Here is a 72089-nt window from a genome sequence, read left to right as displayed (position 1 = left end):
TTTTCTGTTCAGATAATAGAAAATGATCTAGTCAAATATTTTATATAATTTGTATATCAAAGCTTGCACAAAAAAATAATAATTTTCAGTAAGTAGCAGTGATGGGATGTACCAGGCCTTTGTGGCCTCCTCCTGTAAGCCCCACTTCCCTGCCATAGCCTGTCCCAGGAAAAGAGCATCGAAGGTGGGTCTCTCTGGGCCTGCCAAAAGAGGCAGCATAGTCAGCCAATCAGAGTCCAGCAGGTGCAGATAAAAGGAGTCTGAGCAGGTCAGTTCCTGGCTGGGACTAGAGGGGCAAGGAGGGATGCTCTGTCCAAAGGAGTGTGACAGGGTGCATTTACTGGACCTGGGAGAGGGAGGAGTTGAGAACTGTAACCCTGAGGAGGTTATGTGGGAAAAGACCCAGGGAATAGCAGCAGTGAATAGGATGTAATAGGTAATAATTGGAGATATACCAGTCTCCTAGAACTGGAAGGGACCTTGAAAGGTCATTGAGTCCAGCCCCCTGCCTTCACTAGCAGGACCAATTTTTGCCCCAGATGCCTAAGTGGCCCCCTCAAGGATTGAACTCACAACCCTGGATTTAGCAGGTCAATGCTCAAACCACTGAGCTATGCCTCCCCTCAGGATAGAGCAGCACGTGGCTGCTGTGTATAGGGTCCTTGGGTTGGGACCCAGAGTAGTGGGTGGGCTGGATCCCCACACTGGGAAAGTGGCCTAAGCCCCAAGAAGGGGGAAAGTCTCCTTTAAAAGCCCAGGTGGAGGGCTGGATTAAAAAGGGCCCAGAGCTGGGTCTGAAGACCGTAGTGACGGTTGACAGTGTGTTGAACTCTTTGCTACCCTGGAAGGGGTTCATCCATTTTAGATTGTCTGACTTGGTCAAAGGGCTGAGCTGCTGAAGCCAAGCAAGGTCAACAATGTACAGGGGGCAGCAGGGGAAGGAAAGGCCTGCAGTACCACACCCAGCTGCTAGGAGGCACACTGAAGGTGAGTGTCCCATCGCAGTAACAAAAATAAAAATATGACAAAGTCTGTGGAGAAATGAACATTTAAAACTAAAATATTTGAGTAGCACAAAGTACTAGGAGTAGAAAGAGGAGGGAAATCACAACATATTACCAGTAGGACAAAACATATATAATTCATGATGGCAGAATAGGTGCCAAATTCTGTAACCTGTGCAAGTTTCACATCACAGGAGGTTATTACCTAGTTAGTGCAATAAATGTGCATAGCACTTAATTGAAAGATGAGAGTCGGGTCGTAAGCTGTTCAGAACAGAGAACATAAGTCCCTGTTCCTGTAAACACGCATGTGTGTAACTTTGCTCCTATGAATACATGCAAGCAAAATTACATACCTGCAAAATTACTTGCAGGATTTATTAAGAGGCAACTTGGATGTGTGATTATTAAAAACACTTGATGAGGGGTTAAATGGGAAGAGAGGACAAGGATAACAGCAATAAGATAATGCAGTTACTTTGGTTGATAGTGCACATGCCATGGAGAGTCGGAAATACTTTATTTTAAGTGTGCTTGAGCTAATTATATGACAGTTAATGCTAGAGGCCCTGTACATGCCCACAATGAAAAGATGCTTCCCGGGTCCAAAGGAGCTTACGTGTGCGACACCATTTTTAGAAGGGAAGTCTGCTATATTCTACAGGTTTCATATGAGCAAATTTGAGGAACTTGAAGGACAGAAGGATGGAGGTGCGGCAGGATGGGCCTTAGCAGTATGCCAATCATGGGGATCTCATGGACAAGTAATGGTACATACTGGTGGCTTATTTTGTATTTACATTAGTAAATCTGTCATGCAAAGACAGGTTATTTAAAGTATGTATTATCCAATCTCTTGTGTATCTGAACCTAAACATATGATGGCTGCAATATATAAAACTATAGTTACCAAGTCAGGATCTGGAAGTCGACTGAGTGGCTGCCAATCTGCTAGACTACCATGGGACTGATCCATGTAAACTTTGAACAGTTACATAAACATTAGCTGACCTGAGATGCTCTGCAGAGCATCTCTTAGCAACAGACAGAGTCCTGGTGGAGGCCCAAGCTGGCCAGAAATTGTGCATTTTTGATGTTAACAGTTTTCTTTTTTATGACTAGTAAAAATGTTGGTTGCCCGTGATATAGTACACACTTACTAGTAGTCTTGTCTTGAAGATCTGTAGCTCTTTGAAAAGGTGTATGGGAATATTTATTTGAAATAGGTTCTTAGCATATGTGGCTTTGTCATGCCAATGAATAAGCCCAGATGGGCCATAATGGCTCTTCTTGAGCTCTGCTGTTAGAATTGTAGCATTATGAAAACAGGACTTGAAGAATAATAGAATCATAGAATATCAGGTTTGGAAGGGACCTCAGGAGGTCATCTAGTCCAACTCCCTGCTCAGAGCAGCACCAATTCCCAACTAAATCATACCAGCCAGGGCTTTGTCAAGCCTGACCTTAAAAACCTCCAAGGAAGGAGATTCTACCACCTCCCTAGGTAACCCATTCCAGTGCTTCACCAACCTCCTAGTGAAAAAGTTTTTCCTAATATCCAACCTAAACCTCCCCCACTTCAACTTGAGACCATTTCTCCTTGTTCTGTCATCTGGTACCACTGAGAAGAGTCTAGATCCATCCCCTTTGGAACCCCCTTTCAGGTAGTTGAAGGCTGCTATCAAATCCCACCTCACTCTTCTCATCTGCAGACTAAATAATCCCAGTTCCCTCAGCCTCTCCTCATAAGTCATGTACCACAGGCCCCTAATCAATTTTTTTGCCCTCTGCTGGACTCTTTCCAATTTTTCCACATCCTTCTTGTAGTATGGAGTTCAAAACTGGACACAATACTCCAGATGAGGCCTCACCAATGTCGAATAGAGGGGAATGATCACGTCCCTCGATCGGCTAGCAATGCCCCTACTTATACAGCCCAAAATGCTGTTAGCCTTCTTGGCAACAAGGGCACACTGTTGACTCATATCCAAATGCTTGATGTCAATTACATCATTAAATTGGAAACCCAGCTATGTCCTACAACGGGGGTGGGGAACCTACGGCCTTCAGGCCGGATCCAGCCCCTTGCTTAATTTCATCTGGCCTGCAGTGCCCCTGTGGGGCTTGCCCCGTCGCAGGGGGAAGTGCTGAGCTCTGAGCACAGGCATGGGAACTAGGCATGTGAGGAGGTGCTGCAGAACCCACAGGTTTTGCACGGGGTCCTGGCCGCTGGCCCTGAGCTCAGGTCCCAGCGTTGCCAGACCCCCCCATGGGGCTCTACCCTCAGCCCCACATGTGGGGTCCTGGCTGCTGGCCCTGCACTCGGGACTCTGCTCCTACCCACAGCTGTGGTCCAAGCCTCAGCCCCAGTACCCGTGTCCGTGTCCTGCCCCCACTCTTGGAACCACAGCCAAGTCTTGGCCCCAGCTCTGGGGAAAGGGGTCACAGATAGGGTACGGGGGTGGGGTGCCAGGTAGAAATTTTGGGGACCACTGGCTTTCAGCACCCCCACTGTAAAATTGTTCCAATGCCACTGCCTTCTGCCCCCCGCCAAGGAGCTGGAGGCACGAGTGCCGGCACCAGCTGCAGGGGGAAGCCCCAAGCCTCCGCATCCCGCCCGGCGGGTAAGTGGCCAGCAATTGATTTTTCTGTGGGTCGATGGCCCGTGATAGAAAAAAGGATCCTCACCCCTGTCCTAAAACTTCAGCGATGAGCCTAATAGTCTGCGTGACTGCTCTGTCTAGATGCTAAAAAAGCAACTTGCACATTAAGTGAGGAGACAGTGAAAGGAATATTTAAAGCACAAGCAGTATTTGTAACTCTTAAATGACATAAAATACAATAGAACAAAAGCAACAACCTGGGCCTAATCCTCATTTCAGTTTCACCAGCATAACTTCACTGAAGTTAATGGGGTTCCTCAGGCACAAATGACACTGGAATTCAGTATCATATGTTTAAACTAGCTGTTTGAGTTAAAGATTTTATCTAGCTCTCTAAGTCAAAATACATCTGGAAAATTTCTGCCTTCTGTCAGTAGGGTTCTGGGGATGATAATGAAGGCTTGATTTCATCCCTTATTTATATTTTCTCTATTATAATTTAAGGAGAAATGTCTAACATCAAACAGGATTTTCAGATTTCTAATCTAAAAATTGTTCTCTTATGTAAATTGCTTCCAACATATCTATCCAGCGTCATTGATGATCAGAGGCTCTACAAATGATCCTACACAAGAACAGGGCCGCCCAGAGGATTCAGGGGGCCTGGGGTCTGTGGCGGCAGGGGGCCCCTGCTGCCGAATTGCCACTGAAGACCTGGCACCTCAGCGGCAGGTCCTGGGGAGGAAGGACCCCCCGCCGCGGGTCTTCAGGGCACTTCGGCAGCAGGTTCCAGAGTGGAAGGACCCCCTGCTGCCAAAGACCCAGAGCGGAAGATGCTCTGGGGGCCTGGGCCCCGCGAGAGTTTTCCGGGGCCCCCGGAGCAAGTGAAGGACCCCGCTCCAGAGGCCCTGAAAAACTCTCATGGGGGCCCATTTAGGTGTTTAAATGGGAGCTCGGGTCTCTTGAGAATCGTGTCACTGACTTGGTGTCTATGTGGGAGGACGCTGTGTGCTCTTGAAAATCTGGCCCTAGAGCACTAAAATGTTCTCTTCTGCATGTGTCCAGGTGCATGGACATACTCTAATACAAACATTAGAATAGCAATAGACAATAGAAAGCAAGGCTCGGCCCATCCCTCAAATCAAACCCTCAGCCACCCACTTTAGCCACTTGGGCAAACACTGGAAAGAAGAGAGACCCTGAATTGTTTTCTGAATTTGGGTTCCTTTGGATGATCTGGGAGACAAAATTCCATGGTCCTGCTACCTGCCTCCTTGCATTTAAATCTAGGGACTCCTAATTTGTGCGGCTCAGTTACTGTGCCAGGTCTCAGGAAGAGAGGCAGTCTTGCAGATAGCCTGGGCCCATTCCACATAGTAGGGGCTGGATTCTTGGATCTGGCAAATCCACGTTGTGCTGTGTTAGCACTGTGGGGCAGTGTCAGAGACAGAGAGCAAGTCAGGGGAGGGGCTTGGTGGAAGCAGGCTTCACTACACTATTCCCTGTGCCTGTAACACCCCCTAGGGACATTAAAGTTCCAGGGGAAAGAGAACTTTAATTTGCAACTTCATCTCTCTCAGCTGTGGTGTGGGCTGTTGGGATCAGGGTACCACTTTTTCCAAATAAAGTTTTGAAGGGCGATTCTCCCCAGACACCTGTCAACTCTGTGTGAGAGGGGAAGAGCCAAACACATAAATGAAAGGTTGACATCAGCTACAACAGTTCTTAAATACACAGATAATGCCACAGAGATAACTACAGTCTTTGTCTCACTCACCGTTCTCCACTTCAGAACTGTCTTGAAATAACATTTCTGCTTTTGGCATTCAGAGAACCTGTATGGTTTGAAATTATATCTTTGATTGCCTTTCTGAATCCATCTCATTGGTCCACCATGTCTCATACTTTCAGCTATTTATAGCCCTCGCTCTGCAACTCATTCAATGTGGGTGGGCCCCTGCTTCTGTGCAGAGCCCCATAAATCAGTGGAACATCTTGTTGGATTGGGGTCTAAGTAATTAAGCTACTTAGCTGGCATTTTGTAACCTAGTTGCTGTCAACATCATAGTCTGATCTACTATCTACTTCTAAGATTACATCAGGGTGATATCTAAGAGCCAAATGTTAAAGTTAGCAAAGTAAAGCCAAAGAAGGGGCTCCACTTACTCTATACATTTGTGGTTTTGACCATTTTTAACGCTTCTTCTTCTCGCACAGATCTAGGATTAGAGATGCCAGATCATATTTAAAGACTGAAAGAAAAATGCAGATGAGAGAGAAATCACAAGTTACATTGGTTCTGGAGTCATGGGCGATTGGTCAGTAAGTTGGATGTTCAGAGACACTCCAGAGTCCAAGAGTAGGGTGAAAGCAGAGAGGGTTTTGGAAAAGAAGTTAATGGGGGTATAAACAGTCTCTGGATATTGTCAGTTTGCTTCCTGAAGAACTAAATGGTGCACTCTTACCTGTAATACTGCGTGCAGTGCTCGTCATCTAATCTCACAAGACCTAACATAAATAAAGGAGGTTCACAGTCGTGTGATGAGAATGATTAGAGGCCTGGAAAAATCTCCTATGAAGATATATTAAACATAATGACCATAAATGGAAGAATAATAGTGGGTTCCAAGGTAATGATAAAGGGACAGTAAAGTAATGAATGTGACAGAGAAGCTAGATCAGAAACACCCTCCATAATATAAGAACAAGGAGTCATACAATGAAATTGAAAGTTGGCAAATTTAAGAAACATTGCTTCACACAGTGCACAATTAGCCTGTGGAATTCAGTGTTGCAAGATATCATTAAGGACAAGAGATTAGCAGGGTCAGAAAAGGACTGGGCATATATACATTTAATAATTTTTTTATTAAAAATTGTTTTTGAAGGGATAAAAACTCTCATACTTCAGAGTACAAGCCATCCATAATTCCTACTGCAGAGGTTTTTGCACCTTCATCTGAAGGAGCAGGTACTGGTGCCTGTCAGGAACAGCATATTAGTCTACTTGGACCAGTGGTCTGATCCAATATGGCAAACCCTACGTAATAAATTAGTAAAATCTTGGGTAGAGACACAGGAGAAGAGAGAGAGAGGCAACTGTAAAGAATTACTGGAAGTTGTAGGTATTGGAGTCAGGTATCCTGGAAGCCTCTTGATCAACAGTTTTTCTCCAGATATGCTCAGCTATGCAGAAGGAGGAATCAAATGCTAATAATGGAGATTAGTGGGACATAGCTGTGGAACTAGGAGGCAAAAGAGGAAAGCATAGAAAGAAGGATAAGGTTGAATGTGGAGACCATGGAGTGAGAAATGTTACAGGGGATAAAATGGTCATCAGAGATTTGGAGATCTAGACATTAGAAATTGATCAGTCCTTGGTTTAGACCAGGTCAGGGACGTGATCAAGGTGAGGAAAAAGGAAGTTGGTCTAGAGGTTGTAGAAAAGGTTAGAGAAGTCAGATGGGTAATCATGAAAAATGAAGCCTTTCAGAATGAGGATAGGAGATCAGGACTAGAGGGAAATCAAGATAAAATTGGAGAAGAATGAAAAAAACTGTTCTCAAGCTCCATTTTTGTCTTTGTGGATGCCATGTACCTTTTAATAGGATGATATGGGGGAGTTTTGCCTGAGTAAGGCCAAGGACTGGCTGTTATAATTAATATTTTCTAACTATCTGCATTTCCCTTCTTCGGTATCTCAAACATTTATCCAGAAATACTAGGGTGTGCCAATTATCTAATGAACTTATTGGGATAAACACCTTATGTCATCCTGGGAACTGAGAGCAAAGGGCCCTAACTCAAAAGAATAAAGTGCAAAATGTATGTAAGGCAGTTTTCAACAGTAGTAAAAAATCACCTCTCTTGAACAAAATCGCACTGCTCCAATAATAGACCTTGATGACAAGTGGAATTAAATAAAACATGAGTGATGAAACCCTGTAATGTTTATGGTGACGTAGTCCAGACAGCTGATTATTAACTGTTACCTAAACAGTATCTTGGCAGTAGACAAGCAGTAGCCAGGATGTAGCAACTTTAAATTATTAGTAAAGATCTGTTATACTTTTAAAATAATGCTTCTAACAGAAGGAAATAATATTGTGAAATCATGATGATACATTTGGCTAGTCTGAAAGATCAGATTAAGAATGGGGTTTTATTTTCATGGTCTGACTGATTATAGTAATACTATTGCACAATGCAAAAATCTGAGGAGCGTTTTGTTGTTTTGTTTTTTGCCCTTTGATTAATCAGCAGGTCAAATGGCCAAATCTAAAAGAGAATAACAAACGGAGATGAATATACACCTCTGCCCCGATAGAACACGACCCGATATAACACCAATTCGGATACAACGCGGTAAAGCAGTGCTCCTGGGGGCGGGGCTACGCACTCCATGGATCAAAGCAAGTTCGATATAACGCGGTTTCACCTATAACACGGTAAGATTTGTTGGCTCCCAAGGACAGCGTTATATCAAGGTAGAGGTGTATAACTTTAAAAAGATTAATTGTTCACTTTTGATCTTGCACTCCAGGAAGGATTTTATCAACCTCAGCTTCTGGTGGCATCCCTTAGGCTTAAAGAAGAGAGTGCTCACTATAAATCAAACCACTGTCCCGGGTACACAGTGTAAGGTAATCTTAGGCCTGGTCTACACTAAGGGGGGGGGGAGTCTAACTAGGGTACACAAATTCAGCTACGCGAATAGCGTAGCTGAACTCGAAGTACCCTAGTTCGACTGACTTACCTGTCCAGACGCGGCGGGGTCGAACTCCGCGGCTCCAAGGTCGACTCCGCCACCGCCGTTCGCGGTGGTGGAGTTCCGGAGTCGACTGGAGCGCACGGGGAGTTCGAACTATCGCGTCTTGATTAGATAGTTCGAACTCCGAGAAGTCGAACTCACCGCGTCGACCCGGACGGTGAGTATAGACCTACCCTCAGAGGCGAGGGAAGAAGAGGAGCTGAGTGAGCAAAGAGGCTCCAGTTTATACCTGTATAACAGTCAAACACCTACCCCCAAACTTGCCTATTAAATGTAGGCATGTTTCTTCTTTGATGGTATATTTTCTTAATTAGCAAATATTTGTAAGGACACTTGCACAACAGAGTGAAAGAAGGAGGAAAAAGAAGAAAGAGCTGCCCCAGTTTTTGTATTAGAAGATATAAACTATGCAACTAGGAGTCAGTAAAAGCTAGAGTTGTGCAAAATGTTTGCAATGAAACACAAACCCATGAGAAACTCACCTGGATTGAAATTTTGGTACCAACTTGAAAAACATTTGTGAACCATTCAGGCGAACACAGGGGCTAATTGTAAGTGAGCATGGGACCCAGTTTGTGTTTCTGCATCACAATGGTGTGGAAATAATGATTGCTGAACATGACCAAGTGAAGCTTTGTGGTTCTGAGTGAGTTTTGTGGATTGAAAACTGAGATCCAAGTGCTGCAGGGGATGCAAACCCACAAGGATCAAAGAGAATTCTGCGTGAACACTTTTGAAGTGGAACTGCTGAGTTTCTCCAGGTACAGCGAAAACCCATTATCCTGCTCTAGTCAGACAGGCAAGTTTGCATAATTTCAAATTGAATGTGTATGTCCTGCTACATCAGTTTGCCAGGTGATGCCAACATACCAGAGATATATTCCTCCCTCAGACCTAGATGTATTCTTACCCTAGCTAGTGACAAACAGATCTCTGCACTGCAGATACAACTGCCTGTTTCCTCAATTAACTTTCTTGGAAGAATATAAACCCTTCCGTGGGTATCTGAGAGTGGGTCTTCCATATTGTTTATGTGAAATTGTATGCAGAACAATACAAAGAGAATGGTTCTTCCTATCACTTACCAAGTCTCAATCCATTTACAGCACATTGCATAATCAGATGAAGAAAATGTAATTGAATGTTGTGTGAGAGTTTCAAGGTTCACACATAGGTCTCTTGTATTTTACTAGTACCTTCATTCATTTGGTAACCATAGCCCCTCCCTGGGAGCTCTGGAGTGCTGTGGTCACGAGATTTGTCCTAAAATAATCCCTGGTAGCACGTAGCAGGTGAATCTTTGCTGTGGCAAGCACTGTAGGTGTTTCAGCTGCTCAGGATCTATGGGCCCGAACAGCTGGCAGACCCCAGTATGTGCTCTGCCTTCAACAGCGTGCTTCTCCCAGGGCCTCTGGCCCTTGCTGCCTCCATGACCCACTCCTCTCAAATGCCATTGAATCTGCGTCTCCCTCAGCCAGAGGCATAAGAACAGAAGCTTCACCACACTGCCTTCAGCTGACCCATCATTGCTCAGTAGATTCATCACAACATTTTACCTAGACAATAAAATGAGAAATATTAACAGTGACATGGATTTAGCTTGCAACTCGTAAGTAACGATGCACTTCTAAAATGCTGTCCACCATATTAGTTGGCTAGCAGAAATGATTATAAATTCTAGTCCACTCCCACTCTACTGTATATTCATAATGCTCAAAAACCCTACTGCCCAATGTATGCAGAGACTGAATTCAGATCAAACTAATTATTACAGGACAATAGCTAATCTCTATCCGACTTTGAGCTCAGAAATATTTCTGAAAATTCTTGTTAAAGTATTAATGAAATAATAGGAAGCACATCACTTAGTAGGTTTTAAATACAAAGGTATGCATTTCTTTTAAAACAATCTACTTAGTTTAAAGCATAATTCTGTGTATATTTTATAATCACTATCAGAAAGTCCAAGCCACATTTCTTTGCTTTTATAGTTTATTACCAGAAATCCCTCAAAAGCCCTGTAGCTCACAGCTGCCTATCATTTAGTCTATACATAAAGTAAGAATTAGCATTCTGCTCTAGTTTGAAAGCTGTTCATCATTATAATAAATTGGACAAATAAACGGCCCATTGAACAAACTCATGACTTTAACAATTATTGCTAGGTAGTTTAGGGCTGGGTTTTCGTGGAGTGTGTGTGTTTCTTTTTTAATCCTTGCTATAGATCTCTTCTTACTCCTCCCCATCCCCAAGGGCTCCAAGTTCTCATCTGCCCAGCAAGCAAAGGACAAGACATCAAATACACATCTCCTGGATAGCAGCAGTAACCATCAGATCAATGGGTGTTCTCAGCATGCCCTTTTACATTCTGACTTTGTCCTCTGCCTTCACACTTTACCATATGCCCTTTTAAAACATGGTGAGTGTCTGTTTTATATTTTATATTCAGTTTTATCCTGTGTGAGAAACAGATACTGTAGTCTTGTAAAAGTTAGTCATACGGTATAATAGGAAAAGTATGGATAAGGTTCTCAGCCTGAAGAAGGAATTACAGTTGACAACCAACATGCCACCCACTTCCTATTAAGTGATAGTGGTTATGTGCTAAACCCCCTGGGATTAAGTCCCTAGCATTACCTTTTATATCAGCTTTAATAAACATCCCATGCAAATCACAAACAGATCTTTATACAAATTCCTCCAGTGCTCTGTGAGAAGTACAAACACTGTTCCACTCAAATGTAGAGATTGTCACAGTGCATGGAAAATTGTGCTGCTTCATATGCATTGAAGTTCCATTCCGTTTTAATTCTCTGCTAACTGAGCCGATCCTTCTTAGGTTGTCTGAAAATATGTCATGATCAAATCAATGTAATCCTCTTGTACAGATGCACTTTAGGGATCTGGGGCAAAATCAGTACTTGGTCCTCCTAGTGAAGACAGAGGACTGGACTCAATGACCTTTCAAGGTCCCTTCGAGTTCCATGAGGTAGGTATACCTTCACATATTTTAATATACCATATGGCTGCACAAGGGGAGAAAAGCACACAAGAAGCTTTCTGTATTGTATCCCTCACTGAGAGCCAGGCCCAAGTCCTATTTTGGAGTCTAAGGCTCCCACTTAGTCCCAGTGCTGATGCTAGTCAACCAAAGATGACTGAGGAGGGACCAGGTCAGTAGAACAGCTGAGTGCACAGAGGTAGTGCTTATTGGCTGTTGCCAGCATGGTGGAGCTACCATGACAGCCCACATTCTTCAGTAACTTTAGAAGGCATTTCCATGGAACTCTGCTTCCTGATGCTGTCTTTCCCACTGGCACTATCCCAGAACCCCTCTGGCTGGAAGACATTCTGTACAACACAAAGCAAAACACACAGAATGGTGATGGTGCAATGTAATCAGAATGTTGCATGGAGGATCAGAAGAATATGAATCTGAGGACTGATTGAATACTAAACACTTTGAAATGTGTAACAAAATGACCAGAAGAACTTTGCTGTCATAAAGAGCTTTCCTTTCCTCCAGAGTACCACTAGTTGGCAACATGCTTAGCTGACAGCCTCTGGACCAGAATGGTCTCAACTTGACCATGAGACATTTGGGACAGAAATCTCCCTACTGGACTTAGCCAGTTGTGGAAGCATTATGTGGCAGTCTCACACAATCCAATACAATAGTTCAGTTAGGAATCATGTCAGGAATCAGGGCCTGCAGGAGAGCCAGTCTCTGGGTAACCCAGTCAGGGAAGCTGACCTCTAGTAGGCTGCTTGATTGACTGCACCAACTCACTGGTTGGAACAAGGGTTAGCAAACTGGCTCTTAAGCCCAGCAGTAGATCTTTGGCTGCTCAAAGCATTAGCCCATGGCTGTGATAGCCCCAGCCTTGCCCACTCCAGGTAACCCAGTTCTGAATCTGGGAACTGACTTCAGCTGTGACCCTTGGCTTAGGTACATGGCTCTGACTTTGATCCTGTGCTCTGATTTCTGGTTGCCTGACTGCTGCTCCAGCCACTAGGCATGGCTTCCCACACCCCAGTCACTGACAAATCAGTTCTCACAAATACAGCTCCATTATACAACTTCCCTATTTGGAACACCAAAGGGAGTAGCTCCATTATCTCACCCCAGCAGAGGTAATATGTATATGTTTTTGCAAGTCCAGCATGCTCAACTATACATCTTCCTTTCTATCTCTGAGCAAACTTAGTCCTTTGGTAAGTTGCTAGGTCTGAAGCAGAAGTAATCTATTTAGGCAAAAAAACCCCAACGGATATGATAGAGGCCAGTAACAGGGTGAACACCTGCCATGTGTTCTTAACTTTGTTATAGAGTAGTGGTGAAAGGGTAGTTCAGTCTTTATGCGCACATTGGACCTCAGCCAAAGTCCATAGCAATCAGACTCTCAATGATTTCAATTGGTTTTGGATCAGGCCTGTAACCCCTCTGCTGTATTTTCCTAAAGATGCCAATTAAGATGTTGGTTTTGTGATATGGACACGGTGGGCTAAGAACTAAATTGAGAATGGAATAACATGAGAGCAAGGAAGCGCTGGGAGCTAACACAATGTATTTCTAACTTTAATTTTCTAACATCCCAGTCTGTGCCTTGTCTGATCCAAATAGGAATGGTCATGTCCCATCAGTCCAGTCGTCCATCTTGGCTGGTATCCTGTTTCAGATGGTGGCCTGTCCCACCGGCTTCAGAGGAAGGCACAAGAAACCCTGCAATAGGTGGTTATGGAATAAGCTGCCAACAGGGACATTCCTTCCTACCCCCATCAGGTAAAGGACCTCATATGCCCTGTAGCATGAAGGTTTATGTTCCTTCCAAAACTTGAACAACAAAAACTTTTTAAAAATTGTGTTTTAAAAAAAAACAACCAAAGGATTTTTGGGAAGGATCTGAATGCCCGTGCTTTAAGGAGACAACTAACTGCTAACTGATGGGGGTTCAGGAAGAAAGTGTTCCAGATATACTTACTATTTAAAAAAAAATCCTTATGCAACTTCCTTTCCTTCCTCTCTATCTCTTCCCCTACTCTGTGGCTTTTCTCTGAAAAATTGCATTGTTGGGTTTCATGTTTATTGATCCCTGTAGTAATTTTTACATGAAAAATAATCTGTGGCCAAATGCTTTTGGCTGTACTGACCTACATTGGCTGCAATAGCCCCCTATGGGCTGGGTGCCAGGATTATCAGCATGCACGATGCTCTGACTGTGCCCACACTTGGTGGGGGAAGGAGCAAGGAGGAGGAATGCGGGAATAGAGCTGGCTATGACACACCTGGGGATTCCACTACACAAGAAATGTCCTCAGCTGGCTGCTTAAGCCACCACCACTTTCTCTATCAGCCCTGCAGAACTGAGGCTTGCATCTGAAACTCAAGCTGGGGTCTTTCCTTCTCAGACAGCCTCATCAGGAGAGCTGGGAGACAAACTTCCACCACTTCTTTTGAAAATGGAACATGCGCCTTTGAGCAAAACAAAAACTGGCACATTGGGTTTGGGCTGAATTTTTTCAGTTTTTGAAATGTGTTAAGGTATGCCGAAGTGGTGGAGGGGCAGTTTCACTTTTTTTTGTATTCTTCACCTCACCTTTCCTGTGTAGGCTTTTTTTTAAATGGTTTGTTTAGTTTTTCCCCAGCAAAACAATTTTTTTAAAAAAGCCCGTTTAAAAAAATTCAGCTAAAATAAAAAAGGCCATTTTTGAACTAAATGAAAAATGTTCATATCTTTTGAATTTTTTTGCAAAAATCTACTTACCTTTTTTGACTAGTTCTAATTACCAGTAATAAAAGTCCTGCAGACTGAATTATGCCCTCAGTTACAACTGTGCAACCCTGTTGGCTGCACAAGTGTCACTAACTGGAACTGAGTAAACTATTCTGTTGTTGATGCACAATTATAATTGGAGTGAAGGAGAGAATGGAACTCCCAAGCCAGGGAAGCTAATGATCCAACCAGCAGACCAAATCTGGTAATGAATCCTGGTCACATGCTACCTGAGGCACCTTGCACATACACTAAAAAGACTGGAATAAAAAGCAATAAAAATATGTTCAGCATTTAAACAAGCTGGTATGACTCAATAAACAACAAGACTCACATATACAGCTAAGTAAGGAAGTGCCAGTTTTGCATAGTTACTTCTCAGAGTAGAACCACACTTTAAGCTACTGTGACATCCCTCCATTCCCCTTTCCATATTTGGTGCCTGAGTTTACTCTCTGAACTCCATCTTGGAGAATCAAAATCTTTGCAGTTCTGCCTAAAGTCATACCTCTTCTTTCTTGCATTTGTGAACTACCGTTAGCCTTTATCTCCTTATTTTGCAATAGGTCATAAAGCATTGTATCACTTAGGAATATGTGGTTGCAATTTATATGTGGCGATATATAATAGAATAACTGGTAGGTGCAATTCTCAGCATGCAGTTTTCTCCAATGGTCTATGTGCAGAGTAGTAATGGGATTGCTACCCATGTGGATTTAGTAAATAGATGGGTGCTTAGAGGTGTTATACTAATGGTTTTGTTAAGGGCCCAATCCTGTAACCCTTAAATATGTAAGGTTTCAGAGTAGCAGCCGTGTTAGTCTGTATCCGCAAAAAGAACAGGAAGAAGAACAGGTGCCACAAGTACTCCTTTTTTAAAATATGTAAGTACTGCCTATGTTGATAGGCTCTGGTATAAGGAGAAGGGACCAGATTCTGATGCCCACTCCAGCCCCTATAAGCAGTAGTAGAGCCAGGTTTTGAGCAGTGGTGGAGCCAAGAGGGGCGATGGGTCATTGGTGGTGCCACCGTCAATGATACCTGTTGGCTTGAAAAGGTGCCACACATACATCTAAAGGCCATCGGAGGGGTGGTCGCCCCACTATTAGCTCCGCCACTGCCTATAAGTTGCTATGAAGGGTGTAAAATGGTCTAGAAGAGAAAACCCTAGTGCAGAGGGAGAGCTGGGCCAACACAGGTAGCCACAGGGGGCATGGCAGGCGCTCCTCTGCATTTCTCAGGAGACACCATACAGAATTTAGACCACCAGTGATTTATTTATTTTTCACAAAAAAAAACAGGAGTACTTGTGGCACCTTAAAGACTAACAAATTTATTGTAGCATGAGTTTTCGTGAGCTAAAGCTCACTTCTTCGGATGCATAGAATGGAACACACAGACAGGAGATAAATGGTTGGGTCATTACACCAATTGAATCTATTTCCCTATGTTAAGTTCTCCTCACACCTTCTATGGGCCATCTTAATTATCACTTCAAAAAGTTTTTTTTCCTCCTGCTAACGATAGCTCATCTCAATTGATTAGACTCTGCCTGTTGGTATGCATACTTCCACCTTTTCATGTTCTCTGTATGTATAAATATCTCCTGTCTGTGTGTTCCATTCTATGCATCCGAAGAAGTGAGCTTTAGCTCACGAAAGCTCATGCTACAATAAATTTGTTAGTCTTTAAGGTGCCACAAGTACTCCTGTTTTTTTTGCGGATACAGACTAACACGGCTGCTACTCTGAAACCTGTCATTTATTTTTCAGGTTGTTTTAGCTGCACTCCCTTAGGTGAAGCCCTGTGCTGAATACAGCCTGTACAAGATTTGGAGGCAGGACTTCAGAGGGAGTTTTGTGTGTATATAAAGCAGAATTTGACATTGTTTAATCTGTCTTTGCTTTTACTATACTGGTCAATTGTGACGTGACAAATGTTTAAATTTATAAACTGTCAGGCAAATCTCCCCAGTGGTGGTTTGGGAAGAGATTGCATTTTGTTCCCAACTAGGATTGCCAATTTTGGTTGGACGTATTCCTGGAGGTTTCATCACATGATATAATCTTTAATTAAAGATTCATCTTTAATTCCTGGAGATTCCAGGATAATACTGAAGGGTTGGCAACCCTATTCCAACGATAGTAGTATACATTTAGAGTAACTCATGGAGGTCACTAGACCTGAACTTCTACTGCTTTGTGTAGTCACTTCCATCTGTGCAAAATGGCTATAAAATAATAGCAAAAGCAGAATAGTCAAAGTTTTCACTTTGCACAGGTGTAAATGATTACCCAGTGTCCAAGGCAGTGAAGAATCCAATCCACTGGGTTTATGCTGCCAGCACAATATCTGTCCCAGACCCTCAAAGACATTTAGGTACCCAATTCCCATTGAAATCAGGAGTTAGGTACCTAGATACTTTTGCAGATCTGAGCCTTAAAGTGATTTGTCCAAAGTCACACAAGAAACGTGGGGTGGAACTGAATATTGAACCTAGCACTTCCCAGTACCAGGCCAGCAGCCTAACCACTGGACCATCCTTCCTCCCACTGTGGTGTGTGAACTTCAAACCATAGTGGCATATACCTGCCAGGTTTATTCATTTAAGGCCTGATCCCGATCTCTCATCACTTTTTAAAACTAGTATTACTCCATTGACCCTACTGAGCTAGTCCTGACTTCCAGCCCTGAAATAAGAGAATCAGAATACTCTGCTCACTGAGTCTGGTTCACATCTGTGTAGCATAAGTCTCATCTTTTTAATTTTAATCGTGATAAACAGTATTATCTCTATAGGAGTTGTATGCACTATTTTACTACATTTTATAAAATTATACAAAATGAGTGGAAAATCAAGTTGTCAAGAGCCAACTGGTCTGCATTATTTGATCTGTATCTTTATATAAATGTTCTTCATACATACTTGGCCTTGGCTATTATTAATTTCACTGCCTGTAGTGGGAATTGCTAGCACTTATACATGAAACAAAAGTCTGTCTTGTTTCATTGTATCTCTTGTAAATATTTCTACTGCCCTCTCTGAAATGTTGTTTAATAGCGTCTAACAATATCCTCAGAGAATGACAGTCATGCAGCAAGATCTCCTCCATCAACGGGACACAATAGAAAGGGTTTATTCTTATTCTCCAGTGATAACAGCTTGCCAGTATCACAAAATGTTTGGCTATGTCAGGAGTTCCCATTCACAGATGCCAGTTGAGCATGAGCCTCCAGAGAAGACATAAAAAAAGGGGATAACAGGAGAGTAAATGGTGAAATCTTTTGCACCGGGAAGCAGTGGAGAGGCTTGGCTACCAATGAGACACTCCCATTTGCAGTAAAAATAAAATAATGCATAGAAAAGAATAGAAGAATATTAAAGAGGCAGAATTTGCAATAGAGTATGTTTTTAATGAAAATGGTAATTGAGGAAATACTTTCTGTTTCCGAAATGTCAGTATTAGTTGAGACAACAATAGGGGAGGGCAGAGCCAGGAATGTCTTGATTCTGTTTGGGATGTTACTGAATCCTGTAACAGAGCTAAATTTAAGAAGTCCATAAAAAACAAACAAACTTGATCTTCTATGATTTTTCTCTGTCTCTGTATTGCCTGTTTCAAATGTGCAAACCTTTCCCATGTTCAGTACAAGAGAAGGAAGCAAATTTTGGTACCTGATCCAATTTTCTGGTGGTTGAATCTTGTGAGCCCAGAAGTGAGGTTCATATCAGTGAGTTCATCATATTTGTGTAGGCTTGTATCATTTGCTAGTATGCCAGAACTACATGTGGGGCTAGGCCTCAGCTCTGATGCAACAGGAGAGCTCTAACCTCAGGGAGACAAGTGTATATAATACAATATAACTGTTATGTATGTGAAAATATCAAATGAGTCTGTCCCCAGAAATGGGGGAAAATTTCAGAAGATGTGTAGGTCTTTGGTGACTAGGTCTCTCTTCTGATGGTACAAGAGTTCTCTGATATCATGGAAATTTTCTCCACTAAAACTTTGATATAATTATATCAAGAAAAACTATAAAGAGTTCATTTCCAGTCATTATGAAATTACAGAGGTTAATATTTTCCAGCTGTTAGGAATTTTTTTTTACCCTGATATGTCTAGTGATGACAGAAATATATATATAAAAAATGCAGCCTGTCTTTCTGTCAGACTTAGTGAAAGTGGTCCCCTTGATCACATAGGACAGGCTTAGCGAAGGAGGGACACAATCTATCACCAAGCTGTGGATTTCCTTATTGCCTATCAACACAGTAACTAAGGATTACACAGGTAAACTAGGTTTCCATTGCATAGTCTATAATGGACTTCTTGGACTATTTTGCTCTTCTTCCTTCCTACGAAGTTCTACTTGAGATATTTTAAATTAATTATTCCAGTTGCGGTGGCCTAGCTTTCCTTCCTTGCTCATCTGCCTTGTGATTTCCACCACTGAACTAGACTCAGATCCAACCTACATCATGAAAAGTAGTCTGATAAACCCTGTTTACATTGCATTTAAAAGGTTGAGCTTGAGTCTAGTTCTGATTTTACTGTGGGTTGTTAAATCACTTTTACATTTGCAGAGGCATTTGGGAGTGAGATTGATGCCTGATGTGTCTTGCTTTGTGTTACTCTTGATATCAGGTGCAGGTAGAACCGTGTCTCCAGCACACTTTCTTACCAATGTGGATTTGAAGTTCAGCCCAGCACTCACTCCTCCCTGCCAGCCTGCAATGCCACAGGGCAGTACACCTAAAACTTGGTTTGGTGGATGCATGTAACATTTTGTTTTGTTTCTGCTACTCTCCCTTCCCTGCCAACTTCTCTGACAATATCACTGTCAAATGCTTCTTGTGAGACCAGAGGTATAAACAAAATCAATTCCTTCTATTGTGTTCCCCAAATGGTAGTGTTCTTTCCATTATACGCAGATGCAATTAATGATTTTCTCTCTTCTGCAGAGACCTGAAGTGCACAGCCTGTCCTCTGCAGCTTTTAATAAGGCCCAGGGAATAAGCTGTGCTTGGACTTCACCGGGGTGAATATTATGAATCTTCCTAATCAAATGTATGTTGATGTAATGTCCATTATATATAGTTATAAACATATGTGTGCTGCATTTCCCAGCTCAACAGATATGACCCCCCAGTGAAGGAATATGAATCCAGAGGCACCTGGATGGCCATAAAGCCTACCCAAAAGGGGAAACTCTCACATAAACTGGAGAGCTGCTTTGGAACGTCTTACTGTTAGCACCGTGAGCTCTGTGTTGTCCTAACAGTGAGCTTGACCCCACCTTGATTTCACTCCTCCCCACACTTTCTGCCAGAAATAAAAAACATATGGAGAAGGGATAAAAACAATAGCATGTCCATTACAGTGGCTTTGGAATACAAATGGCAATACACAAATCACAAGATGATGGTGTGCAGAGCATTTGGACAAATCAGCACCTAGAATGTGAAGGGAGGAAGGCATTAACCTGGACTTTAATATTTTGCTTATCAGAAGAAACAAGCTTAATAAAATTTCAAGTAAGAAACTCATCCAGTTTGGCCCTGAGATTGCTAGCAATTTACACCATAATGAGCCACATTATGCTATGCACTTATGACATACTAAACAACTGCTTCTTTGAGAAGGAGCGCTCCATAAATATAAGCTTTAAATGTGGTCTCATGAAATCTCTCCATCTCCTGTACAGGAGTGACATTCAGTAAGGTGACATAAGGCCCTAGCACTTACAGTTCTAGGTATTCCAGCAGACTTCACATGCATACTGACATCGTAAACTAGCCCCGGCAAGATACCCAAGGCCATCAGCCGGGTTTCTAAGAAGAGGAGAGTGCAGTGGTGTAGTAAATGCAATGTCAGTAAAACACACCACTCCATGAGGAAGCTGCCCTGCACTGTACATGTGAGGAGGGACTGTGTGCTACTCTTTAGGCTGTAATTTCCTTCACTGAACAAACTGTCTCGGAGCACAGAGTTCTCAGGACGTTAGGTGGGGCAGCAGCAGGCTGAGCAGAGGGGCCCTTCTGACCTCTCATTACAGTAACTTGTCCCTGCAACATATCACAGTTTTAGTTTCCCTGTCCTGAGCCACATACTATATAACTGAGTTTGTGAAGTAAAATACAGAACTGGCACTTAAAGGTCATGGAAATAGCCTTCCACCATTAGCACATCACTTGTCAGGCAATGCTGAGTTCCTTCCTTTACAGGCACAAAAGGACTAAAAAAATCCAAATCTGATAAAAGTGTTACAGGCCCTTTGTGAAAGGTAACTTTCAGACTAAACCAAAGCTGCCCAGTCTGTAAGAGTGAAAACCATGGAAAACATGGCTCCCACTTGCTGTAATTGACTAGGTGCAGTATAAAGTTGGTGATAGGATTCAGCTGAAAGCAGCAGCTAACATCATTAATGTGAGTTCCGAGAGTGCTTAATTGACCCCTATGGATCATCTAAAATTAAAGCCAGTAGACTAATCAAATGTTAAGTGTGCAATTGTGCTTTTTTCCCTAAATAATCATTACAAACTTCTATATTAGGGTAGAATATAGGGAAAATCTAAATTCAGTCTTCCAGTAACCCAAAAGGTTTTGGTTTTGCTTTGATTATGTAAAATTACCTGGCTGGTCATCAGCTCTGCAGTACTGCAGGATGCAGGAACATAGCATAGTGAGAATAAAGGCCTGGTCTACATTGCAAAGCTAGGTTGATGTAAGTCGACTTGCATCAACCTATTTGTCCATGTGTCTACACGAATATTTGTCTCCTGCTTATGTAGGCAACACATTAGAGTGACGCAGTAACGCCGCCTTCCCAAACATTTCATAGCCATGGTCAACCTACTCAGGTCAATGCAGTGCAAGCATAGACATTGCATTGCTTGTGTTGACTGCACAGTTCTCTAGCAGCTGCCCCACAATGCCCTTGTCTCTGCAACCGTGGCTGCTCTGGTCACTTGCTGGTCAGAGGTCACAGAGACTGGAAGACCATCCCACCTTTAGCTCTCCCCCAACCACCACCCTGGCATGTTTTTGAAATGCCTTTTCTGGATTGCCCACTTTTGTGAGCAACCCTAGCCACTTACCTTTGTTGTTTGCATCTGAGCATGACAGCTCCATGCACGGAGAGAACTACCTGGAGCAGGCAAAAAGTCTTGGCTCTCCTACGCCCATCAGGAGAAGTGGCTGTGGAAGCCCAGCAACAGAACAGTAGAAAAAATAGCAACATCTTTGTGCAGATTTCACAAGGGATGCAAGTGGGGTCATGAAGGGATGAGCAGCAGGGCTGCAGGAAAGTGAAATAATTTTGCCAGGGATACCAGAAGGTGAGGGAGAGCAACAAGAAATTTGGTGCTACCCTGTAGACCTGCCACCTTTACAACGAACTGCATGCCATGCTTGGAAGTGGCCCCCCACCTGTGCCCTGCAGACAACTGCAGACACTTTGCAGGAGCCCAAGGTGGAGACCCCTGCCATGAACAGTGAGGAGGAGGAGCAATGGGGAGACTCCATGGAGAAGTCTGTGAGTCAGGAGCTGTTTAAAACTCTGCCATGACAGTCCCACCAGGAAAATGCAGCTGAGCCTACTGATGAAGGAGAAGGGAGCTCAGATAAGTGTGTACATGCATTTTTCCTTATACTTTTTTTGATTTTTGTTGCCTGAATCCTCATCTCCTGCCTTCCTCCCCATCCCGCCATTGTTCCCTGTAAAAGTGGCACCCTTGCCATTAGCAACATTATAGAACAAAAGCATTGATTTTCAGTTGCTTACTTTACTGGTATAATGTTAGAAAAGAAAACATTAGGGGATAAATTCAAAAAGATCAGGATTGCAGTCTGATTACACAATCCACAGCAGATCAGTGTCCCATGCGTGGGTAGGGGTAGCACAAACAGAGGTAGAATTGGCATCTGCTTTTCATTTCTTCAGTTTGTTACATGGGGATGGGGGTGGAACTACAACGTTCTTTGTTTATCTGAATGGGGTGTCCCTTTTATCCTCTTGACTGATCTTGATGAAACTTTGCTGGAGATACTCTGCAATTCTCTCCTGAACATGTCTAGAGATGGCAGCGTTGTTTCTGCCACCGTGATATGAGACTTTCCCACACCACTGTGCAATGAATTCAGCTGGCACCATCACAGCAAACAAGCTATCTGCATATGGGCCCGGGCAGCTCCAGGATGCTGATAGTAGCTGGGTCCTCTGTGCTTTTGTCACACTCAGAAGTGAAATAGCCAAAATCACCACTGCCTGTGAAAATAGTGCCAATATACACTGCACTTTCCCTATACCTATAGCTGGGGGGCACCATCACCCCACTGCACCCGGCTAGGCTAGGCAATACTCACCATTGTTTGAGCTGCAGAGCAGTGCTGTAAAGAGATGTTCCAAAGCTAAAGTGACAATTAGCATTTCTTATTAAAGACTGTAGCTGAGGCGAGGCTTGGCCTGTCCTGAGTAATTAACACATGGAGGGAGGGGCTCATTTCTTGGAAGATAGAATTAGGGAGATAAACAGATAATTAGTAAATAACATAAGTAGATTGGTCAGCAAGGTAAAAAGACAGAATGACTGAGTCAGCTAAGGTAAGAGGGAGAACACCCATGGAACCATTTAATCAGAACAAGATAATAATGGACACAAGATAAGTTAGGAATGTAGAGATGAGGTAAAGAGTATGTTGAGCATCGAAAATGTATGGACAGAGCATGCTGCACAGAGATTGGTTCCTGCAAAGTACCGAATTAGGCTAGGTGTGGATGCAAATCGAACTTAATAGCTCCAGGAGCTATCCCACAGTGCACCACTCTGTTGACGCTCTGGACAGCAGTCCGAGCTTTGATGTTCTGACCAGCCACACAGGAAAAGCCCCGGGAAAATTTGAATTCCTTTTCCTGTCCGGACAGTTTGAACTCATTTTATGGTTGGACATCGTGGCGAGCTCAGCAGCACCGGCAGCAATGCAGAGCTCTCCAGCAGAGGAGTTCATGTAATCTCTGAATAGAAAGAGAGACCCAGCATAGACTGACCGGGAAGTCTTGGATCTGATCGGTGTGTGGGGCGAGGAGTCTGTGCTTTCGGAGCTGAGCTCCAAAAAACGGAATGCAAAGACCTACGAGAAGGTCTCCAAAGCCATGAGAGACAGAGGATACAGGCGGGATGCAATGCAGCGCCGCGTGAAAATCAAGGACCCCAGACAAGGCTACCAAAAAATCAAAGTGGCAAACGGACGCTACGGAGCCTGCCACCACTGCCCCACCAGTGACCATGGACTCTGACAATGGGACAGTGTCGACGACCAGTTCCTCGGCGATGTTCACGGACGGGGAAGATGAGGAAGGGTTTGTGGAGGACAAGGCAGGCGACAGCGCTTACAACGCTGGTTTCCCCGACAGCCAGGATCTCTTCATCACCCTCACGGAGATCCCCTACCAACCCTCCCCGGCCGTTAACCTGGACCCTGAATCAGGGGAAGGAGCAGTCGGTAAGTGCTTTAAACATGTAAACTTTTATTCTTAATATTACAGGAATCTGAAGTATGTGAAAAGGAGGTCTCTATATATATGGGGATAGAACAGAAATCCTCCTGGGAGATCTCCACGAAGCTCTCCAGGAGGGAATCGAAAAGCCTCCACAGGAGGTTCCTGGGGAGAGCTGCCTTATTGGGTGCTCCGTGGTAGCACACTTTTCCGCGCCAGGCTTTCATGAGGTACTCAGGGAGCATTGCCTCCCCGAGCACGGCTGCATAGGCCGCTGGTTTGTGCTGGCTTTCACGCAGCATGCGCTCTCTATCTCCTTCAGTGACCGTCCTCAGGGTGATCTCGCTCGGAGACTCCTGCATCTAATTAGGGGAATTACTGTAATGTTATGCCTGGTCCAAAGTATTTTTAAAAAATCTCCAGACAGACGGCGTAGCAGAGACTCAGCACGCTGCTGCGTGACAAGCGTAACGGAAAGCCAAAGAATCAAATGGACGCTCATGGAGGGAGGGGGAACTGAGGACGCAAGGTATCTCACAGTTCCTGCTGTCTCCGAAAAGCATTTGCATTCTTGGCTGAGCTCCAAATGCTTCTAGGGTCAAACACAGTGTCCGCGGTGGGTCAGGGCATAGCTCGGCAATTTACGCACCCCCTCCACCCACCCCCAGAAGTGAAAGGGAAAACAATCCTCTGTTGACTCTTTTACATGTCACCCTATCTTTAGTGAATGCTGCAGATAGATGCGATGCTGCAGCACTCAACACCAATATCCTTGCTCCCCCCCCCCGCCATGGGTGGCTGATGGTACAATATGACTGATATCCATCATCATCATCAGCCTATTGGCACATGGGGCAGTGCAAAAGGACTGGTAACCATGCCGACTAGCATCAGTGAGGTCGATCAAGGGCGCCTGCTCCTAATTTTTCCTGGTAGATGGTGCAGTATGGCTGGTAACCGTCCTCATCATAGCAACAGGGGGCTGAGCTCCATCAGCCCCCACCCTTCATGTGTAAAGAAAAGATTCAATTGCCCCTGGACTAGCAGAGGGATGCTGGGCTCCTCTCCTCCACACTCCTTAATGTCCTGTCTGGACTATCATAGCAGCCGGAGGCTGCCTTCCACTCATTTCTCACTAACAAGTCACTGTGTCTTATTCCTGCATTCTTTATTATTTCATCACACAAGTGGGGGGACAATGCTATGGTAGCCCAGGAAGGCTGGGGGAAGAACGGAATGAACAGGTGGGGTTGTTGCAGGAGCACCCCCTGTGAATAGCATACAGCTCATAATTTATGCAGGATCTGACACAGAGCAGCTGTGCTCTCTGGTTCTCTGATACAGTGGTTCTCTAGTACACTTGCCCATATTCTAGGCAGGACTGATTCTATTTTTAGATACCAAAAAGGAGGGATTGACTCAGGGAGTCATTCCCAATTTTGGCTTTTGCGCCCCTTGCTGATCTCAGCCAGGGGCACTTATGACAGCAGCAAATGGTGCAGTGCAAAAGGACTGGTAACCATGCCCATCTTATTACCAATTTATGGTATGGTAGATGGTACAGTATGGCTGGTAACCATCTCTGCTGTCATGCAAAAGCAAAAGCATGCTGCTGTGTAGCGCTGCTGGACCGCCTCTATCAGCGACATCCAGTACACATACGGTGACAGGCACAAAAGGCAAAACAGGCTCCATGGTTGCCACGCTGTGGCGTCTGCCAGGGCAATCCAGGGAAAACGGGCTCGAAATGATTGTCTGCCGTTGCTTTCCCTGAGGAAGGGATGACTGACGACATTTACCCAGAACCACCCGTGAAAATGGTTTTTGCCCCATCAGGCACTGGGATCTCAACCCAGAATTCACAGAGACAGACTAGACTGTGTTCATTGTTCACAAAAATGTATCTTTGCAAGGAATTCACTCCCTTTTTCCCATCACACAGCTTCGACTGTCTCCAGACCTGCCACAGCATCCCCCTCACAGAGGCTGGCAAAGATTAGGCGGCGAAAGAAAAAGACACGGGACGAGATGTTCGCTGAACTTATGGGGTGCTCCCGAGCCGAGGTGGACCAGCAGAGCCAGTGGAGGGAGACCCTCTCTCTGTACCAGCGCTCACACAGCGAACGGGAGGAGAGGTGGCGTGAGGAAGACAAGCAGGCGACTCAAACGCTGCTTGGACTAATGAGGGAGCAAACGGACACGCTCCGGCGCCTTGTGCATGTTCTGCAGGACCGCAGGCAGGAGGACAGAGCCCCCCTGCAGTGTATCTGCAACCGCCCTCCCCCGCCACAAAGTCCCATACCCCCCTCACCCAAAATAACCAGAAGGAGGGGCGCCAGGGGCCGTGAAAACTGTCACTGCACCCCAGCAGAGTGCTCAAGTACCCAAAAGCTCTCATACCCTAAATTTTGAGAAGTCCTTTCCTTCCCGCCTCACCCAAGCCCCCGTCCCAGTTTCATCCCCTAACTGTCTAGTTGATAATAAAAAATACTTTTCTGTTAATTACTGTTTCCGTCATGTTCTTTTAGAGGAGACTGTGTTTGAAGGGAGGGAAGGGGGTTGGTAATTGGACAGGACAATCACCTTTACCAGGGTACAGACACGGGTGCAGGATCAGCAGCAGGTCACACACACAGTGCAGTCAGTAGGCACCCTGGTCGGTATGGGAGGTGGTTTGCAGGTTCTGTGTGGGTGGGAGGGTACGTGACTTTGTAGCGGGGGAGGGGGGTTACAGATCTCATGCAACGGTCCCTGTCCTGGACCACAGAGCCACGCAGCAGAGGAATCTGTATCTGTCCTCCCCCGCCAAAAGGCCACATAGCTCCCGCACACAGAGTCCCAAAAAGGAGGGATGGCAGGCTCCATTGAAACAACCAGTCCAGCACTGCAGACCGCTCTGGGAGCAGGAGCCTGTCATTCCTCGAGTTTAGAGGCGGTCTTTACATCACCGCACACCCTACCCAGCACAGTCCGCGTCCCAGTTTCAACCCTTTAACGCAAAGTCATCAATAAAGAAACCTTTGTAAAGTTACAGTGGAACATGTATTTTATTTTTAAACGTGTGTTGGAAGTGGGGGAAGCGGGGTGGACGGGGTATGTAACTGCAGATGCTAGTCAACAGTAACTTGGTAAAGAAACAGGGGCAGGTTCAGCTTCTCTGTAAAGAAACTGAACAGTCACAGGTCACGCTGCTCGCTGCTCGCTGGTACTTGAAGAGTTCCTTGTCGCTGTGCAAGGCGCCTGCAGAGGGCTTCACGAGCCAGGGCATTAGCGGGTAGGCTGGGTCCCCGACGATCACTATAGGCATCTGCACATCCCCAAGAGTTATTTTGTGGTCCGTGAAGAAACTAACTTCCTGCAGGCGTCTAAACAGAGCAGAGTTCCTGAAAACACGCGCGTCATGAACTTTGCCTGGCCACCCGACGTTGATGTTGGTAAAACGTCCTCCATGGTCCACCAGTGCTCGCAGTACCATTGAAAAGTAGCCCTATTTCTCAGCAGCTCACTGTGGAAGAGGTGGACGATAAGGTGCGAGGAGTTGACAATGGCCATAACTGCAGCGGGCTCCGTGCTCGCAGTGCTGTGGCGCCCGCGCTGTCACTGAGCAGAAAAGTGCACAAACAGATTGCCCACAGGCGCTTTCGGGGAGGGAGGGAGGGCGTGATTGACGGTTCAATGATGACAGTTACCCAAAACCACCCGCAACACATTTTTCCCCCAGCATGCATTGGGGGGAAATCCCAGAATTCCAATGGGCAGCGGGGAGTGCGGGAACTGTGGGATAGCTTCCCACAGTGCACCGCTTCAAAAGTCGACGCTGGCCCCGTTACTGTGGACTCACACAGTCGAATTAGTGTATTTAGTGTGGATACACAACTTCAACTTCATAAGGTCGATTCCACAAATTCGAATTAAGTTGATTCGAAATAGTCTTGTAGTGTAGACATACCCTTACAGTGTCATGGTACAGTGTAATCCATCTTTAACCTGGTGCTTTTCCATTTAGAAGGAGGAGTGGGAACCCAGAGAGGGACAAAAGATTCCCGCTTTGTACAAAAGTTATATAAGGGGGTGGAACAGAGCAAAGGGGGCTGCAATCATGAGAAATCCCCTAGTTACCACCTGAGCTGGAACAAGGACAGTACCAGGGGAAAGGATTGTGCCCAGAATAGGAAGGCATCCAGTCTGTGAAAGAAGCTTATAGACATCTCTAAGGGTGAGATTTTATCTGTGTTCAGTTTTCTTACTGTATTAGGCCTGCATGTTTTATTTTATTTTGCTTGATAATTCACTTTGTTCCGTCTGTTATTACTTGGAGCCACTTAAATCCTACTTTTTGTATTTAATAAAATCACTTTTTACTTATTAATTAACCCAGAGTATGTATTAATACCGGGGGGGGGGGGGAACAGCTGTGCATATCTCTCTATCAGTTTTATAGAGAGCGAACAATTTATGAGTTTATCCTGTATAAGCTTTATACAGGGTAAAACAGATTTATTTGGGGTTTGGATCCCATTGGGAGCTGAGTACCTGAGTGTTGGAGACAGGAACACTTCTTAAGCTGTTTTCAGTTAAACCTGCAGCTTTTGAGGGACGTTGTTCAGACCTGGGTCTGTGTTTGTAGCAGGCTAGCGTGTCTGGCACAACCAGGCAGGGTTCTGAAGTCCCAAGCTGCCAGGGAAAATGGGCTTAGAGGAAATCTCAGCACATCAGTTGGCAGTCCCAAGGGGGTTTCTGTGATCCAACCCATCACAGTAATGAGATGTATAAATGTATATAAAGGAAGATGATTTCTATGTAACTATGGAGCTGTTATATACCCTGCCTCCACCTGCCTGTGTTCGAGTCTGATCAACTCAGCATAGCAATGCTGTATGCCAAAGAAAGATACCTGAGTGATGAAGTGTGGAGTTGAACTGAGTTATTGGGAAGCTGCGTAGAAAGAGGTCTTAGAGGGAATCCCAACATTTGTGATGCCATGATTTCAACCTGGATCCATATGACCATGAGCAAAGAAAACAACCATGAATGGAGAAAGAGAGAGAGAGAGGTTTCTGCTGGAAAGGGAAAAGGACTGAGAGGTGCATCAGGAAATGCATCAGGACATTATGCGTTTGCTCAGGCAACAAACTCAGATGCTGCAGAGCATTACTAACCTTTATGCCCAAAGACCATGGACTCAGCAGCTTTTCCAATCTGTGGAGAACTCCATGGTTGGTTCTCCTTACACTTCCCAACATACCAGGTGGCACATGGTATGCATCCTTATCCCTACTATTCCACGCGGGAGCACGACAAGGAGAACTATAGCAACACTTACGCTGACCTGTGAAAACCACAGTTTGGTACATGTGTTGCCACATGCATTGTAATAGGTTTTAGATACATGGAAATAAATGTTCACTTTGTAATTCCATTTTTACTCTGGGGTTTAAAGTGTAATTCACCCTGTTCCAGTGTTGGTGAAAGTTTTAACCTTGTGCGTTGGTTCACACTTTAATGTTGTTTAATATTGATCTTTGCACACAAAGTACTATTTTTGGAAACTCAGAGTATCTTCACTAGTTTACACCAAGCATTACAGCATTCAGAGTTGCAGGCAATAATTCCCCCCATATTTAATCTCCATACACATGAGACACACTGTTTCATAAAAGCATCAAATGCCTCTACTGGAGCTGACTGCTCAGGATGCAGGGAGTGGGTAGCTCAGGGTGCAGGCAGGGGGCAGCTAGGGCCTGTGTTTGGGCAGGGGCATAGCTCAGGGTGCAGGTAGGGGGGTAGCTCAGGACGTAGCTAGGGGCTGTGTGCCAGGAGAGCTCCCCTGCAGTCCCTGTTCCCTGAGGGCTCTGCCAGCCACGGAGCCGGGTCCCCCACCCAGGAGGCTCTTACCAGCTGGGTGAGCAAAGGAGGCTGGGAGCTGAGGAGCAGCTTCAACCCCCCTGCACCAGTAGCAGCAGGAGATGAGAGAAAACCAAACCATGGCACTAGCCAGAGCAGCAGGTGTCCCGCACTGCCCGACTCCGGCTTCCCACCTCCGACCTGGCTAGGAGGTGGGGAGAGAAGGAGGTGCAGGGATGGGGGGGGACTGCCCCAGGACTGCTGTACTCTTGCAGTGTAGTTTTTTGGGGGGCACCACCCCAGGTCCCCCAACTCTGCCCATAGGCTCATGGCTTCTGCCCCATGGGGAGCACTGGGACTCGGGGCTCCAGAATTCAGCCCTGCTGCTCCCGGCTTCAGCCCTGCAGGTCCTGGCTTCAGCTGTGCAGGAAATGCTGGGTCTTGGGCTCTGGGTTTTAGCCACGGGGCCCCATGGCCCCCCTGGAAAGGTTTGCAGACCCCCAGCGGGCCGTGGACCCCCTGTTGAGAACCGCTGACCAAGAAGATGTTTGCCTCACTGAGACCCAATCTAGTCCGTAAACAACATTAGTGACCCTTCAATCTACCAAAAGCATATTCAACAGTCGTTCTGCTCCTACAAAGCTGGTCGTTGAATCTTTCTTTGGTGCTATCTTGGTGGCCAGTGTACAGCTTTAGGAGCCAGGGGAGCAGGGGGCAGGAGGGATCCTCAGAATCACTATTAGTATTTCAACATCGCCAATGGTAATGTGCTGATTGGGGAAGAATGTCTCTGGTAGGTTTTTTTTAAAAGTCCTGTGCTTAAAGATGTGAGCATCATGCATCTTCCCTGACCAGTCAAAATGGCATCAGTGAAGTATCCCTAGTGATCCAGTAGTGCTTGCATAACCATGGAAAAGTATCCCTTTCTGTTGATGTGCTCAGTGGCAAGGGTGCTGGTCCCAGAATAGGTGACATCTATTGTCCCACTGCAGTCGGGAGCCCCACAGCTGCAAATCTGTCAACTATTTCCTGTGCATTACCCTGAGATCAAGTCCTGTGTAACAAGAGATGCTTAATGGCCTTATACACTTGGACGATGATGTCCCCCACTGGATTTTCCAGCTCCAAACTGATTTCCCACGGACTGATAGCAATCCAGCATCACAAGTTTCAGGACATGATCCCCATGGGCACCAGGTTTGTATAATTTTTGGTGGTGCCCAGAATGGGTCCAAGCAGAGCCGTCCCATCCATAGGACAGATCGGGGCAACTGCCCTGGGCCCCGTGCTTTGGTGGACCCCTGCACTTCAGGGGCACGTGGGATCCAGGGTGGCCTGGTGGTTTAGCGGGGTGCCTGGCACCAGCAGCAGAGAGCGACCCAGCCCACCTCTGCTCCACCCCCACCTCATTCCATCCCTTCCCCCAAGCCACCGGCCCCAGTCCACCTCTTTCTGGCTTCCGCCCCCTGCCCTGAGCGATGACGGGAGCTGGCAGAGCAGAGTGGGGTGGGCTGGGCCTGGTCGCTCACTACTGCTGGTGCCAGGCCCCCTGCTAGCTCCCCTAGGCCACCTTGGACCCCACATCCCCCTGAATCACAGGGCCCCCCAAAGCACTGTAAGCCCAAACATTGGTGGATCCGGGAGAACATTCTTAAATATCGGTTGAGCACGGGCACCATGGGCCCATATAACTCGCTGCCTATGGGTGTCCCTGCACTGGAGGCCTGGAGCAAGCTCAGCACACAGATCCAGGAATGTGACCTTTTGCATCTGAAAGTTCTGCAGCAACTGCTCATCATCCCAAATCTGCTTTAGAATGTGATCTGACCAATGAGGGCTCATTTCGCAGGCTCAGATGTGGCAATCCCCCTTGAGGAGCTGCTGTGAAAACCAACAGCAGCCTGGCTTCTTCCTTTTTTTTTTTTTTTTTTTTTTTTGCGGTGACCCTCAACATCTGGTTCTGGTGCTTGAACATCTCTGCATCTTCCTCATCTCAATCCTGGCTGTAGTAGTACTCATTCAAGTTCTGGAAATATAGGAGAATTGTGCATCCTGGCTTAGCAACATGCATGAGAATTGTGCTGAGCTGTGCAGAGTCCATGCTTCTGACAAAGAGACGGTGGAGATTGAAAAGTGGCCTATAGGCCTGTGGTATTTTAAAACATGGCTCCAAAATTATGGGATGTGGAAAGCATTATGGCCTGGAGAAAGTGACATGGTGGGAACTCAACCCTAGCCTCTAGGAATTATTGGGCAAATTGCTGGTATCCCACAAAACGCTGGAAAAATCTTCCAGAATCATTGAGCTGGAGGGCAGCGTGGGACATGCTGGGTTACCTACCTGTGGTGCACTGCATTTTACATTGACACAAACACTCGTACTGAGTAAGTGCAGCAGAAACACAAGCACGCAAGTGTGCTCCCAAAGTTAGTGGCAGTTTGCTGACATAACTTGCATTGACTGAACTTCGTAGTGTAGACATGACCAACGTGATAGATTTTAGCAACTCATCTCCTTAGCCCAGATGCACAAAGGTACTTAAGCTCCCATCTTTCATTGATTTCAATGGAAAATAGGAGTGTAAATACCTGTGTGGATCTGGGCCCTTGTAAATAAACTGATAAAATGATGCTACAGTCATGACCCTGTGATTTCCACCTATATACATGTATAAATATTTGATGGTATGTCAAATGTATTTTGAACATGTGTTTACTATAATATACTATACTAAAATGAAAAACAGAATACACTCCAATTGCTTCCTAAATATTTTGCCTGATAAATCTGGAACACGTTAAAAATATTTTAGGAATAATTGAAACATTTCACACATGCAGCATTGATGCAGCATACTTTTTTTATATCTAAACCATGTGTGCACTACCCATATTTGTCCAATAGGCATTGTGAAAGGAGCCTTCTGATTTGCTGGCATTTGTTCTGACTGTGTGAGCATCTAACCAATATAACCACACAGGTCAGGATTTATTAGCCTAGGCAGCACATCACAAAACAAAGGCAGGTATCCAACATGAAATTTGCCACAAAATGCTGCAACCCCCTACTGCTTTCTCTTGCAACCTAATCCAGAAAACATGAATTGATGGAGGGTCCAGCAGAGGAATCACATGGGTCTTTTGCTGTTTTATGGAAATGTTTTTGGAAAATATTTTCCTGAGGTAATCCATCATAGAACAATCATGCAATAAATTTGCTTTATGTAGAGGACCTGATCCTGTAACTATTCCTCCCTTGGTCCTTCTATTGATTTCAGTGGACATGTTATTTCAGTATAAAGTGGTCTCTCTATTGCTGTATACAGAAGGAATATCATCTTCCTACTCCCATTGGATATTCTCATGTTTATACATTCAAGGATCATGTTAGCCCTCTTTGCCATATAACTGCACTGGAAATTTATGTTCAGTTGCCTATCCACAATAATTCCCTGAGGCCTTTTCAGAGTTGTGGCTTTCCATGATACAGTCCTCCATTCTGTAAGAATGATTTTTTTTTTGTTCATAGATTTATGATCTTGATTTGGCTGTGTTAAAATGCATGTTTGACTGAACCAAGTTTATGAAGTGAGCCAGATCACCTTGCATCAGTGACCTGGCCTCATCATTATTTACCACTCCCCCTATCTTTGTGTCATCTGAAAATGTTATCAGCAACTAATTTATATAGTCTTCTAAATCACTGATTTAAAAAATATTTAAGTGTTGGGCTGAGAACCATTCTTACAGGACTTCACTGAAAACACTCATATTCATTTGCAAATACTCTTTAACATTTACATTTTGAAACCTGTTAGTCTTTAACCCATTTAATATGGTCCTGTGATGGGGTACACCTGACCTTTGTGGCTCCCTACAGGAAGCCCCATGGTCCTACTCCACCCCACCCTAGGAAGCAGTGAAGGTGGGGCCTCCAGGCCTACCTAAAGAGGCGTCACAGAAACAGCCAATCAGAGTCCAGCAGGGTAAGATAAAAGGAGCTGCAGGCGCTCTGCTGATCAGTTCCTGGTTTGGACCAGAGATGTGAAGAAGGATACTCTGCTCTGGCAATAGAGAAGAACCTAAGGCTACTGGCCCTGAGATAGTACTGGAGATAAAAGGGGCCTAGTAGGAAAAAGACTAGAGAAATAGCAATGAGTAACCAGTACATGGCTGCTGTGTATGAGGTCCCTTGGGTTGGAATTTGGAGTAATGCGTGGGCCCATGTTCCCCTACTGACCACAGATAAAGTGGCATAAACCTTAAGAAGTAGACAGGCCTTATGTGGGGGCCTGAATTTAAAGGGCCCAGAGCTGGGGCTGAAAATCATGGAGAGGGGGAATAGATTGCTTATTTGTTAGACTCTTCAATAGCTTCATTTCATCATCTTGATAAATTCTCCAATTTTGGTCCATCCGAACAGGGATTTATGAATGAGATTTTAAGGGGATTGCCCATAATAACGGGAGACTGGACTTGATGATCCAAGAGGGCCCTTCCAGTCCTATGTCCTGTGTTCCTATGAACAGATATATGTATTGAACACTTCTGTGTTATTGACTGGCAACTTTATTATCACCTTTAAATAATGGATTTTTGCCAGTGTTAGGATTCTTTTGTTTCCTGATGTGTTCAATCCTTATTGTCTTTCATATTCATTCACACCCCCTTTCTCTATCCAAAGAACAGAGGAGAGGTAGCTGCTCAGTACAGCTCAAGATAAATGAAAGGGGCTCAGGTGGAGAAGCAATGGCTACCAGGAGACTGAGGTCATGTGATTCAGTCACTTTTTAAAAGCATGAGCTGGGGAGTAGAACTACCTCTGTGCGCATTCTCCAGGAACTGACTTGAGCAGAACTTTGATCCCACTTCAGAGACTGATAAAAAGTGTAAATGTTTTTGTGGAAACTAATTTTTTGTATCTTTACCTTGTGAGTAGCCTGGATACTCTTCAGCTAGCTGCTTGGCATAGTAGTGAAAAGACATGCTGATTTCATGCTTCTCAGAGAATATTACAAATGATGGTGAAGACACACCTTAAAAAGAAATGTCCCTTTAAACAGCTTTACCAATGTAGTACATTTAATATGTGTATTGTGATTGCATGTTGAAAATGCAAAGGAATTGGTTGTGGACTCTGTCCTGGTTAGTGTGAATGAAGGTGGCCTTAATTGGTGATTTGCTTTAATGTTTTTTTTTCCTGATGGTCTTGGTGGGATTTGCACTTCAGTAACCTTACCAATAAGTAAGTGGATCTTCTCTTCTTTTTGAGGTGCCATAGGAAAGAAGAAAATGAGAATTTCAGTAAAAGCTTGGCTCTTATTGGGGGAGGGGAACTAAAATTGTGGCTTGAAAACAGATGGAAGATAATGATAAATGGCCAAGCACCAACTTGAGGGATGGTGTCTGGTGGGCTATTACAGGCATTTGCACATACTTCTATTTAACATTTTGATTAATGTGGAATGCTAAGCAGATAACACACTAATGAAACCAACTTCTAATTCAGTATCTTGAACACTTCAAGATGGAGGAATGGCCCAAAGGGACTCAAAGTTGTTGGTGGAGTATGTCAATCCCACTCCCACAATATCGCCCAACCTACAGTTGAAAAGTCAGGAAACTGCATCCAGATGAGGCTTTTTACTATGTAGTCACTTGCATGTTTGCTGTAATATCACACAGCTAAGACTCCTATACAGTAAACAGCATCAGCAGGCAAACTCAAAAGCTTTAGAGTTGGCTGGGCAAACAGTCTGAAGTTCAGATGCTGATCCAAACTTATGAAGGCTTACGCAACTCTGTTCTCCACCTGTTACTGCCACTCCTCCCAATCAGAGAACTCTACCTGTTGATACATTCTAGATAAAAAACTGGTTCTCCCATTCAGCATCTGGGGACCACATGGCAGACCTTCACCCCAGTGGTTACCTCCCTCCCTCCCTCTTTCCATTCCTCTTTGAGAGGGGCCTGGGCTCAGATCCACAAAGGTTCTCTGGCATTGTGATGCTCAGTATCACAATGCCTAATTTTTAGGTGTCTACAAAATCACTCAATTACAATCCACAAAGCCCAGGTTATGTGCCTAGGCTACTATGCAATTAATGGGGAAAGATTGGCACCATAGAATGTGATCAACAAAACCCAGCATGCTAGGTCAGAAGCTGCCCATGCTAGCCAATGGGAGATGCGCAGGAGAAGGATGTGTCCTAAATCACACCTCTCTCACAGAGCTAATGCCTAAGTCTGGGCTGCAGGGAGTGCCTATCTCTGCTTGCGATCCACAAACTGGAAGAAGACAGGCATCTAAATTGCATGTGCGGCGCAATCTCATAGGTGTGATCAGAAGCTGCTGGATGCCACACAACAGGCAGGGCTTGGGAAAGGGAGGGAGTAAGTAGCTGCTCTCCCTTATAACTGTTAGCTCAGTGGATAGGGTATTCACTTGAGATATAGGACACCTATGGTTCAAGTACCCTCTGTGCTATTATAATGCTTACATATAATTTTTCTGGGCTATTAACCCAAATCTCCTATCTTCTCAAGAGAAACACTTTTTTGCATACAGTGTGTTCCTCAATCTTACTTATAAAGAGACTATTTGTCTTGCTCTGTAGAAATATCTTCCCCAGGGATTGTTTATTTAGAGCTATTTTATGTAATATTTCATAAGGGGGGGGAAATGATACTTAAACTTTAAGGTGAATTTCTCCCCTTTATGTGGTTGGTTGGCAATAGGCTCTTAAGATGGGTCTGGTCAGGGTCTATGTACTTCCTGTCAACTGCAGAGGAAGTTTCTTCCCTTGCTCCCCCCAGCCCTATACTAGCCCACACCAGGGAAGTGCTAAAAGTGGTTTGGGGGATGATCTCTGGGGTGGGGATATGGGATTTGTAACTAAGTGGGGTCAGTGGGCCAAAACCGACTAAAGAGCTATAGAGTGGCCAGGGAAATACTTCTTGCCAGCCCTAGAGAATAGCCTGGGTTTGGCAGGTAGATTCCATCTCCAGTCACCATGGTAGTCCCTGGTTGGGGCTAGGGATGTGAACTGTTCATTCAAATCATATTAATATTGATTACCACTCTTTGAGCCAATTAGATCCATTCCATCCACGTACATTTCAGGCACTTCCATTTTGACATAAGAATAGACATACTGGTTCAGACCAATGGTCCATCTAGCCAGTGTCCTGTCTTCTGACAGTGGCCAATGCCAGGTGCCCCAAAGGAAATGAACAAAACAGGTAATTATCAAGTGAATCATCCCCTGTCACCCATTCCCAGCTTCTGGCAAACAGAGGCTAGGGACACCATCCCTGCCCATCCTGGCTAATAGCCATTGATGGACCTATCCTCCATGAACTTATCTAGTTCTTTTCTTAACCCTGTTATAGTCTTGGCCTTCACAACATCCTCTGGCAGAGAGTTCCACAGGTTGACCGTGTTGTGTGAAGAAATACTTCCTTTTGTTTGTTTTAAACCTGCTGCCTATTAATTTCATTTGGTGGCCCCTAGTTCCTGTGTTATGAGAAGGAGTAAATAACACTTCCTTATTTACTTTCTCCACACCAGTCATGATGTATTATGATGGAAATTCAGAAAGCAAAGAGAAAGATTTAGCAAACAAATTATTATCACCTCAAGGTTATGGTGTATAAAGTCTACTGTCTAATCTGTTACAGCTGAGACTGCATAATTTAACTTTCTTCTTCAGGTTCTTCAAATAGTTACACAAAATATTGAGAAAACAACTCAAACTCTCGATGGTTGTTCAAGTCAATCAACCAGCACTTTGATTCTACAAACCTGGGCTAGCAACAACAGAATAGGCTTTCTCTTGAGATTGTTATTACTAAATGGAAAAATACTATATCTTTTCAACTTCAGACATAGAGAACGCATGTGTATTGTGCTTTTTTTGTGTGTGTAATTACCCTACCTGTGCTTAATGCCATTTTACAGGTGAGTGAGAAAACAAATCTGTACCACAAACATATTTTCACATCTCTTGTCATTCCTGGCTAGAAGTTCTACATACATATATATGTCAACAGCTCTTTTGAATCTCAGCATGGGTTGGCTTCAGGTTCATTTTGAGTTTTGGGTAAAGATTCAATTATTTTATGTGAATTTATTCATTCCTAATAAGAAAACCATACTTGCATCATGTAAGTTTAGTTTTATGTACCTAGTACTAAATTCATTTTGGAAATTCAGGGGAGATGACATGTTCAGAAGAAACAATACACTGCTGTGATATTATAAAATTGGCAATCTGGGTCATGTTTAATTCACTTGCCAATAACTCTCCTGTTCCCAGAATCCTTAGATATTTCTGCTTCATGGACATTTTAGCATCAACACTAATTCTTACTGTCATTCATATATAAAACTTATATTTCCATGCCCTCTGAACATGAAAAGTATAAACTAAACACTACCATAGATGACTTGCTGCTCCTACCTCACCCCCGCCCCGAAAAAAAATACTAATGAAAACAAGGCAAATGGTGTGTCTTAAACCCATAATAGCATAGGAATCCAATCAGCAAGCAACCCTGCATGTCTAACTAAAAATCAATACTTGCTACTTATATAGCACTTTCCATTTAAGAATCTCAAGGTGTTATGAGGAACCGCAGGTTTGGAACCTGGGCCAGCTGGTTACTGCCACATCCACGCTACCATCCAATGGCCTGGCAGCGAAGCCATTGATGGGCTATGGCCCAAGTACCACAGCACATGCTGCCCACAAAGGGCCTAACTGGCAGTTCCCCTTGCGGCCCATGGCGGGTCCAGGTGCATTACTTAAGCCTAGAGGGAACACCAGGAAGTTGTGTAACTACATGGATCCCCAGTTGGCTGCCACAGCAGGCCCTGCTCCTTTGCCTTGCTCCCAACTCCAGCTCTGACCCTCAGCTCTAATTTCTGGCTTCTGGCTCTGATCCTGGGCTCTAGTTCTGGGCCCCTGACTGTCTCCACCCACTAAGCATGACTGCCCACACCTGGCCATGGCAGGTGCTCTACAGATACTAAGCAACTAGATTGTGACTTCTCTGCCCCTTAGTCAGGAGCTGCACTGGCCAGGAGGAGTACTTGAGAAACTGTGCCTCAGAGGCATGCTCCTTGCATGTGAGGAGAGTGATCTGCTCCCCCTCGCATGCCACCCCTACTCTGTAAGCTAAAGGAAGTAATCCCATGCCCTACCTCCTATTAGGAGTCCCATTGCAGGGGTGGAGGGGCTGTCTCTGTGCTCCCCATAACACAGTGACTGCTATTGTGAGTGGCCCTTATGCAGCTTCTCTTGTAGGAGAGGAAGCATCTTGCTTATCCCTATGTAACTCCACAGGGGCTGCTCATGATCCAGCCCTAATGATTGTCACCCCACATTCCTGAGAGGTGGATAGGTGCTAAGGGCCCTAGTTTTGCTTGTTGGATGTGTGACCACTGACAAACATGACAATTCAAAGTGCATTTAAACCTCTCAACATGTGCATAATGCGTGTCCATGCCTATTAATCGCTGTTGGGGAACCACAACCACAATGCCATTCTGGACGAGGTAACAGATCATTCCAACTCGATGTGGCCACCACCATCAACCCTGACATCCAGGAACCAATGAATAATCTTAGCTAGCAAGAATGTAGAATGAGAGCCAATAGTATAAGTTAAGTCCTTCTACAATGCATGCAGAAATCTATTTTGAGATTAATGTAAAGCTGTAACAAATACTTGCATGCTAAGACCCATATATCTGCAAGCGTAGTCTTTAGGGGGGCTTCTTGTGTGTCAAAAATGACTGATTTTTTTTTAAAATGTAGGCTCTCTTTATTTTTCACAAATCTAACTTGAACCTGAGATGTGAACAGGGAATCTGGATTGTAAATTATGTATCAATTCTGCAAACACTTGCATTTATGAGAAGTCCCATTTACCTTGGTGGACTACACACATGAGTAAAGTTTATTGCTTTCATTATAAAAATATCTTAAGACTGTTCAAGCTCAGGCAAAGTAGGTTTGCATGTGCTTAAGTCCTGTGCTCAATGAGGAATTCAGTATCTAGGTTTCGAGGCATCAGATAATATAGCCCCATGTATGTTTGTACCTAAACCCAATTTTAGGTGAGAATGCTTTTAATACAATGTAGCCTGCTAGCACAGATGGGTCTAAACTGTCTTTAAAGCAGTTTTATAAGATGTGTTAGAAAGTAGGTGGGCTCAGACATGGTCTTTAAATGCAACAGGCCAGATCCTCAGCTGGTATTAATTGACATAGCTCCACTAACTTACATAGAGCCATGCCAATTTACTCCAGCAGAGGATATGGCCCACATGGTCTGTTTAATCTCTTTAGCCACTTTAGCGTAAGTGGCTAAATAGATTAAAGAGCCACTGTGCTCAAAATGACCTGACAAAATAACTCTTCCGTACAAGAATTAGATCGTGTCCAGAGAGATTGGCTTATAAAACTGATTCTTCTATACTGCAGAAGTGCAGTGGGTGTCTGAGTTCTTTGTTGAGGGTGAGAAATAAGACAATAATTAGAAATGAGCTCATCTCATCTCACTACCCTGAACTTTGGGGAAATTTGAATCCAACACCAAATTCAGCAGCCTGGTCAACCTTCATATATCTTTGAAGTGTGAATCGACCATTGCCATAGTCACAATGTTAACCTCTTGGACTACATCCCTCTGTTAGCCAAGTTCATAGGAGGTGAATCTTCTGTACAAGTTATGTCTAAACTGTGCTATATTGGAGTCTTGAGTACACATATGCATCCCTTAAGCTGATTATCAGGCAAGAACACATTATATTAAACAAATTACTGACTATTACAAGAAACATATTTCACTAATTGGCTTCTGGGGCAATATTTTATTGGGCAATGATTATCAATAGGCAAATTGTGGCACTTGTTTAATATTAGAGCTTTATTCTAGCCTAAGGGAAAGGAAAGACTAAAGGATCAAGAAGACAAATAAAAAACAAACATGGAAAGCTGCAAAGTTAAAAACACTAAGGGGAGGAAGCCACAAGGGAACTGGATTAGGTTTCAGAGTCTCAAAAAAGAATACCATGATCTTTCTTGTAAATTAATTCCACACTTAATTTTTGGAATTCTTTCTTATTTTTCCAGACTCCAGCCAAAACTAAGTCAGATGAAATGTTATAGGAAACTGGCAGCCGGGGATGCAGTGGTAAACTAGTTTACTTTCACAATTTCCTTTCATATGTAGATTAAGCACTGCATTTTCTTTTGTCATTGCTTACAAAGATCTAAGCTTCCTTCCTAAGGCATCATCTTTTATTAATCAGCTTATCCACAACAGAGTCCAAAGAGACTGGAAATGGGTTCAGACAGATGTTGATAAATGTCTTAAGTTTCTTATAAACTAAACCAAGGCCAGCCATGTTTTATTAATAAGCTAACCTTCAAACATACTTTGCCCTCTGTATACTGTATCACACTTTATATGCCATCCTGTTTACACTGCTTGTCCTGACTCATCTGAAGGTTGTTAACATCCTTTATTTAAGAAGGCAAACCCAGTGTATATATTGAGCGTATGCAATTAATGATAAATGTTTAATATTAATTGTGTGCAGGAGTATGTGCAATACATTGTGTGTTATAACAAGTTAAAAATAACATCCTATTTCTTTGCCTCCTTTTTTTAGTTTAACCTGTAGCTGACAATGTCTGTTCAACTAGACAGCTTGTCTGATGTGGCCTTCATGGCAAGTTTTCTCTTGCTGCCTCGTAGTTCTAGCAGTATTGTTCTGGCTCAGATATGAAAGGATTATGCGCAAAAGGATTCATCCCATCAACTTGATTTCTGGAAGAAGGAAATTAAAATAGTTATCCTAAAAAACATTTCATCTCTTTGCTGTTTGGAGTCTTTCAGGGCTGGAGCTAGGAAACAGAAGCAGAAATCCCCAGGGTTAACCTGGGTTATCCATAAAAGACATTCAGTGTGACAGATTACTACAACTGTCATCTTTTTAAAACCATACACTGTAATTCATTTGTGTACAGACATTTCCCTGATTTAACTTCTAAATAATTCGCTTTCCTAGTTAATAAATCCTTAGTTAGTTAACTATTGGATTGGCTAAAAGTGTTGTCTTTGGTGCGAGATCTTAGGTACAAATTGACCTGGGGTAAGTGACTGGTCACTTGGGATTGGAAGCAACCTGAATCTTTTGTGATCTTTGGTGCATGGAAACCACTTATCACTAAGTCCAGATTGCCTGGGTGGCAAAATAGACTGGAATGTGCAAGAGAAGTGTCTGTGACTCCATGGTAAATTGTTATAGTGCTTCAGGAGTTCACATTTGTTACGAGGCTGGTGAAATCTAATTAAAGAACATACAGCCAGTTTCGGGTGTCTGTCCTGCTTTTTGACAGTCTGCCCTGAGGCTGGAACTGATGGTCTTGAACCACTCCAGACAATGTGATGGCATGATTTTATTTATTCATTTATTTATTTGCTGTGCAAAACTTTAGACTTCTGTGACCTGATCTTTTTTTCAGGGGTGCTGAACACTTGTAACTCCAATTAAAGTAATTTAAGAGCTGTGAGTATTCAGGATCTCTGAAAATCAGACATATCCCCACCTCCACCACCTGGGGTGAAATCTTGGCTCTATTAAAATCAGTGAAAGTTTTGTCATTGTCTTCAATAGAGTCAGGATTTCATCCCGAGTGTCTACAGTTGGGCACTCAGAAAATGATGCATGCACAATCAGAGGCCACTCTTGAAAACGTGGGCCCTAGTGTCTGTAGTTCCTGTTGTAATGGTGTGATATTTTGAATACATCAACCTGCTTTTTATCGGGTATTCAAGAGCATAACATTACTTTATGCAAAGGAGGAAGAGCACATTTTTAAAAGGCCTATTCTAACAATAGGCCTCATTCTGAAATGGGCAAAACACCCCATCTTCCTAGCTGGGAAATTGTTTTGAATAAGAACTGCAGAATAAGGTGTTACATGTCCTGCAAGACTAGATTAGACTTAGCATAGTAGCTATGATGCCACAAACGTTGAGTTAAGAACTTGTATATCCATGTAAGTGCAAAAGCCCAAATAATATGTCAACTGAAACAGCTGCATTGCACTGGCAAGTTAAGATTGTGAAACAACATCATTTAAAGCTCTAATTTCTCGCTTGAGCTACCATGCTAAAAATACAAGTGGAGGTGGAGGTAGCACAGGCGGCACAAGCATAGCTACACCTGGTGTACCTATTTGGGCAGCAAGCCCAAGTCACTGCCTATGCTACCCTGGCTATGCTACTATTGTTAGCCTGCTAGCTTGAGCAGAGCTAGGGCATCTCTCTCTCTGCATTGAGAAGCATGTTCCCAGCTGCAGTGTAGACATACCCTTACAGTGGAGTTTGACACAGGGTCTACTGTTTTAGTTTCATAGTAGAATTGTCAGACACTATTTAGAGTTGTAGAAAACTTCAACACTAGTAAACATACGGGAGCAGTCCTTGCTCCTTGGGTGTTATAGTGACAGTAACATAGCTGTAAATAGCATGTGCTAATCTCTGAGAAGTGAGAAAATCATGAATTTTCTACCAAATAATGCATTTGGATTGGCAAAACATAAAATGCCGGCAAGTTGTTTGAGGGTTTTTTTATTATGAACTCTAGCCCAAAACAAAAACTAACTGAAATTTTGGGACAAGGCAGCTGAAGTCTTTCAGGATGGTCTTGTAGCCTCAAAACATATGGAAGCCAAAACTGTGCTTGAAGATGGAGCAATTCCTAAACTTTGCAAAATTCAACCAGTCCCTTGTGATGCCATCAAAGACACAGGCAGAACATCAACATTTACAGGACTCTGGAATTATAGCCAAGGCATCTCTGTAGTGCCAGTAAAGGAAAAAGAATAGGGCTGTATGTATCACTGGTGACGATTAACCAAGTAATCCAGTATCCTTTCTCTAGAATAGAGGCTATATTGGTATCATTAGCTGGTGGCAAGTATTTCTCAAAGATCATGCTAGTCCGAGCCTATCTACAAATGGAAATTGAAGACAGTGAGGGCCACTAGAGGGCACATAAACTATTTAAAGGGACACTACCTGAGTCTTATAGACCACATTTCCCTTACTCTGTTTCTTTGCACAAGATATATGCCTATTGTGCAAAGAAACAGAATAAGGGAAATGTAGTCTATAAGACTCAGGTAGTGTCTTTTATATCTACCTATCTATCTATCTATCCCACCTCCTGCTGCAGATACTGTAAACTAGACTTAAGGGACCTAGCAACCTCAACTTCCATGAAAATCCTATTTCTCCTAGACGGAGCTGAGCCTCTGGCAGAATTAGGCCCTAGATGTAGGTGGTCTCCAAGCAAGACTCAGCCCTGACTATATAGGTGCAACTGTAATGACTTCAGTGGAGTTTTACCTGATAATGCCACAGTTCAATTTGGTCCCAGTGTCTTCAGTCAGTTGGTTGGAACTCCTGATTGCTCTCTCCTTTTGTTGTCCCTTCATGTACACTTGCAGAAAATAGGGCATTGGTAAAAAACTTTCGATTCTTTTCTCTTTCCACCCCCCTCTGGCCTGGTATGTTAAAGAACTACTCATTTCTCTGTCTGCAGGTCAGATTATATTAGCAGTTCACATTCTTAGTTAATCATGCAGGCAGATGTTTTCTTCAGGGGGCAGATTCTGTAGGAGGAGGCATCTCTGTCTGCTCTGGTGTTTCACTCTTGTCATCCTCAGCTGTATAAATGTGCATCCAGACTGAAGTGCATATGCTCCAGTTTTGACTAACATTTCACTGATTTTTTTAAACCTCTTAGAGGCCTGTTGTCTCTTTGCCTTGACCCTTTCCCACTGAAATCAATGAGAGTTCTGCTTTTGACTTGAGTGGGAGTAGAACAGGGACTTGTGTCTCCCTCTTGGCCAAAATGTAGCTCAGTAGTAAAACTTGGGGGGGAGGGGAGGAATCTAGGCTATTTAACTGTATTTTATTTAGTAAGGATTACTTTGGAAATGTATTTCTGCATTGTAGAAATACATCTACTATATTTAAAATGAAAGGTTGTCAGCCTGAAAGAAATTACTCTCTCAAGGACTCTACTTCTTTAAAATTTGGCCAATAAACCATGGCCATAATGTGATTTCTGTATAAAAGATCTAGCTAGAGCTCTGTTCCTGGCAGATTTAGCCCCCACTTGCTTATATGTACTTGTTCTACCAATCTTCCATTCGCTTATGGGAAACCTGTACTTTCTGGCTTGGATTTTCACGTCAGTTAAACCCATGGGCTCATTACCAGGGCTGGATTAAAGAATGGGCAGGTGCCTAGGGCTGTGGGTCTCGGAGTCCTGTGATTACTTCAGGATGTCAGCCTTTTTTTTTTTATTTCTTAAACCCTGTTACTAGCCCTCTTAGTTGCAAAGAGATCCTTGAAAATACGAACAGAGTATAACTGAGTCAGGCTGTCTACAGACAGTGCTGCGACAACAGCGCCAAGAGATGTCGACTGTCTTACCTTACTGGTTTGGAACTCTGAAACCTGCTGCTTGGGGTGGTGGTGGTGATGAACTGCTTACATCATCCCAGAAGGGAAGAATATGTGTGTCCTGTGGGAGGTGAGTGCTGGTAAGGCCTTCTCTGCCACCACTCCCCATAGTCTTGCCAGACTGGCATTGGAGGGGCCTGATTCACAGGGAAGTGGGAGAGGGCAGAGTCCTTCTTCTGGGACAGCCCTCAGCCCTCCTGAAGACAGGAAATGGTGGTCGGGGGAGACCTAGTCAGCCCAAAGGGGAGTCTCCCAGTAGAGTGATCTTGTATAATTGGCCCTGTCATTCAAAGAATGGGCAGAGCTAGACTGTGTGAGAGACAGGCATGGCATGGGCTGTGGCCACAGCATGAGGGTGGGAGACAAGGCTACCTCTTGGTTTAAGCTGGCCCTGTCCATTCCACACTGGAACCTACGGGGAATCCAGAACAAGTCGAGATGAAGGTAAGGTTTTGACAGTATGGTTAGTTGGTAACCAAAGATTAGCTATAGGCATGTACTAAAGATCATACACCTCTACCCCAACATAATGTGACCCGATATAACATGAATTCGGATATAATGTGGTAAAGCAGTGCTCCGGGGGGGGGGGAGGGGAGCTGTACACTCCAGTGGATCAAAGCAAGTTCAATATAACACGGTTTCACCTATAACTCGGTAAGAGTTTTTGGCTCCCGAGGACAGCATTATATCGGAGTAGAGGTGTATGTCCAAATTCTGTGTTGACTTACACCCAGTGATCCCCACTGAGTGCCCATAAACCAAAATGCTTGCAAAGAAAGATGATTTTCAAACAAATATAGAGTGTTCAGCAAGGTAGATGACCAGAGTATTACTCTTGGAGTTGTTCGGTGTGACCCCTCTGATTTATCTTGCAGTGACAGGCAGGGATGCTGGAACAATTTGTATAGAGGGGGTGCTAAGAGACATTGAACCAAACTGTAAACCCTGTATATGATGGAAACCACTTCAAACTAGTGGGTGTTGCTACACCCCTACCACCCCTAGTACCAGCACCTATGGTGACAGGGTGTCAAAAGGTGGCTAAATATCTCTTAATCTTAAAAGCACACTGTCAAATACAGCAAGCCAATGACTTTCTCTACAGTGATATTCTTTTTGCCCTCTTTTGGTTTGCAAAGCAAACTAAATTCTTTCTGGATCAAATCCAGAGGGCTTTTTTCAGCCTTTATTCAAATTCCCATTGATTTCAGTGAGAGTTTAAGGATTTGGCCTTGTCTTTCCTCAGCTTCTTATAGATATATCTATACATACACACTCTTTAAAGTGAAGGCTATTTTGTAACCCACTTACACCTGTTTAGACAGCCCTTGGGTTTTTAGCGTGATAATTTGAGGAGTTGTACCTTACTCAACATGAGTAAGTGTAACAAATACTGGTCCTTAGTGAGCCCAGAGTGGGTTTAAATGATGTCAATGAAAGCAAAATTTGTCCCTGAGGTTTGAATGTGATGGATAATTAGGCTTGGCAGAACATCTGTTGAAATTCTAAAAAATGTTTATTTTTTAAGCACTTTTTCTGATTTTTAGAAGGTCTTTTTAACTTACACAGTTGCGGGAAATTGGGGAGAGGGGGTTAGAAAATGACTATTTAATAACGTACATGTTGAGATTCAGAAAGTTAAAGCTTTGTATCCTTAAAATATGAATTGTCCACATTATACATCAAAGTATACAAAGTAAATATCCTTAAACTCTAAGTTCTCAAGTAGCTTTTTTCTTACTTTGCCTATCTGTAAACTTTCACTGTTGATGGAAATATTTGTCCTCTGTTTGTGTGCAACTCAGTGAAATTGACATTGACTGATAAAAATCTAACCCTATGGGTAATGTAGGTTCAATTGGATACAACAAATGGAAAGTTAGACACATGAATAGTCCCCTTACAGGGTATGATTAAGAAAAATATAAATAGTACAAATTTCAATCAAAAATGAAGAATTTTGGTGCTCATGGATTGTATTCAGCTACACTTGAGCTGTCAATAGTCATTACATTCTTGGTCTGACTGTCTTGGAAACTGCCTACCATATGCAGCACACAAGCAGCACTAGACCTTTGAAGATCTGATCCATTTTAGATCATCAAGGGCTTTAGTTGTATTCATGTCTGTTTCTTGTAAATGCACATTGCAAACATTATCTGTCATCCTTGCGTGCAGCTGATTGTTTTAATGACCAATTACTCTCTAATAAAAGTCATTCTTTAAGATTAGTGCTAAGGAGCATGAATGGAAGATGTGCAGAAGTTTGCACCAAAGCACTTCTGGTAATAAAATAAACGCTGAGGTCCATTCTTCAGTGCCACCTATTATAAACATGCAGTATTAGTCAGTACTTTTTAAAAAAAAAAACATAGTTCCTCCTGCCACCCAGTAAAAAATGTATATTTGCAATCTCCTCTTGTTTTGCATATGATTGGTAGCATACTTTTAAACTGCTGTAAGTAATAAAAATATATATGTGCAAGTTGGCTATAAGAAATGCCAGTTTCACCTAATAAAATTTTGGTATGCCTCAATTTTCAAAGTAAATTTGATTTATTTGAGCCACCAGCCATCTGATGACAGCCTTGTGTTTTTTATGAGTCATGTCCCAAGGGATCTGGAATATGCCAATAGTGTACCTTGGATCAGATCCAGTGTCCGCAAACAGGTTTTCATTAGACTTTGATGCCAGTTGCATTTGGGAGCAGAAAGGCTGCTGAAAACCGGCTTTACTTTGGGATCATTTCTTTCTTTTAGAAAAAATAACAAAGCTCTTTTTTAGAGAAGCTTTATGCCTCCACATTGTAGGTGTATGGCAATATTTTAGGGAACAGTAATCTGTTATTGCAGGTGGTCATGCTTCAAGCACTTCCGTATTTTGAGAATAGATCAGACAAAGTGCAACAATTCTTATTGAAAAATTGCCGAATTTGTAAATTAGAAACACATTTTACTGTGGCTAAGATTAAGTTAGCATGTATTACAGTCACTGGGACTTCTCTGAAGCACTAAGGGGAATATAATTACATAGGTTATTCCACATGTCATGGGACTGGGGTCATGAACATACTTAAACCTCTATTGCAGTGTCCTAGACCCGTCTTTAATTTCTATGGAGGTACTGTGGACTTCTTGGATTTAATGTCATGATGGACTACAGAAGAAACTATACATGTCCATTACCCCTCCAACACACCAAGACTGGCACCTCTCTTCCCCCCAGCCTCCTCAGCTGTCTGGGTGTGAGAAGGCTGTATAGGAACTATACTCACTTTCTGGGAAGACAGTTCTGCATTGTTTTGCAATTGTCATTGTAATTGATGTTGGGGTATCACTTTTAGGCTGTAAATGGAATCCCATTCAGCCCAACGCTTCCCAAGCAAAGTTGCTACAATTAGAAACCTTGAACAGGATGTGAGCTGGTAGTGGAGGAAAACAGGGGACCCACTGTTAAAGGTCCCTGGGTATAATTACAAATGTACATTCAAATGTTGTTAAATAATAACCTCTGTTAAAGGGTCAGCTTTTATTTATTTATTTATTTATTTTAATTTTTGTATTTGTGTCTGGTTTGCATGCAAAGCTATGGTAACAATGCACAAGAATGGAACTCTTTGGTCTGTACCTTTAAAATCTATAATGGGCATGAAATTAAGGGATTTAATTTAATTAAGAATATTCCTGTCTCTCTTAGTTCTGGAGCCTACATTCAGATTGTGTAAGACACTGGCAAAAGAAATGTGTACTTTTAAGGTCACAGTGTCAAGCTGAAGAGGTAACATGAAGAAAATTTAGTTTGTGTACAAAATATTAACCGTTAAAATATATGAACATCTTTAGTGTGCGCAGTGGTCTACAAACCAGAGAGGAAAACATGGTCCATGCCCCAAAGAGTTTACACATTAATTACAAGTCAAACTAGTTCAGACACTATACAACAAATGGCCAGTTACTAAAGTACCACAGATCTGTTTCCAGAAGGTTAATTTTCACTTTGATGTATCGTTATTGGTAGTCTTCCTTAAAATACTTAGGCTGATTATTCGGTGCACAAACAGTGGCATAGAAGAAGGTGCAAAGAGAAGAATAGTGGAAGTAAACCAGGAAGTGACTTATAGGCTGGAGGTGTTAGAGAAGCATAGGCAGTTGAGGTGAGTACAAAATGAGTTTAGATGGGGCAGAGCTTTGACAGGGAGGACAAGTATGAATTTGAGGCTAGGGAAAGTCAATTAAAGAGCAAAAAGTTGGTGATTTGGTTAAGGTGGTGGAAAGGAAGAAAAACATGTTGCATAGAAAATGGAAGTTGTAATTAATGTGACATTCCTTGAAGAACCAGTGGCATAAAGACAGTTCTCTGCACTGCCAGCTGGAAGACTGGCTTTGATTTTCAATTTCATGCTACCTGAGTTGGCAAAAGCTGAAGTGCAGTAGGGGTATTCACAACCCCACCCCCATCATGAAGAGGTTAGGGAGCTTAGTGATTCAATTCCATGTTCTGCTGCAGACCTCCTGTGTGACCCTACCACGTGGTGCTGCTGTTCTCGATTTGCATAGTGAGAATAATAGCATTTCCCTACCTCACAGGGGTGTTAAAAATTGTGAGACACAAAGATACTACAGTAATTGGGGACCATGTAAGTACTGGTGATAGAAGGAATTACCTCAATTGCTTCTCAGCAACTCTTCCAATTTATTAAAAGCTGATTAAGATGGCTTCAAGGAGTCCTATCCAGTGTGCTTGAGCAGGTAGGATGGTGGTTATAAATTAGAGCTGGGGCAGAGGGAGGTTCAAAGTGTTGAAACATGGATAGTGAGTGTTGCACCAAGGATACATACCCCCTGAGGGAAATACAAATGAATATTTCTCATAATATTGGTTGTCACATCATCCAATGAACACTTTTGAATTATGAAAAGCATTTGCTTCACCCGATATTAATTCTCCACTTTCATAATAATTCTTAGCTCTAATGTAGGACTTGGCACTTACACAGTGCTATATATCATCATCAAAAGCTGTATGAACATTAATCCTCACAATAGCCTTGTGAAGTAGGAAAAAGCACCAGGGGTGTTCAGTGAACGGAGCAGTCATTAATAACTACAAGGGAGTACCACTCCTATGACTGTATTGGTTCTCCATCTACCCCCAGTCACTTGATCTTGTACAGAACCTTCTATTTATATTTAAGTTCCGCCATGTGCCACTTGGGTTACTCCCACCAAATGATCTTGTTTCACACACTTGGTGGTTCACAACAGAATCCCTACAAATATCCAGCACAATGCAGTTATTAGTCATGGTTGGTTACTCTTTTCAACAACCTTTCACTCTGAGCCCTGGAATTGGCCTTCTCTCTCTGTCTCTCTCTCTCTCTTTTTTTTAAGCCTGCAACTGCTCAAAGTGAAGGAGACTTCTGTGTGTTTTACACCTTTACAAGGGAAAAGGAAGTATCTTTGTGAAATAATGCACATTTGCAGAGTGCAAAATGTCTCTCATCTTCATAGCTTGCGACTTTCAAAATCAAGTGGCAAATCTTGTGCAAATTATCCTGACTCTTCATTGGTAAAAACATTTCTTACAGTTCTGGAAAAAGCTTATATAAGCTGTCCTGTTTAAATATATTTTTTCCACATTTTGCAAAACTGTCAAAGCCTAGAAACTCCCATTTTTTTTAAGGTACAAGACTTTTCACACAGCCCTAGGAACAACTCAGTTTCTGATAGCTAATGAGTTGAATTTCCTCAAAGAGAGGACCCTATTCAGAAGTGAAGCATTAAGATAGTGTAAATTAGACCCTTACCCACATTAATTTACACTCCACTGGATTTAGGCTTTCTTTCTCCAGGTTTGATTCTTTTCTACATTAGTAATGAGGGGGCAAGTAAATCTAGGGAGTCTAAATTGGCATCGCTTGTAAGCTCCCTAATTTCTGGATATTCCTCCACTTTATGATTTGGGGGCAGGGAGGGGCATACCCATACTGTACTTCAGCTTTTGCCAGCCCAGGTAGCATGAAACTGAAAATCAAAACCAGTCTTCCAGATGGCAGGGCAGAGCACTAACTTGATATGTAACCTGTTGCTTAAATCAGCTTCTGTACTACATGACTGGAGAATAGCTAATATGATGCCAATTTTTTAAACATGCTCCAGAGGCGATCCTGGCAATTACAGGCCGATAAGCCTAACTTCAGTACCAGGCAAATAGGTTGAAATTATAGTAAAGAACAGAATTATCAGACACATAGATGAAGAGATTATGTTGGGGGAGAGTCAATAGGCTTTTGTAAAGGGAAATCATGTCTCATCAATTTATTAGAATTCTTTTGAGGAGGTCAACAAGCATGTAAACAAGGGTGATCCAGTAGATATGTATACCTGGACTTTCAGAAAGCCTTTGACAAGGTCCCTCACCAAAGGCTCTTAAGCAAAGCGAGCAGTCCTGGGATAAGAGGGAAGGTCCTCTCATGGATCAGTAACTGGTTAAAAGACAGTAAACAAAGGGTAGGAATAAATGGTCCATTGTCAAAATGGGAAGAGGTAAATTGTAGTGTCTCCCAGAGATGTGTAGTGGGACCATTGCTGTTCAACATATTCATAAATGATCTGGAAAATGGGGTAAACAGTAAGATGGCAAAGTTTGCAGACAATACAGAATTACTTAAGATAGTTAAGTCCAAAGCAGATTACAAAGAGTTACAAAGGGATCTCACAAAACTGGGTGAGTGGGCAACAAAATGGCAGATGAAATTCTATGTTGATAAATGCAAAGTAATGCACATTAGACAACATAATCCCAAGGATACATACAAAATGATGGAATCTAAATTAGCTGTTACCACTCAAGAAAGAGATCTTGGAGTCTCTGTGGATAGTTCTCTGAAAACATCCACTCAGTGTGCTGCAGCAGTCAAAAAGCTGACAGAATGTTAGGAGCCATTAGAAAAGGGATAGATAAAAAGACTGTATATGCCAGTGTATAAATCCATGGAGGCCCACACCTTGAATACTGTCTGCAGTTCTGGTTGCCCCATCTCAAAAAAGATATATTAACAATGGAAAAAGTACAGAGGAAGGCAACAAAAGAGATGAGGGTTACGAAACAGCTTCCGTAAAAGGAGAGATTTAAAAGACTGGCATTGTTCAGCTTGGAAAAGAAATAACTAAGGGTAATATGATAGAGATCTATAACATCAAGAATGGTATAGAGAAAGCAAATAAGAAAGTGTTACTTACCCCTTCCCATAACACAAGAACCAGGAGTCACCCAATGAATTTAATAAGCAGCAGGCTTAAAACAAACCAAAGGAAGTACTTCACACAATGCACAGTCAACCTGTGGAACTCATTGCCAGGGAATTTTGTGAAGGCCAAAGTATAACTGGATTGAAAAAAATAATTATATAAATTCATGGAGGATAGGTCCATCAACGACTATTAGCCAGGATGGTCAGGGATGCAATCCGATGGCCTGGGTGTCTCTAAACCTCTGACTGACAGATGCTAGGAGTGGATGACAGGATGGATCACTTGATGATTGTCCTGTTCTGTTCATTCCCTTGGAAGCATCTGGCACTGGCCAGATGTGGGCTAGATGGACCTGGTCTGACTTAGCACGGCCATTCTTCTGTTGTGGAGCCAGAAGATGTCTGTTAAAGTGCCCCCATTCTATTTCCAGTTTCTTGATGTATAAATTATGCTAACTTCTTTGTATGTTGGTAGAGAGGATGTACGTAGGTCTAAAGGAGTAAGTAAGGGTGTTTAAAGGTTGTCTAGCTTACATCACCTTTTTCATTACCTCTGAATATGCTCCAGTCTCTAAAAGTTAAAGCTTCAATATGAAAAACAGTTGCAGGCAACAGTGCTGTGTATGCTGAATAGGACAGAAGCAATTAGCTCCAGTGTGACAGCTTTCATTCTGGATGCAATTCTGGGAATGAGAAGAAAAGTTTTCACTACTTTTGTAAAGTGTGTGTACACCCATGCACTATCCATTTGCATAAGTTTACCATCTTCCTTCAATTCTCCTATCTAAATCACTCTAATCACCATCTCTTGCCCTGCTCTGCTAACTCTGCCTTCTCAGTTTCTCCTCATGAAGGAATGAGAAACTGAGAACTTTGACAAAGGGAAGTAATTTCTCTGCAGCAGCTATCTGCAGGGCTGCTGAGAGCGGGTTTAGGCCCCAGTGAAAAAAATTTTTGGGGCCCCCACAGCAAGGGCGGACCAGCTAAACAGGGCCAACGAAGGTGGGGAAGCCGTGTCCCGGGCCCCCTTCCGGACTGCCAGGCCCTGGTAATTTGTACTGGCTTCCCCCCTTCTCGTCGGCCCTGGCTATCTGGGGCAATCCACCCAGCTCTCTCCACCTGTCTGCTGGCTTACACCAGAAAACCCACCTCTTATTCTTCTCACAAGTAATACCAGCTGCCAACTGTTTACTCACAACTCTGTTTACTATTACCAACCATTGACTTTTATTGTTGTAGCTGTGCCTTGTAAGAAACTTTGTAGCAGTACCATACATATTCTCCTGTGAAATCCACCATATATTAATAATTCTTTGAATGTTTATAATGCCCTCCATCAACAGGTCTCAATGTACCATAACTGCTTTAATTAAGCTTCATGTTCTATGAGCTAGGTAAACTATTCCCCCTATTTTTATTTACTAGAGCGTTTTGTATAGCCTACATTAGAACATAAAAGCTACACTTTCAAACGCTGCCTCCCTTCTGTAGATGAAACTTGCACCTGAAAAATGTGTGCCTGTAATATTTTTTATCTGCAAAAGTTCCAGTTGCATTTTCTTTTGTATCCACAATGAATTAGAGGCAAAAATATTAGCACTTGGCTAGCTAACTAATCACATTTGCACCAGCAAATTTTATGGCTCATAGAATATGGATATAAAGTGCGTGTGTATAAGGGAGGCTGGGCTGAAGCTTAGCTGAAAACTTTAGCCCTGTAATATGATCACCCACTTTACAAAATACTTAAGACTATCAACCAAATCCAGACTGAAAAAATAAATAATCTTTTCCCACCATCCCACACCCAGTTGTTCTTTTCCGACATGTAACAAAAACTCAGTCTCAATGTAGGCCCTCAAATGGAGGAACTGCAATTGGCAGCAAAATTATTTATCAAGAGTGATGTTCCTTTACTATTATAAGGAACAGCAAGGAAAAGCAACAAATGTCATTCTGTTACTCATGAACATCTCAAATCTTGTTGTATAGTTGTACTCCCCACAATGGCCCTGAGAGGGTAAATTAGGCCTAATTAACTTATAGGTGGCACCTGGAGGAGGAGCTAAGGCACAGAGATTGATTAATCAGACATGAGGCCCAGCTGGACAGGAACAAAAGGGGCCTGTATAAATCCAGGTAGCTGGTAGCAGAAGGGGGGCTGCAGGGAAGTGGTCTGCAGTTATTTTGAGGGAGGTGTGCTCAGGACTGTAGAGGATAGTCCACAGTTACTCCCTAGGTGGGAGGCAGAAGAAGGCTCAGGGGAAAGTCAGCAAGGAATAGGAATGCAGCTCTTGGCTGCTGATTAGAAGGCTCCTGAGCTGGAACCAAGAGTAGAGGGTGGGCCTGGGTTACCCTACCAGCCACTAGGGATGTGGCACAGACCAGGCAGAAGACTGCCTGGGACAATTTTTTCTATGAAGACTTTGTTACCTCTCCCTAGAAGGGAAAACACTCATAGTGACCTGGCCAGAAGGCTGAGTTGAGAAGAAGAGGATATCAAAAAATTTAGATACCCATGATCTAGGGTTGCCAACCCTCCAGGATTTTCCTGGCGTCTCCAGGAATTAAAGATTAATCTTGAATTAAAGATTGTCATATGATGAAACTTCTAGGAATATGTCCAACCAAAACGGGCAACCGTACCACTATCACTGTTGAAAACCTTGGCTCATGACTTCAAAGGAAGTTGACAGCATTAAACATAAAATAATGTAAAAGAAATCAAAACTAAGGAACTTAACCAACAGTGTTTGGAAAATGAAGAATTCTTAAACTCATATTTTAAGGCAGTCTCAATTCTAATTTTTCCTTATAACTGAACACTGTCTCTGCAATTGCAATGTTGCTAGCTTTAATCCGTGAGAATCAACCACACATGCACAGTCCTGCTGATTTCTCTACATGCCCCTGGGAGATGGACTGGCTGATCTACTAGTGTGTCCAAATGTAAAGTCCAGTTATTGTCTGATTACTTCACAAGATCCTCCATCTTTTAAAACAGAATGAATCAGCCTGAATACTGAAACTTCAGAATTCTTCCTATTATGTGTTTATTCAGTGCCTAACATAATGAGGCCCTGATCGGGGCCCTTAGGTGCTACCACAATAAGGTTTAATTCATTAGCCCTGTCGCTGAGTTAACTGTGTCCAACTTACTACTAGAAGCACCATCTCCAGCAACGCTGGATAGCATCTGAAAGGCAGGCTAGAAAGACTGGGAAAATCTGTTGTACCAAGAGATGCTTAAAGAGACTCCTGAGCCGCTTCTGCCTTATTTTTCCCAAAACACAACTTCCATATCTATGAGATTAAGAGAGGCCAGAAGAAAAATTGTACCTTTAAAGCCAAAGTGGGGGGTGGAAGAGAAGTCCTCTAAATAAGAGATCAAAGGCTTGTTTGTTTTAATGCCTCATTTTAGCAGCTTAACCTCTACATGGGCCTCCATGCTGGCTCCCAACTGGCCATTTTAAAGAGAAGAACTGTGGGAAGAAACCCTGAAAGCAATGTTCTGTCAATGGCCATCTTTTTTCCACCTCCTTACATCCCCATTTCACCGATGAAGAAAACTGAGCAGAGGTTAAGGCCCCAATTCAAGAAAGCCTCCCTAATCAGAACAGCACTTAACCATGTGCTTAAGTCCCATTGATGTCACATACTTAACATTAAGATTAAGGGCTGTCCTAAATCAGGGCTTAAGCACCATGCCCAAGGTCTGTGGTAAAGCCAGGACTCCTCACTCCTAGCTAGTTTTTAACCAGAAACCTTCTTTCCCCACCTTGAACTCTATGGTTTACTCTTATAATAAATTTGACAAATGAAGTACTGGCACAGTTGTGCTGCGCTATTGTGTAGCATTCATACTGTTGCTTGTATTATTTGAGCCTTTTCTCTCTTTGATGGTATCTGACACTATTTCTCATCTACTACTGGGAAGGAGGGCTAGTTTGTTTTTAATGGTGCACTGTACCTCTTTCAGTATGACATAGGTCTGAGATCCTGCTGAAAATACAATAACAGGAACTACAATTCCACTTAGCAATTGCTTCTAGCAATAGCACTGCAGATCATGTCCCATAAAAGAGTTCGAAAAGCTCTATTTGATAACGAGTCATCCTCATCCCTCTCACCTCTGCTGCAAGAGCCGTGCACTGTCCTATGAGAGAGCACACTTTCATCATGTCATATTGAATGGAAATGGGGGCAAGTTCTTCTGTTGCACTGGTGTAATTCCACATACCTCAGTGTTGTTACTTTGGATATGTACTAGTGTAATGGAGAGAAGAATTGGCTCAGGAGCTATTCAACAAAGTCAGTTTATTTCCCTTATCCCTACTGCTCAAAAATATTACAGAATGTATTTCTTGGTTTTCCATTTTATTGGAATGAGAAAGCTACAATGCATAAAACACCTTCCTGTCTCCATGGAGATATAGCGAAATACAGAATTCAAAGCTCACAAAATATGCAAATCTCTGAATTAAAATGAAACCTTTGCAGCATTTTCCAATATATTAACTCATTTTATGTCCATTTAGATAGATAGATAGATAGATAGATAGATGACTGATGAGATGAGAGAATGCATGCACTTATTTTTCCAAATTTCCACTGGCTTTGATTCAGATCTTGTGCATTTAGAGAAGCTTTTGGTTCACAAACCATTAATTCCAGTAGTGGCTGTTGTTTTCAATATAACAGTAGAAGGGAAATCTTTCTGGTGCACCCCTTACATATGGGCAGAAAGTCACTTTGGGAAGTATTGAACAGACGTGAATATTGTGGGCCAAATTCTATATTGCCTTATGACCCATGCAATTCTACTGAAATAAGTGGGATTGCACAGGGTCTAGTATTCAGTCTGTCGGGTCTAAAACTGCTCAACAGAACTAGATAATCTTCAGATGTGTTTTGTTTATACCCTTTTCAAGTTGAATTGCAGAGGGAGAAGGAAGTTTGAGTGAAAGATGAATCCATTCCAACTTCAACCAATTTAACCTAGTAGGCAATGTGAATGAAACAGTCCTTTTGATAGCTTTGGTTACTTCCACAATGGGATTTGAAGATCAGGGCTGAAGCCTTGAGCAGGTTATCTAACAGGGAGCCAATATAAGGAGTGGGGCCATGGGTGATGAACTCTTGGTGTCCTGACATGATAAGGACAGGGGCTGATGCTTTCTGAACCATCTGGAGCTTTTTCTAAAGCCAGCAATTTAATTCTTTTGCAGTTGCAAATGCCAGATCAGTTATTTCAAATACATAGGTCACTGTGACCAGGTCAAAGTTGACGGGATGGGATGAAGTCACTTTGCCAGCAGTGGCTATTCCCATACTCAGCATCAGTGAAATGGGGAGAAGGACACCCAGGCTGCAGATCTTGGAAGGCAGACCCTTTTGATGTTGGGTGGTGGAGGTGAGGGAACACGTTCCTTTGAAGTGCTTCCCTCTGCACGCTGGTATTACCTCTGAAGAGCAACTTATCCACATTGTACTTAACAGCAACCTCAAGGGGGTGGATCCTCCCCTGGCCACTGCAGCACAGAAATAGCCACAAAGGAGTTTTGCACCCCAGAATGCACCCAGCTGTAGGAAGCCAAAGTCTGGGTCGAGAATATAAAGGGGGAAAAGTGGGTGTGGCTGAAGGCAGATCCCCCAGATTTGACCTTAGAGCTCAAGCTTGGGTGGAGAGCAGCAAGTTTGTGAGAAGATTCTCCTGCATGTTTGCAGAGGTACAGCAACTAGAAATGTGTATGTGAGGTGATGAGAAGGACAGAGTAAAGCTGCTGTTTGTTCTGGTTTACATGTTTATCTGGTTCACATACCCATCTCCCTCTCTTTTTGACCATTGCTTGATCTGACCTAACATGATATATTAAAACACAGACATATGCTACACAGAGTATAACATCCCATACATATATTATTCCCCGTAAATGTGGACTGAAGTGTCTAATTTTAGACACCTAAGAGTGAAAATTTTGACCTGAGGGTTTATTTTCCAGCCCAAATGTAGGATCCCATGTTAATTAACGGTGAATGCACTTCCCGATGAGGCATGAACCCCTTAGGGTTCCTGGTAGTTCTCAGCAATTACTTTCATTACTGACCCAATGCAGCTCCAGGTGGAGTCCATGGAAAGATGCCTATTCACTGCAGTGGAAGCTAAATCCAGCCCAATATTCTCAACTATAACTTACCTTAGGGTTCTACTTTTTAAAAAAAACTTGATATTTATTTTTGCAAAATATATGAAAGATTTTGCACCATTTTACATATTATTAACTAAAAACAAAGTAAATTCTGTTTTTTCCTTCTGAGACGAGTTAACTAAGTATGCCCTTCAGTGTGAATGATTTGTAGGAGATTAATCACAGGTGTCTTCTAGATTAGGCGTTGACTTTTACTCCATGATATATGGACTGTGTAGATCAAGACCAATGCAACATCCACTAGTAAAAAGAGGAGGGGGGGGAAAGGCTATGCTCTGTGTGGGGGGGGGGGGAGAGGGGGGTTAGGGTAGGGTGTCTTCCACTTTTGTTTTGATCTGACTCTCATCTCATCGTGATGAATTACTGATGGTTCTCAGTGACCAATGCATTTTCACATGTACTTGAAGTAAGCTGAATTCAGCACCAGAAGGCAAGCTGCAGGGCATGCAGACAACTTTTTATTTCCTTGTCTCTAGGTGGAGTGGGCCAGGAGCCATAAAGAGTTAACCCATCACTAGTGTGAGTCGCTAATAACTAATTCTCTAGTACAAAGCATGCATTCATGTTTGGGCATATCTGGGATAAACCAGCCACCTCTCAGAGAAGCACATTCCCTTAAGGACTGAGGCAGTGAGTGCAAGGTTGGAATTGCTGTAGCACCACTTGGAGGGCATTGCTTTACAAGTCACCTGCTAAAACTCATATAGCTCTTCTAGTCGATTTATATGATGGAGACTAGAAATGGGTTAACCGACCTTTTATTTGTTTATTAAGCTTGTCGGGAACTGGTCTCTTACAGTTATAATCTCATATAATTAATTCCGTGGACAACATTTTCCTTGCCCAGTTTCCCACCCCCCTGTATCCCTAAGAAAAGATTCTGCCATACTGAATTGATTTGAGAATTATCTAACAGCTAATTAAAAATCTTGGCTTTCATGGTTCTTACCGTATGATAAATCTTGGTTTTTATTTCATGTTTTCTGCACTAGCAGCTGTGTCAGAGCGTGGTCTCCTCTTTGCATTTCTAATTCTGTGCTCCCTTTGATCAAAGGCTGATGGGTTGTTGTTTTTTTTAAAGAAAAAATACATAAATAAAACACTCAACCATAGTCAATGAGAGCCACAGCAGTAGCAGACGTTGTTCAAGAAGCAGTTTGGAGTAATCCCAGCATTGGTAAGGAACATTATGACTTCCCCCCACCATCTGAATCCTGGTGTGAACACTTAGGAAAATAAAATTATACATCATCTTATTTATTACTATCCTTTGTGAGAATGTGCTGTCATTAGCCAACAGATAAATACTCACTATGAAAAATATAGCATCTGTATAAAATCCAAAGTTTCATTTTACTAGAGCAAGGATCTGACACTTGCAGTTTATAAGGAAGAGAAACCATACAGCTTTCTCTGCTCCTGGGGAAATGGTGGTCCTGTCTCCAGATGAACAGATATTTGCTCTGTTTTACCAAACTTTGATTTAAAAATATAGAGGGAATTTTTCTTAAGCATATAAACTCAGGTAATCTGCATGATATTGAATAGCCTTAGATTCCCCCTTCCCCCCCCAAAAAAAATTACACACTTTTAACCTATTTAACTTAATGGATTCAAATTGTTACTCTGAGTGCTAAATTTCACTGATTTAACACAATAAATTTACACAGCCATGAGAAGGTGAGCACTTAGTTGAGTAATATAATTTAGTCTGAATATGGTTTATCAGGATTCACGCAAAAAGTAATAATGGAGGAATTAAACAGTAAGAAAGTAGTGTGTATCATAAGGAATAATCATCACTGTTCATCTACATAATACTATGTTCTTTCTGCTTTTCTTCTTTACCCTCTTGGTACTGGCAACAAGTGACTAATATATTTAGTGTTGTGGGAACTCCACAAGGCAATGACATCACATTACTCAATTCGTCTCCTGTGTACTCCAAAAAGTCAAAGGTCTCATGTACACTCAAAAGAAAATCAAGTGACCTAGTCTGAATTGAAAGTACTTTCCAACACAAACAAAATCAAAGATCCAGTTTTTTCCCCTCTTTTCTGCAGTTACGACAAACTAATTTGAAACCTCAGAACACTCTTTGGCCCTAGTTTTGAATTAGTCTATTGAAAGGAAGAAAGATGCCAAATGTTGTCCGAGCATGAAATTTAATGTTATGAGATTTCTCTGTTAGATGATGTTTCCTACACTGATCTTATGTTGCCAACAACTAAAATACCTTTTAATGATTTCTGGCTTTCAAAGTATAACGCTGCCTGGGCTACATATGTTTACCATTATCCATAGAATCATCAGACCCTTTATTTTCAATAGAAGCAGTTGTGGACATGGGCCAGAATGTGCAGAAACACAGTTCCGGTAGTGAAATTAGCAACTGGACAATATTCCCAGAGAAGTAGTCCTGTTTGTTTTTGGAAGAAAGCCAATTTCTGATACAAAAAATATCCCTAGAAAATAAATTTGTGTGGTGTGTGTGTGTGAGTGGATGTGTGTATGAAATTATTACACATCAACACATATATTACACACTGCATTAAGTCTCTTTCATGTGTAGCTCTGACCCCTTTACAAAGTTGGGAACGTATCATTATCCCCATTCTACAGCTCAAGACACTGAGGCATGCAGATGTGAAGTCATACAGTGGGTTGGTGTGAGCTCTAGGAATAGAAACCAAGTGTTACCCCACAGGTTTTGGTGATATCCAGGTGCTAAATTGCAGAACTCCATGACAAATTGAAATGATCACCTTACCTGCATTCTGTCGAAGGATCCAGCTCCCCTGCAACTTATTCTCATGTTTCAAATACTGGAGCAGCTTTAAACAGCCACGTTTGGTTTTCATTAAATCATCTGCCACAAAATATGTCTCCTCCTATTCCCTGAAAGTGGAATATTCACCCCCAAATTACACTGTACTGAGTTTTTGCATGTGCAATATTCAGACCTGGGCCAATGGCAATCATTTAGAGCTAGAAACAGGCGCTTTATAGCAAGAGCGCTTCCCAACTTTCCAGTGGGATAAACAGCATCTGCTGTTTTCCCTGGAAGAGCCCCAGATTAGATACATGAAAGTCATAACACTTTTCTGTTTAGAAGAGCTATTTTAGAGCCCTTTAAGAGTGCTCTACATTTATTTAGTTCTAATTTTCCCATCCCTGAGGGCTTGACAGATGGATACCTGATAGAGGAGACAAGTGGTCCTACAGATGAAGGGCTGCAAGAAGTAGTCTCAGGACATTTCTAAGGCCCTTCTATTCTAAAATACCTTTCCTGTTACAGACAGCATCTCAACAATGTGACTGTGTCAGATAAAGGTTTTCCTGACACTCGTTTGGGATGGCCTGCAAAAGAGACTTTGCCATTGAGTGAGCCCAAACTCAGACCAATAAAAAAGTAAGACTGTACCACACCATCATGCACTGCATATGCACAAATAGAATGAAACAGAGTAGTAAAGCAATTGGAGAGAAGTGTACTTTAACATCACATAAAAGAAGATAGGTGCACACATCTCACTGCCATCTTGAGGCCAGATGCTATTCAGATGCAGCGGAGGGGAGGGCCTGAGCCGAGGCTAAAAGTCTATCAGTGACCTTACTCCAGTGGACAACCATAGCCTAAGTCTGCTCTGCCATGCTTCCCCCTACTCTTTACGGTAGGGGCATCTGGAACAAGAGCTGTATCTGCCAGCTTTCTGCCCAGAATTCCCCAGAAGAGATGGAATTCTCCACTGACTGTTACAGGCCAGTTGAAGTCTGCTTTGTGCACGCAAGCAGCACAAGTGTATTTCACAAACTGAGGGATTTCTGCAACCTCCCATGTCTCTGGCCTAGCGAAGAGCCTCATCACCCTTCTCTAGTGTCATCAAAATGGGGCCATTAACATTGTCTTTACAGCCCCTTGATCTGACTGTCATTTTCTCCAGACCGCTCCACTGGCTGTTCCATCATCCAATCATGCTTCAAGTTCTTGATATCGCCTTTAAAACATTACATAATTCTACCCCACCCTACTTATTCAACTTGGTCTCTTGTAACCTGGGCCTTCACATCCCCTCCTTTCTATCACTGTCCACAATCTAGACACCCCCCTCTCCCAAAAGTATTGAATGCTCTTCCTACTTGTCTTTCTAAAAGACATGTTGTAGCTCAATGAGAAGTTGTGGGCTGGATGCAGGAATTAATGTGTGAAATTCTATGGTTTGTGTTATGCAGGAGATCAGACTACATAATCAATAGGCACCATTGTGGTGTTAATAGATTCACAGATTATGAGTTTGTCCTGGGTAACCACTAATGAGACAAGGGGTGCGTTAATATCTTTTATTGGACCAACTTCTGTTGGTGAGAGAGACAAGCTTTCAAGTTACACAGAGTTCTTCTTCAGGTCTGGGAAAGGTATTAAGAGTGAAATACAAAGTTGAACAGAGCATTTAGTGTAAGCAGTTAGCAATATTCTAAGGGATCATTCAAGGTGAAGTGGCACTTTAACATCCTTGTACTCATACGACAAAAAGGGGGGTTGGCCTGGATGACCATGGCAGAGTTGCATGTTTGCCTGCCTTGTTTTTCCCCTCGCCATTTTTCCCCATAAGGGATAACTTGAGATGCTGCTATTTTTAACCCTTACTACTTTGATGACAATCGTATTGTTTCTTATTTTGAAAATGGTAACCCAGCTGGGTCCAATGGTCAGAATGAAAAACAATGCACTTTCTATCATTGTACACAATATATGATTGTTGCTGTCAGAAGAACACACTTTAAATATGTAATAGGCAGAATTCTAACTGCTAGTACGTAAAGCCCTTGATCTTTCAAGTCCTTAGATAGTGCATAGCAGGAACAGCAAGTTTGTGATCCTCCAGTGAGAGTGGAGACTACTCATGGAGACAAGTAGGGTTAAACACATAGTCCCCTGCACAGGGTCAAAGCTGGTTTCATGCCCTCTCCATTATTCTCAAGAATGCAAGGTAAAAAGGGGTGGGGCTTGGATGAAGAATAAGCATGTGAGGAGATAAGGATTTAAGTATGATCCTCAGCGTGCAAATTGAGGTACTTAGGTGTGCTCTCCCCACTTTGGTCTTACTCTTTCTGGTATGCCAAAGTAAACTGGTGGATGTGGAGAGCACTCTCATCAGTGCAGGTTTGGGTTTTCTTGTCTACCTGGTCCTGCACATCACTTTTTTACCTGGTTCTTATATGTACGTCTAGTGTTCACACTGTGCAGGTTTAACTCCACAGTACGGTGAAGAAGCAGATAAACTGGAAAGCTTTTATTTTCTGGATTCTGGAAAAAGTTTCTGGAGCTTTTGTAAGGTAATTAAAATGGTGCATGCTTTTTCTGGGAACTCAGGTCACTGTGTATCCCCCTGCTTCAGTGAGAGAGAGACTTGCTGGTGCTAACCTGGGGGTCAGCTCCCTGCCATCCCAGTCTGTTAGCCACCCAAACAATCTCCTCAGAAACTCTGCTAGCCTTCTTTTTGCTTTGCAGGTTAACACATGGTGTACTCAAGCCTGTTTGAAGAACGTGCCCCTGTCACTGGACAGTCACAGAAGTTACCAAGTTTGCTACTCCCAAGGGAATAGTACCTACATTCCGCTTGTTTGATTCAACTGAGAGCATGTCTGAGGGCAATTGCACCACTGCAGTGCATCTGGTGAAGACGGTCTATGCTGGCAGGAGAGAGCTCTCCCACTGGTATAATAAAACCACCTCCGTGAGCAGCAGAAGCACCGTCAGCAGAAGAAGCTCACCTGCCACCATAACACTGCACCCGAGTGCTTATGCTGGCATAATTTATGTCCCTCAGGGAAGGTGGTTTAGTCACACCCCTGAGTGACATAAGTTATACCAGGGGTAGGTAACCTATGGCATGGGTGCCAAAGGTGGCATGTGAGCTGGTTTTCGGTGGCACCCACACTGCCCAGGTCCTGGCCACTGGTCTGCATTTTAATGTAATTTTAAATGAAGTTTCTTAAACATTTTAAAAATCTTATTTACTTTACATACAACAATTATTTAGTTATATATTATAGACTTATAGAAAGAGACCTTCTAAAATGTTAAAATGTATTACTGGCACGTGAAACCTTAAATTAGAGTGAATAAATGAAGACTCGGCACACCACTTCTGAAAGGTTGCCAACCCCTGAGTTATACCAACATAAGCTTTAGTGTAGACATAACCTGAATATAAACTTGGTAGAGGAACACAGCACTGCAATCTATTGATAGTAAAATCAAATGTAAGTTTATTAATAAAGGTTAAGATTTTTAGAGATAGTGAGCAAGAGTAATAAGAACAGGTTACAAATAAAACAAAAGTATAACATGCTTTCCAGAGACTAAAACTTAACAGGCTACAATCCTTATCTAAAGCAGTTTTTCACCCTCAGAGTCTTTCTGCAGAGCTTGTGGTTTTCAGTCAAACCAGGATCCAGAATGTTCACGGACAACCCCCCTCTGTCCAGGTGTTCCTCAGAGAAATAGCCAGCAGGCTGTTATGCTTGCATCCCTTTCTGGAGTCCAGGAAATCTTTAACATGCATCTTGCTGTATGTTCTCTGGTGTGCTGGGCCATGCTGACTTTACATCCCCCGCATCAACCTTGTTCCTGTTAACTTTATATATAAGTGAGACTTGCTTTGTCTTGGCTTCAAAATGCTTAATTTACCTCAGAGACGGCACATAGATTATTCCACACCCATTTGGCAAAACCTGCTTGTCCACCCTGCCTAGGACATAGATTCTAAACATGTTTCAATCCATAAATATCACTTATATGTACATCCTGCAATGACTAGGAAGATCAGCATGACATAAGTTTCCATTAGACACTTGGCACAACTCTTTTTGGGTAAATACGGTGAAAGCAGTATTTGGGCGTAGTGATTTTTGTCAAGTCTGATAGGAGTTGCTAGTACAGTGCAGTGAACCCTTTGCCAGTAGGCACTGAGTGGGTCTTAGGGTCACAAATGGGTGCAAACTTTTTGTATCTTTCCTACCTAGTAAAGTCAAAGAAATGATGCAAAAACGAAGACAATGGGTGAAGTAATAAATGTGAGTGAGGCCTGAATTCCTGAGCACTTTGGTTTATATTGGTACTACTGTACGTGGCGAAGAAGCCACATGTGAGCCCTTAGGAAATGATCCAAACACTAACCATGCATTCCAGTTTTTCAATGTTCTCACCTGGTGTGTATGCTGGAAATGTGATGTCTGGAATACAGTCTCTTCCCCCACCCCACCCCACCCCACCCCCACTCCAGCTTTGAGCACTGCTGTTGTGTTTTTGCTTCCTTGTGGTGGTGGTATCTATGTTAGGCCCAAAACAGAGTTAGAAACAACCTCCTCAGCGTCAAATCTTAATGTTCTGTAAAAGGGAAAAGATACATTTGTTTCTCTTTTTGTCCACACACTGTATAGGTAGTGAGGCATAGGGCTTTACTCTGGACCATTCTGACATGTGTCTGATGAAACCATTATATGACACAGCCCTGATGGAGAAGAATATCATTCTTCGGAAGGAACATTATGGCTTGATACCACATGTCCTTAAGAACCTTTGGAAACTAGTATCCTTTTACAATGGATTATGGGTGCAGATCCAAGGCAATCTATTGTTTCTTCTAATTTAGGAATGGACATTGACGTTGTTCAGCTTGGTGTAAACTAAGCTGTGCCTGCCATCGTTTGGGAAGCTCTTGCATCTATCAAGTGGTGGTGGAGATACTGTACTAGTAATACTGTTTCTAGATAACAAAGATGTTACTTCATTGTGAAGAGTTAAATTTTCCTTCTTCCCCACTAAGCTCTTCATTTCTTTTACAAGCACTGCTGGCACATTGTGTGTGGTGCCTTCCATCTGACATAAGAAGAAGCAGAAACAAATATATGATTTGATGCTTATGGATAAGAAGTCATCATAAAACTAATGTGTACAGCAGAAATCTCATTTACTTGGCTTCTGTGCATTTTACAGAGGACACATGGAGCGTGGTCTGGATCACCAGATAAAAAAGTGACTCTGCACAACTGGTGCAAGGTGCTTATTTCAGGGAGAACACAATGTTGAGTAATAGAAAGAGAAGAAGCTGAGATGTTTTTGTGGAGGCAAAGGGGACTACAATAATCAGAGGGTTAACTTCTGTTTTGGGTCTTCTTTTGGCAGACATCAGTGGAATGCTGATGCTTGATTACTCATAGTGGCACTAATCACATCCTACTATGAGTCTTCTCAGGAGGTTGTATTTGTACATCATAGTCATCTTCTGTATCACTTTTGGTTAAAACTAGAGGACTCACTACTGATTACTAGGTTTGGTAGGGGGCCATGGTGATAGGCCTGGTGTAAGAAAGTCAATAAAAGAATGATGTAATATGATAGTCTTAGAAAAATGAAGAGCTGCCCCTAAAGCTCTGACTGCCAGAAGCTGAAACTGGATGGCAGGGGATGCATAACTCAATATTTTCCCTGTTCTGTTCATTCCCTCTGAACCATCTGGCTACCATCAGAAAACAGGACACTGGGCTAGATGGTCTGACCCAGTATGGCCACTCTTCTGTACTGCATAGTGTGCCCAACTCCATCTTTCACTGGCTCCAAGCGTCTGCTGCTTGCTTTCTGCTGAACGCTATGTAAAATTCTTCTACATATTTTTAAGTCATTCAGAAGCCAAGTGATTGGTTTAGGTTCTGTGAACCTGCTTTGTCTTAGCATGCAGAATCCAACTGCATTGTTCTTTTTGTTTTCTTTTCTATTCCACCTGCTCCACTGAAAGTGACTTTGATTTGGAATGTATTGCATGGAGGTGCAGAAGAAACCGATGCTCGTATTGAATATACTCATCACATTTTGATTTTGCAGAGGATGTCTCTTGGTGATGCTGAGGGTTAGTAAATAGATGATTCTAAACATCGCATTGGCATTGGTTTATACATCTGAAGATAATTGTAGCAGACTGGAGGGGAAAATAGTGTCACAATAAAAACCAAAATTGGATGAATAGGGAATACCAGACTGTAAAAGTGAGAACTGTAGGGTTCAAGCATCAGATTCTTAAATTTACCAATTTGCTGCCCATTAAACCTCAGTTCTAATCCAACGCTCCACTAAATTAAATCCAGGGGAATCTACATTTGTTGTAAATATATTTGTGGGAAGGGAGATTATAAATCTCCATTGTGATTGTATGATGACTACTTGATTTATGTTTACTGTATATTTGGCAGTAATATTACAATCTCCACAATATATAATTTAAACTACTGAGGACTTAAATGAGGGTGAAAGGGAACTGACTTATGATTTAACACTAGCCAAAGGGAAAATGGTGAGGCAGATAATTTTTGCAGCAGCATTTTTGGAGGGGATGAAGGATGAGGTGAAAATCACTAAAGAGAGGAGATGACCAGATCCTGGACAAAGGTTTTGTTTGTGTGAAAAGACAGATTGTGGAGCTTCTGAGAGAGGCAAAAGTTGGCAAGATGTAGGGATGTGCCGAGAGCTGGAGAGATGAGTCAAAAACAACTGAGTCTGAGCCTGGGAAATAAGAAGCAGGTGCTGGAATTGATCAGGGTGCCAGAAAAATGAGGAGCTAGGGAGAGTTTGGGAAGAAAAATGGGGAATTTAGTTTTCTGGTTATCTTAGATAGTCATGTGACCACCTTTCTATAGTATCTGAGAACCTCCCAATCCTTTTTTAAATATACTCATCTTTACAACACTCTCTGGGAGGAAAGGAAGTGCTATTATTCCCATCTTACACACAGGCTCTTTGGCCCAGATCCACATAAGGACTTAGGCTTTGCAGTGCCTAACTTTTACGTGCCTTGCCACCCAGTGGAATTTACCTGAGTGGGGTAGTTAAGACGAACTAATCCCAGTGTAGACAGTGCTAGGTCAATGGAAGCTATTGCCTCTCAGGGATGTGGATTACCTATACCGACGGGAGAACCCCTCTCATCGGTTTAGCTAGTGTCTACACTGAAGCACTAGAGCAGTGATACAGCTGCTGTAGCATTTTAAGTGTAGACATACCCCTAAGCAAGTCCATAGGAGATGCCAAAAAGAGGTAGTACTAAGCCCCACCCTCTGGGGGAGATAGAGGCATAAGTCTGGCCTGGAGGGAAGGGTCTAGCTCTGCTTGGGCAACAGTGAATGATTTGGAAATGGCTGAGCTGCCAGAATAAATTCTGCTTTAAAAATGTCTTCAGGAAAGACAAAAGGAGAAGAAATGAGGAAGGAGAAAAAGGGGGAGGGGGTGGGAGTGGGGGAAACTTAGAAATGTAGACAACTAAGAAAAGGGGGAGTATATATATTTACCCCCCTTTTCTTAGTTGTGTACATTTCTAAGTTTTTCTTTTATATATATATATATTAAGAGCAGGCAGGACTGCTTGGGAAATTTGACTAGTTATAGAAATCATCCTGTCTGCATGATATGCATGGTAAGGTGTTAAGGGAGTTATTAAACAAGCTTATTGTAGCACTGGCATTTCATTTGTGAAGTGCCATGGAACACTAGGGAGGTCTGGGAAGACTGGGGGGAAAGAGTAAATAGAGTATGACTCTTCAAAAAAGGAGGAGTGATTTGGCCATTACTGTCCCATGGGGAACAAAATAGCAAATGTCTGAAGATAATAAGCCCATGAGCAATACCGTTTGTTTGTAAAGAACCCTTTTGCCAGACACATTTGATTGTTGGATGAAGGGAAAGTAGTAGATGTCGTATTTGGGTTTTAGTCTGACACTTGATAGTGTCTTGCAAAACAATAAAATTGGCTTGGACACAACTGCTGTCATGGACTGAAAACTGGATGATAGACTGTAGGTAAAGACATGGTAAATGGCACTCATGTAGCCAACTTCCCTCGGCTTTCTACTATGCCACAGTGATCTAGGTGAGGTCCAGTCTTGTTGAATATTTTCATTAGTGATCTAGAAGAGAAATCTTGTCCTTACAATGAGGAGATACAAATATGTTGTGACTATTCGCATCATGGAAAACTGAGCTCCAGTTAGTGGCCTCAAACATCTGCTCTGTTCTCCCACTTAATTTCTAATATAATCTGGGAGGGTGTTTTATGCATTCATAATTTGCTGTTGGCAGTTTAGGAGTTTGAAACAGAGATTAGAAGTCAGACAAAGTGGATGTTTCTGTTATGATGAAAACTTTGTTTTATCGCTTACAAGTTATTACCAATGTACACCCTTGTCTATCTTGAAATGGTTAGAGATTTTTTGTTCATGCCTTAGTTTCCTTCTCTTTAGATCATAACATTATACAGAGAGGTATTTCCTAACTTACTATTACTTACTATTAACCAGCTATTACTATTACTATTAACCAGTAATTAGTGCAAATCTGAGCTGTTAGGATTCTTTGTTGCAAGGCAGATGAAATGCATTACACCAACGTTGGTTTCATTATATTGAATGCCAGCCCTAATAGGAAGCCACTTTAATGTGCTCCTTTTGACTTATCACAGACCCAAATGTAATAAGGCCTTGAATCTCACTACTTTATTATGCTCAGTGTCCTTACGTGCCAGTTATGAGCCTTCTTTGTCTGAACTTAGACAGGGATAAGGCAGCTGGACTTTTTCAATGTGCACAATGAACTAGAGGGTGGCTTTTGTTTTAGCAGTTTGAGGAAATCACATCGATCCATCACCAGCTTTGCAAAATATCCAGAAACAAAAACAAAACCTGGGATCATTTGGAGATGTCTCATTTGAATTTAAATCTCCAAAATGTGGGTGGGAATGGATGGGGAGTTTTGATAAACTGCTCCGGTTCTGGAAAATCTTTGTTGGGGGGGGAGTAGGGTCTTTCATTCAGTAAAGCAACCATTTCCTTTAAGGGTAAATCTACACAGCAGCTGAGAGTGTGCGTCCCAGTGGGTGCCAGCTCTGCTTGAGCTCGCGCATCTTAAAAATAGCAGTGTGGCTGCAGTGCATGGAGGATCGACGTGGCTGCCAGAGTATGTACCCGGGGGGTGAGGCTGGACGGGATTATACTCAGGCCTGCCTACACTATGAGGCATTATCTTGAATTTAGCAGCATTAAATCGAATTAACCCTGCACCCGTCCACACAACAAAGCCCTTTACTTCGATATAAAGAACTCTTAAAATCGATTTCTGTACTCCTCCCCGACGATCTCTGCTTGCAGAGGCAATAAAGTCAGTGTTGTTTCTTATTCCTGCATTCCTTATTACTTCATCACACAAATGGGGGGATAACTGCCACGGTAGCCTAGGAGGGGTGGGGGAGGAGGGAAGCAATGGGTGGGGTTGTTGCAGGGGCACCCCCTAGAATGGCATGCAGCTCATCATTTCTGCGGGATCTCTGGGGCTCTGACCTGGAGCGGCTGTTTGCCTCTCTGGTTCTTTAGTACGCTTGCCTGATATTCTAGACATTAACACCACCCTATACCGAAAACCTACCGACCGCAATGCCTACCTTCATGCCTCCAGCTTCCATCCCGAGCACACCGCAAGATCCATTGTTTACAGCCAAGCACTGAGGTACAACCGCATCTGCTCTAACCCCACAGACAGAGACCAACACCTACAAAATCTCCACCAAGCATTCTCAAAATTATAGTACCCACACGAGGAAATAAGGAAACAGATCAACAGAGCCAGACGTGTACCCAGAAGCCTCCTACTGCAAGACAAACCCAAGAAAGAAACCAACAGGACTCCACTGGCCATCACATACAGTTCCCAGCTAAAACCCCTCCAGCGCATCATCAGGGATCTACAACCCATCCTGGACAATGATCCCACACTCTCACAGGCCTTGGGTGGCAGGCCAGTCCTCGCCCACAGACAACCTGCCAACCTGAAGCATATTCTCACCAGTAACTGCACACCGCACCATAGTAACTCTAACTCAGGAACCAATCCATGCAACAAACCTCGATGCCAACTCTGCCCACATATCTACACCAGCGACACCATCACAGGACCTAACCAGATCAGCCACACCATCACCGATTCATTCACCTGCACGTCCACCAATGTTATATATGCCATCATATGCCAGCAATGCCCCTCTGCTATGTACATCGGCCAAACTGGACAGTCTCTAAGGAAAAGGATAAATGGACACAAATCAGATATTAGGAATGGCAATATACAAAAACCTGTAGGAGAGCACTTCAACCTCCCTGGCCACTCAATAGCAGATCTTAAGGTGGCCATCCTGCAGCAAAAAAACTTCAGGACCAGACTTCAAAGAGAAACTGCTGAGCTCCAGTTCATCTGCAAATTTGACACCATCAGCTCAGGATTAAACAAAGACTGTGAATGGCTTGCCAATTACAGTACCAGTTTCTCCTCTCTTGGTTTTCACTCAATTGCTAGAACAGGGCCTCATCCTCCCTGATTGAACTAACCTCGTTATCTCTAGCTTGCTTCTTGCTTGCATATATAAACCTGTCCCTGGAAATTTCCACTACTTGCATCCGAAGAAGTGGGTATTCACCCACGAAAGCTCATGCTGCAAAATGTCTGTTAGTCTATAAGGTGCCACAGGATTCTTTGCT

This window comes from Mauremys mutica, chromosome 3, assembly GCF_020497125.1.
Source record: "Mauremys mutica isolate MM-2020 ecotype Southern chromosome 3, ASM2049712v1, whole genome shotgun sequence".
NCBI classification, from domain to species: domain Eukaryota; kingdom Metazoa; phylum Chordata; order Testudines; family Geoemydidae; genus Mauremys; species Mauremys mutica.
Note: the sequence above shows the minus strand (reverse complement) of the source record.